A 72,089-nucleotide genomic window follows, 5' to 3' on the forward strand; every position below is an offset into this window, starting at 1 on the left:
CTTAAAAATAACTTTCCCACAGTTTGTGTCTCGTCCTGATATGGGCCGGTGCAGGCCAAGCTGTTTTGTTGCATGGAAGCTTTGGGGTTTTGCTCAGGGGTGTGGGGAGCCCCTTTGGTATGTGACTCAAATATAAATTCCCATTAGACAATCATCTGATAGTTTACCTCAAATGCTTTTTTTGACACAAAGTAAGGCTGTGATATATGCGATTCGGCACTTGCTGTTCTAAAATGACTAAAAGGAATGAGAATTAACTGGCAGCAATGAAAGTATCACTCCTTTCCAAAGTGATTATTATTATATATTGTCTGCATTTAGTTTAGTAGTGCTATAATGGAAAAGAGTGCAGTTCAAAGCTGTCTTATGCGTCAATACAGTCTGATGCAGCTTTATCAAACAGACGCCATGACATTTTAAATACATGGGGAATTGTGTGGAACTAATGACGGTGTGTCTACTTCAGGTTTAACACCATATCACATTTCACATCAGAAGATAGGAGGACTGCTGTGTATTTTAGTAAAAAATGCATAGGCCTAGAATCTTTTTTTAATAGGATAGCTACTAAGTTTATGTATTTTTTTTTTTTTTACTATAAATTGTGGATGTTTTAGGTTTTAAATATGTTCATAGTTCATGAAGGGTCAATCTGGCCTTTCAATATTTAATTTATTTGAAATCTGAAAACATATTCATGATTTACTTTTATACATTCATAGTTATTGATATAGTGTAAATAAATATTTTTATACAATTTGTATATATTTCTATATATACAAATGTACATTTTTACCCTTAAATATTGTTAAGAATGTGTTGTAGTGTAGTGTACCAAAAAATTGTAGTGTAGTTGTGCTTGGAATCAATTTTAATTTGTGATAATGCAATGAAATACAAAAGCAAAAGAGAACCACTGAGATATTAATAACTGATTATGTTGTAGTCAATTATGTTTTTTTCCTGTTAGCTTTTTGTTTTTCTATGCATTGTTTTTGCATAGTAAAATAAAACCTGTAGCTGTAGTTTGCCTTTTTTCTTTTTTACCAAATAATTTTGTCAGATAATTTTATTTTTCCTTCATATTTAACATAGAAAAAATATATATGTTTTCCCCATATTTTGATCATTTGACTCGAACTTGTAGGGTTTTTTATGACCCTACAAGTTCGAGTCAAATGATCAAAATATGGGGAAAATATATATATTTTTATATATATCCCCTCCTATATATATATATATATATATATATATATATATATATATATATATATATATATATATATATATATATATATATATATATATATATATATATATATATATATATATATATATATATATATATATATATATATACAATAATGACTTTAAAATGAGTTTTTTTGTGCATCTCTAGTGGCGGATCAAGCAGTGACCATCAGGTCCAAACCCCACAGGTAGCCTTTCAGAGAGGTTGTATAGAGATGTACCAGAGCACAGATAATAAGTATTGATCACCGAAGAATGTACCTTATTGTTGTGGAAAGATTGTTCACAGCCAGGCATAAAGAGTAACACTACTTCAAAAAAGGGTGTCTGTGTAAGTAGGTCCGCCTTCTATTTTGTGGAAGATTTTTGAGCCCCATTGTAAGCTGAGGATGATTTTAAATGTGTGGCTAAGATAAACTTTCCCATTGTCATTAATGAGGACGGCTAATACTGAGTGACAAGTGCATTTGGAGAGGGAGAAAAAAGAGCCGTTAAATTTGTCAAAGCAGATCATTTCAACTGAGCAAACTTAAGGCCTTTGGGGGGTGTTTTTTATTCTCGTGAAGCCATAGCCTTGAACCATTTTCCAAAAAAAAAAAACTGAAAAAGCTAAGAAATGCTGGAAGAATCCTGTCTATTTTCGCTGTGTCAAGAGAAATTAGTTTTCAATATCATTTTGGCCCTGCTGAAATCCGTTAGGCCTGAGGTGTATACCTTTTTGGACCCTTTTCACATTTCTGGGGTTTTCAAAAGCGGAAGTCGTCACAGTTGGGGTAAACTTCCAAATTTGCCTATCCTGTTTTTTGAACCTCTTTTCACTTTTTAGAATTTCCATTTTACCTCGTGCAAAGTTCTTTACTCTCTCCCTATGACACCTCTGAGGCTTTTCTCCAGTTTATGCCAGTCGAGCCACAACAGATGCTAATGAAAAAGCCACTTTGTCCCTTTTAGCATCTCTCTGCCACATTTCCACAGCTCCCAAGTCTCTGCCCGTAATTCAGTCTGTTAGGCTATTCATGTGATAACTATCTGAGGAGATAGTGCCACGAGAGACTTCTTGCGAGCAAGCCATTCCCTGTTCATGGAACCCATCACTTTTGCTGAGAGCTATCCGATATCAAAATAAGATGTCTTATTTAATCTCAACTTTTTTTATCTGTGAAATCGTGATTTCGAACGGAAATGCTAACCAAACCAACCACAGTTCTACTTTTTATAACGTCTCGCCTTACCTTTCATTCCACAGCTTTGAAAATTGATGCCTTTTTGGCAGATGCCAAAGCTCTTAGCCGACACACTGTGCAAGAAAATATGACAGGTCTTAATTATCAGTAATGAAGCAGGAATAAGCTGCACACTTAGATATAATATACTAAACGACCTTTCGGGGGCTAGGAGTGATGATTAAAGGTATCCGTTTCATGAATCATGCCTCATTTAGTCGCTAGTCTTTTGTGTTGGCTAATGAGCGCAGAGCAACGTTTTTAAGTTGGACGTGTAAATGGTTGGAAAGTGTAAAAGCTGATTAAACTGATTTAGTGTCTTGAGACCGGTCGAACATTACTTTAGTTTAGAGGAAGCTGCTAGCCGTCTTTATCGCAGGTTTCTTGTAGAGCTGATAAGGACTCTGCTGTCTCATGCTGTTTATTTTATTAGCATAGTCAGAGATTAGCATGAGCTAGGGAGAGAAAAAATACTTAGCTCCTTGTTTTCATGTAATGACAGTCTTTATATGCAATATACATTTATTATTATTGTCTAATTTACACCAGAGTCCGCGCTATAACTGACTGTGCCTTCAAATACACCTGGGAAACTCATACCTCTTTCAAGTCATGTCAGAATTATTGTTTATAACACATGAACGCCAACACAATGTTCACATACAAGTGGGAAACTGGATTTTCTTTGAGATTTTTTGTTTGTTGTTGAGTTTAGGCCGTTTCAGTGAGAGAACCTGATGGATGCTATGGATGCAGCGTCTGTAGTTGACGACAAATCTGTTCAAATGTATGATTTTTTTATTTTATTATTTACAATCAAATTAGCTAAGTTGCATGTACAAAATATGACATATTTTACAGTTTATTATAGTTTACAACTCCTTGATAAATTGACTAAAAACATATAAAAGCAAAAACACACCTAGAAACTCATTTTCTTATTTTGTAGAAATGATTTTTAAAAAGTATAAAGAAATTATATTGTAGAAATATTCGTTTTATTTTTTGTCGAAGTAGAGATGAAAACCTTGCTGTATTTTTTTGTAGAAAAGGTACATCGCCAATTTGTTCTTACTTAAGTGATTTGAACACACCTGACATCATAATTATGATTTACAGTGCTATGCATAAGTTTAGACACCCATAGTCGATTGCCGAGTTCACGCGCGTGATCATAGGTAACTAAACCTAAGCGCGTAAACTCGGCAATCGACTACTTTGGACTTCAACCGAAAACAGGATGTAAACACAGGTATTTGCGCTGGCTTAAATAACATCATTTTTATACATATCTTTCACATCTACTGCAGTCAGATTCACTCGTGTTCACTCTGAAGGAATCACTCACATTTTCTGTGCACTTGTAATGACACATCAAGGATGTTAAGAGGCTAAAAGCAGGTTTAAAACTTGCCCCATTGAAGTCAACAGGGTGCAAATTTTAAAAATTGAATAACTCGGTGTAGGCAACACCGATTTTTGTCGTTGTTCTCTGTATTGACAGCACTCCAAATGTACAAAAAAATTAGCTCAATGTTAAAATTGACCGGAGTTCTCCTTTAAAATAGCCCCACATCATCACATAGCCTTCACCATACCTAGAGATTAGCATGGTTTTATTTCAGTTAGCCTAATAGCTAGTTTGATTTGCATTGAGAGATGATCTTATGGAAAATACTCCATTACGATCAACGTAACTTTAATATCATAAACAAAAGGAAAGTAAAGCAGCAGCCCATCATGGACGACTGCTGCATAAAGCATAAACAAAACACAATGTAAAGTCCAGGATTGGTCCTCTCTCTCATCCTTCATCGTTGTCACTCCTCCAGAGAAACTCGAGGCCAATGTGGTGCGATGGTGACGCTCAGTAGCAATCGCTCGCTCCGTTCCCACGGCTCTTGGCCTCGCACTGCTTGCCACATTGTTATTTCTCGCAATACCTTTATTTCTCACAATTCAGACTTTACTTCTTGCAATTCCAAGTTTATAACTCACAATTCTCTTTTATCCCAGAATTGTGAGATGTTAACTGACAATTGCGAGTTATCAAATCCGAATTGTGAGAGATAATTTCACAAAAAAAAGATGCCTTATTTTTTTTATTACATGGCAGAAACAAGTTCCATTTAAAGGAGAAGCACTTTGCAGTAAAAATGCATAAAGGCTGTGTTCTGTTCCAAAAACAAGAAGACATGTGGGATGTTACATGACTTGCTGAAGCTCTAAAGATCTGGAGGCTTGAGTGTGGGGCTGTGCTGTATAATTCCCTCAGTATCTACCTCCTAACCACCCCCATCAGCCCCAGCTGCCTCCACACGAAGATGCCAAAGGGTTCAGCTTTGGCTTTGGGTAACCAGCATGAAGCTTCGCAAAACTCTTGGTGGTCTTGTGCCAGTGCAATTCTGTATGTGATGTATAGAAGATAAGGATACCTACGTTTATTTTTAAAGGTTTTTCTCCTTTGCATTGTAAAAAAAAAACTTTTATGTAGCAGTCCGTTAACTCGCTTAGAATATAAAGCGTCAAAATATGGTAATATAGGTTATATGGTATGCCATGTTAATATAGCATTCATTCATTTTCTGGGAGAACAATTTTGTTTTTCATTACTGGAAAACACTAGCTGAACAATTAAGCCTGCGTTGATTAAGATGTAAATTCTTTTTAATTAGAATGTAAATTCTTACATTTATATGAAGACATCAACTGTCAACGTTTCATGTGATATCTGTTTTTTGGGGTTTTTTTTTTTGTTTTTTGTTCAGCCCACCGCCTGAATGAAGCTTTCATCGTTCATTTACGATGCTAAAACAATTTTGCTCTCCCTTTTGTTCCTCGATTCCTGCGTTCCCTTTTGACATTACTTTTGTTTGTATTGGCGCTCGCATCCCGTGCAGTAGTGCCTTGGGACTCCAAGGAAATTTGGAATGAAAATTGAGTTCATTCAGTGTGCACCAATTACTTCTGCTGAATATTTCTCAATGCAAATCAAGCCTGTGCTCATGAAAGGTCCACATGTATTTGAAATAATTAATTTTCTCCTCTTTGGGAAGCTCGCAACAGTGCTTCTAATGTTTTATTGTGCACACACAAACATATTCATTGACAGCCATGTCAGTATTTCTTTTTTTCTGTCAATTTGATTTCCATTTTTAATTGTGGGGTGTGTATCATAAAGTAAATGTTAAACAAACGAGCAAAATTTGGCTATCTTAGATGCTCTGGGGAGCAGTGTCAGTTTTAGCCAGATCTGAATTAGGATTATTTGGCTAAGTTAATGGATGTTGGCTGTCTCAGGCTTTGTTTTGTTGAGCTGCGGTGCACGTGTTTTGGACAGAGAAGTGGGGAGGTGGTGTTGACACTCTGGCTGAACCATGGGCCCGAGCTAGAGAAGGAGAGCCCCAGGGCGGACGGCCCGATCAGGGTTAATCTGGGCTGGGGCCTGCCTCTAAGCCCTCTGGAGCTGACGGGGTGAGAGCCAGAGGCAGGCGTCCTCTCTTTCCTTCACTGTGTATATGTGGCCTTATTTTTTTGTAGCTGTATAAATGTCTCTGTGTGTTTTATGAGATTTTTAAATCTCTGTTTTTCTGATATTTGATTATTATTATTTTTTTATTAATGTAATCCAAATCCAGATGGATGGATGGAGGGGGTTTGTCATTAACACCCGCCAACCCGGTTGAAATGTATGTATAATATATACAGTACATTTTTCAATTGTAGTCTTTTAAAAAGGCATCTGAAAGAATAAACTAAGTGCAGATTCAGTATAGATTTTTCCATATCGATATCTGGAATGCTTCCAATACTCATTTTCTGCAGAATAGCTGTGCTTTCTCGCTCTCTGATCTCTACGACAGCGAGTTGACACACAAACCCGCCTCCCTTCACTCACTTGTTTCATTTGCTCCACTTGATTGTTGGTTTTACAGGGCTTGAGTTTCGGTGTGTGATTGCACGTATTGCGCATAATTTTACCCAATTCTGCAGATTTTGTGCTCGCACCCAAAGTGCATGCACATAAAGCTGCCTCTCAGTACTAAATTGAGTTCTTATTCACTGCTTGCTGCTCTTAAACAGTCATATACACACAATATAATGTCAAAATGCCGGTATTGGCGAGTATTCGCGTAAACACAGTCAGTTATGTTTAAAGAGAACGTAAATGGTTGAGAAAGAATACGCATGTGCAACAGTATAATAGATCCGTGTCAGGTCTTAAAGTGACAGCAGCCTAATATAACTGCTGCCAAATTATAAGATAATATTAAATATATCTATATGTCAGTTTTTCCCCATATCAGTGTCAAACTTTTGGCCAGTAAAAATGCTGAGTGGCTAGTAGCTTTGGAAAACCAAAAACCAAATGTTGCTTACATTTCCACATAATTAAAATCAGACATTTTATTGACCATGTTCCTCTTGATGCTATTCACTGCAGTTTATCTGATCTCATTTGTTTGGTTGAGGATGTTGCAGTCTCTCATGACATTTTTCTGCGTGTGTGTGTGTGTTTGGATGTGGCACAACCTTGCTCTTGCTCTTCCAAATCCCTCTCTGGCCCCTCTAAGCTAACTTGTTGACTAACAAGTTGTGGCTCTTTTCTCCTCTCGGCACTTGGTTCAAGACAACTACTTGAGACGAGAGGGGAACATTTATCCTAGAGGCCACTTGTGGCTACTCAAGCAGAAAGCTGTAACGGGAGCTCTCTCTCTCTCTCTCTCTCTCTCTCTCTCTCTCTCTCTCTCTCTCTCTCTCTCTCTCTCTCTCTCTCTCTCTCTCTCTCTCTCTCTCTCTCTCTCTCTCTCTCTCTCTCTCTCTCTCTCTCTCTCTCTCTCTCTCTCTCTCTCTCTCTCTCTCTCTCTCTCTCTCTCTCTCTCTCTCTCTCCTCTTTCCGCAGCATTCCACATTTTTAATGAGTTTCTTCACAAACACTCTAGGGCCGCCTATTCTATCTCTAGTACTGGCTAAATGGGGATTTGTCCTAATTAAGAAGGTTGGACATGTGTGTGATAGCCCACAGTGCCCACACATTACTTTTTAATCACCTTTAGTTCACAAAACTTTTGGAAGCCAATGATGATCATCATTTTTATACATATATATTTAAAAATGTTGTTGTTGTTTGTTTTCCAGGTTTAATTGCGTCCTGACAACATTCCCTGTTTTTTCCCTCTACATTTAGTCACCAACTGAACATATATGCAAGCTCTCTCTCTCTCTCTCTCTTTCTCTCAAATTCAGCTTTCAAAGGGCTTTTTGTTTCAAAGTTTTTCAAGTCTCTTGAAGTGAGATTACCCGTTCTTGTTTGTATTTGTGTGTCTTTCTCTCTCCCTCCGTGAAAAGAAGCAGTCCCTCATCTGTCCCTCCGCAATTACCCCACGGTACTCCTCCATGCGTGCGACGCCGCTTTTGAAATGGCCCTTTCGAGCTATATTTCATTGTTGACGCTAGTGGGCTGTGTCTATGTATTTAGAGGGTAATTGGTGGGAGATACAAGGAGCCAGTGAAGTACATCCACTTATCTCACTTCTCTTTTTTAGCCCGCCCGAGCATCTCGGTGAGCGGGACAAAATGCCCATAATGTCTGTTTTATACCTAGGTGGACAAACACAATCAAGGGCTGGTTCGGCATTGTCCCCGCCGCTGTTTGAAATAGTCTCCGAGTGCATCATTTGTGCCAGGGCTGGCTGCGGGCCCTTCAAGACGGCAACCTTTTGAAAACCCCCTCCCTCCCATCACTGAATGGCATAATCTAATGATTTCACTTACACCTCCCTTATTTAACACTGTCATGGAAAGCAAGGAATCAGCCATTTATAATTTACATGTCATTTGCTGCCTCATATTGTGTGAAATTTAATTACGGCCCCTCTCCGATTGTGGCCGGTGCTCGTTTGTCTCTGGCGGGGCTCACAATGCGGCATTGATGTGAGCCGGGGCGGCGCTGGCTGTGTCTCTTTTTATCTCATCACCTTCTGCTGTAGCCTTCAAGTCTGCTTGGTCCCTTCCTTTCAGTCCTTTGTGAGGAAAATGAGAGAAGTTGACCCCTCATTTTCATTTAAAAATCCAAAGGCCGTCATATAAAAGATTCACGTTCTTTTGAAAGGATCCCATTCAGGGCTTTTAGTACAATGGAATAAACTGATATTTTTTTGCGCAGAAAGCGATTACCGCTCTTAATCGTGCCGTAAAGATTTGTCGAAACTTTTGGCCATGAGCGAAAGCAGCTAGTCACAGGTGCTTGACTGACTAGCGCAGACGCTGTTCGGCGTTTAGTGACGTCAAACAACTTTGTGTGTGTGTGTGTGTTTATGCGAAGGAAATGGAGGAAACTTTAAGGGAGGGAGGGTTTCTTTTCGGGCTCCAGCCTTCGGAATCTCTAATGGCTTATTATTCAACATTTTAGTCAGTTTCTGAAAGTTTCTTTTAAATCAAAGGCGCCGCCACGCTGTAATTGCAGGCTGCTCGGCCTCCTGCGGAGCGATTCATATGACTGTAATCCACCTGACAACTCAGACTCTGCTTTGAGCTGGCAGCCGGCCCGTTTCTCAGCCAAACACTAAAGTCTGAATTAGGAGGATGAAGAGGATAATTATTAGATTCAGAAACAGTTTCCCAGCAAAGAAAACTGTTATTCAGGGCTGGGAAATGTGCTTATGACATTCATTGTAAAGAGTGGTTTTGGGCTTTGGGGTATGATGTTGCAGTGAGGAAAGGTTTACTGAAAACAGCAAGCCGGAACGCTAATGGTCGAGGCCTTTGTGAAAGGGTGTTGAGAGATACAGAAAGGGAGAGAGAGAGAAAGGGTGAAGGAGCGCTGCTTGGGGTTGGATTACAAATCAAAGATTGCTGAAGTGGAATAACAGCATTCCACTGAGTTTTTGATGCTCACACATCCATTACTCAAAATACTTTGCAACACTTTTACTCATCCTGCACCAAACATCGATTCACTGTATTTTTGTTCAAATTTTAATGTGAAGCTTTGGTTTAGAGTCACATACATTATTTATTTGCAATGGCTGATGTCGCATGGTTCATGAAAAAAAGTGTTATTTCTGTATAAACAAATGACTGATCCAAACAGGTTTCCTGTAGTAACACTCACATAGTTTGCGATTGGATGGCCAAACGGATAGCCCCGCCCCAAACTCACGCCATTGGATGAGCCACCGTTGCTACTGTGGCTGGTCAGATGTTTAAACAAATAGAACAATGTTTTGACAGCATCACTACAGGTAAAATGTTTGGGTTCAGTAAGTTTTTTTTTTTTTTTTTTTCATCAAGCGTTAAAGCATCCTGAAAAAAATGCAACACTGTTTCCACAAAAATATTAAGCGTCAAAACTGTTTTCAGCATTGAACTTGAGCACCAAATCAGCATTTCTGAAGGATCATGTGACTCTGAAGACTGGAGTAATGATGCTGAAAATTCAGCTTTGCATCACAGGAGTAAATGTATATTAAAACAGAAAACCGTTATTTTAAGTTAGGAAAATATTTCACAATACTGCTGTTTTTACTGTATTTTGATCAAATAATTGCAGACTTTGTGAGCATTACATCTTTAAAAAAAAAATTACCGACCCCAAATGCTAGTGAATGGTTGAATGGTAGTGTAACTGTTGGTAGATATTAGGCTACAATACGAAAAAGTATTTTAGTTCAGAAAAATAGCATTGCCTTTAAGTTGCTCTGAACAGCGTATCATCTTGAGTGAAAATCTGGGGAAAATGTTATAAGGCTATTCAGATTCAGTGACACATTGACACTTTTGTACTTGAAGATGTATGCAATGATTTCAGAACCTCAAACTAACAGCAAAAATAACATTTATAGGTTTTCCCATTGGGAAAATTAAGCATTGAGGCGTTAAACACCATTGATTCATTATGCAGAATCTCATGAATGAAGTCTGGCTTGCCAGTAACACGCAATATTCTTGGTGCAGCAAGCCGTTTTACAATGATTGTGCCCAACAAATGGCAGTCAAAAAGGGACACAGTAAATGTGTTTTCTGTATGTGCTGGAGGGTTTGGACTTGTCACAATCACTTTAGTGTCTAGTCACCAATCCCTGCAGGAATTTACTGGTTTAAATTTGCAGAGATAGTGTAGGTTATGACAAAAATGAATGCTGTTTTTCCTTAAACTATTTATAATAATTGCTTTAGCATTATCAGCCAAATCATCCTTCAATAAAGAGTTTTGTTGTGAAAAGAATCAGGCAGTATCATGCAAAAGAAATGTTAAAAAATTATTATTTTTTTTTTCTGGTGAGGATAGTGACAGTGTGAATAAAGTACCCAGAAGACCATTGTTTGGCCTTAACTGGTTAAAGATATTGAACTGTGCAAGGATCTGCAATGGCCATCCCAGTCCCTGACCTGAACCCTATAGAAAATGAGTGGGCTGATCTGAAGAGAAGCGCCAACATGGATCTGGGAATCTAAAGGGGAGATTCTGTATGGAGGAATGGTCTCTGATCTCTTGTCAGGTGTTTTCCAAACTCATCAGGCATTATAGGAGAAGACTCAGAGCTGTTAAATGTAAACCATGTACAAATGCATAAGTCAGCACCATTGCTGAGTATTTTCTCCTTAAAACTGCGGTGAACCAAAGAGAGTCTCAAAAACGCGGTTTGAAATTGCTGGTGTTTCTGACATCACAAAATACCTTGTAACCAATCACGTCAACGTGTGATCGTCAATGAGTGGGTCTCTGAGCTGGTGCGAGTGAGTGGAGGCGGGGCTAATTTGCATATTCATAGAACCACATATACTAAATGAGGCAAGGGTGTAGAGTTACATTCAAGCGATTTTAAGGCATGACAAAAAAAAATTCAAGGAAAAAACTTTTCAATTTTGGTGATCAAAGGTGAGTTTTAATGGATAAAATGACTGACTACAAAGGGACTTTAACATAATGGCTATGTTTATGCAAATGGACCCAGATGTTGACCATATTTTTGAGGATGGCACAAAAACCTAAACGTGACCTCCTCACTGTAAAACGGCAACAGATCTGCTTGCGAACATTGTTTGGTACATTTGTGGTGTCTATAGTTTCTGACAGGACTCGCAGTCGCCTCCTTGCATCGTCTAGCTAGTAAAAACTGTCACTTCTAGAACCAGCCTGTGCTCTGAAAAGCCAAGAATAAATAAAACATCCATCTAATGCATCTCCTCGCTGTCGTCAACTCAAGATAATACACTTCTTACTATGTACAAAATGTAGGAGGATCATACAAATAGAAGTGTTGTTTTTTCCCCTCAGAAATGCGTTTCTGTGAAATAACTGAGAGTGAGATTGTCGCATGCCACTTGTGGTGATGGTTTTTGGCTTGAAATAGCCTCTTTCTGATTCCCTCAAACTGAACTAGTGACACCTTTATTCAGAATCTGCTTGTATGCCTCATGAATGTCGTCTAAGCAGAAATGTGACTGTAAACCTGTGCAAAATGTTGCATGATGAGAAGCAAACTGATGCATAAGTTTATCTTTAACATTTTGTTACATAGTTTCGTCCATTCAGACACATTTTTCATTTTGTAAAGCTTTCTGTATGTCTCTTTTTCTACATTCCCATGGGATATATTTTGTCGTAAAGACATTATATATCACTAAAACAAACGAGCCTAGATCTCCTTGTGGAACAAATCCTTGTCATGATCCTTTCTAACTTTAGGTCACCGGACCACGACAGTGACCTTATAAAGACTAGATTAGCCTTGTGTTTTACGGCTAATTAACCCCAAGCCTACGTCTTTAGACTGGATCTACACACGTGAGACGAGGAGCGTTCGCTTCGCTGTCATTAAAAAGCTTGTTTCTGTGGCAGTTACTACATGCTTTATCACACATTTTTAACAGAGATTAGCATCTATATGCATTTTACGTCAACATGCACAGAAAGTGTGACTGAAGAGGAGTAGATTGGATTTGTCCTATGAATATTCATTTTCATAAATGCTTGCTCATTAATATTCATGAATTCTCACATGCCGGTCCTTCTCGACACCTGTTTCAAATGTTTAGATGGCTTTCTCATCTCTTCAGTTGTAAAGTCTGAGAGTTAAATTTCTATTTTACTAAACCATGTTAATGTTTATTGACAATTTGTGATTAATCAGGACATTTTACATTTCATCTGTTTAAGAAGTGTGTGTGTGTGAGCATGTATATACATGTACATACATGCATATATATATATATATATATATATATATATATATTAGGGCTGTCAAAAGATTAATCGCGATTAATCGCATCCAAAATAAAAGTTTGTGTTTAAATAATATATGTGTGTGTACTGTGTATAATTAAATTTGTATATATAAATACACACACATGCTTGTATATATTTAAGAAAAATGTGTAATTTATATATAAATAAATTATATTTATATATAATATAAATTATATATAAATATATACAGTATATGTATGCAAATATTTCTTAAATATATACATGCATGTGTGTGTATTTATATATACAAAATAATTATACAGAGTACACACACATATATTATGTAAACACAAACTTTTATTTTGGATGTGATTAATCGCGATTAATCTTTTGACAGCCCTAATATATATATATATATATATATATATATATATATATATATATATATATATATGTGTATATGTGTATGTCTCTGTGTGTGTGTGTACACACATATATATTATTGTTTTATTTAAATATTTTGCTATTTCTTCTCATGTAACTTAAACATAATTCGATTCGATGTAGAATTCTAAAGCAGTAATAATTTTGAATATGGTTGTTTTTGTCCACTGGATTATTGTGTGTGTGTGTAGCATGTAAATAGCCTTCAGATATGTTGTCATAGTTCATTCCATTGTAACATTCGCAGTGCCTTTGTATTTAATCTGAAGGCAGCACTTACATGTATTTTGCTCATGCAGTGTGTCTTGCTCTCACCCCAAGGCCAAGCCTCACACTCTTCAAATATTTAACACACACACACACACACACACACACACACAAACACACACACATTATCTGGCCTGTCTATGCTGTTGCCCATGCTGCCCTTGATTCAGCTCCAAGCACCAAACACAAACACACAGTACACTCATAGATTGCACACACTTACAGTGTCTCGCAAAGTATTATGCTTTTGTATTGTGCTGAATTGCAGCTGCTCCACCACTATTTTATTTTTGTTGTTTTTATTTCACAGCACGGGGTCTCAAAATGATTTCAAAGTTGAATTGCATCATGTTAGAAAATATTGTTACATAAAAATCGAATGCACTGCTTGCATGAGTATTTAGTTTTCGTTTGTATGGATGACTACTAATGTCTACTTACTTTAAGTTCATCTTTTAAAAAACAATTAATTTTAAATGTAATTTTTAGCAAAGCTCAAAATGAATATCTATTTTTTTTATGTGATGCCTAGATTCACTTGTAGCTTTTAAAACTAATTTAGTGTTTTATTTTTTTTATTTTTTGGACAAAACAGAATATAATTTTAGGTCACACTTTAGATTGGGTTCCAATTCTCACTATTAACTAACTATTAACTATGATTTTTGCCTCAATAAACTCCTAATTACTGCTCATTAATAGTTAGTTAGGTAGTTGTTAAATGTAGGTATTGGGTAGGGTTGTAGAAAATGGTCATGCAGAATAATGCATTAATATGTACTTTATAAGTACTAATAAACAGCCAATATCCTATATATGCATGCTAATAAGCAACTAGTGAGAATTGGAGCATAAACTAAAGTTTTACTGAATTTTAATATGAGCCATTTTTCAGTATTTGGCCATACCGAGAAAATAGTTATTGGCATTATTATTATTAATCTGTATCAGCCACAATTTTACACAATTCCAACACCCCAATTAGTTCTTTCTTTTATTTATATTTTTGGTCAGACTTTATATTAGGTGTCTTAAACTACTTGGTACTTATATATAATATGTTGTTTATTAAAAAATATTCTCATCATCATTTCATCAGCACTGTTTCCAAATGTATTAACCCCATAATTGTAATATTTTACGCAGTAATTTTCTAATGCCGCCACAGGCTCTCACATGGGACATTCCACACACATAGATTAAGCCATTCTCGGTGTAAATAACCTGTCTCGACAGGAAATAGCATGCTCTTTTATCTAACTTTCTCTACCTATGTAGCCAAAACTGTGCTCACTTCAGCATATTCCAAAGGTCCTTTTACTTCCAGGTGAATATGTTCCTGATATATTACAAATGACCTTTTCATGCAGGCAATCCATAGAGAATCTGAAGGGAATCTGTTTTTCAAATGTGAGCAATAAGAACAGAGCATCCGTATCAAGCAGTGTGCCCTTTACAAGGTCTGATTGGCATACAGGTAAATATTTATAGTTATGCGTTTCGGTTTCCTGATCCGTGTATTTTTTATTGTTTTATTTTTTTTGCATATGGCTATAGTCTGATTTGTTTAAGACAACATTCATTGCCTCTTCTATTATAGTATTGTTTGATTTAATTATCCTCTCACCTTTAGGATCCATAGCACCCGAAGACCTTAATTTACCAGTCAGAATGTTTTAATGTCTTGAAGACCGTTCCACCCTAAACATCTGCTCAGGTCCTGTTCCTGTGTCAGGAGTGCAGAATCATTCAGAAGCTGCGGGGAACAATGCTGCGTAACTCTAGATGACCAGGGCTTATGGGCAGGCCGAGAGATTTTTGTGTTTTTTTAACAGTAGGGTTGAATTTCAGTTCAAGATTACTGCAAGACAGAGGTGGTAGGACCGGCACAAAGCTTGGATTGCTGAAAAACAAGTTTAATCATCCCTTTCAAAGGAAATCCAAGAGCACACACAGATGTGTCTTGGGAGTTTCTTCTGTGCAACTTGAAAGGCTTAACTATGGTGTGAGTACATAAAAAAATTAAGTAAAGTAAGAGTATAAACTAAGGTGTCCCAGTTAAGTAATACAATGCACATGAATCTTTATTTAACTTTTAATCTTTAAATCTGTATTTATTGACAATTGTATATATGCATATGCATATATGCATTGTATATATGTACTGTATATATGCATTAGTTATTAGCAACTGCAAAATGCTAAACTGCTAAAGTTTGTTTATAACTTGTCTCACAATGCTAATGTCAGAATTTTGCCGAATAATTACTAGGTCCTCACTAGTTTGATTGTTGTGTGTAAAATGTCCCCAGGAACACAAAAAAAATGACACGAATTAGCACCTAATACTTCTATCATTAGCGACTCCTGCCAGAGCTTTGGAATTCCTTTGCTGTTCGTATGGTAAGGATTGTTTTGCTAATCTCTGTTTGAGGAAATAATGGTATTTGGGTCACAAATTATTCACTCACATTAGTGATCTAAACACCGTTAAACTACACAAAGGTGTTAGCGTGGAACTCCCTCCTGATCTCCCGCTAACACGCAATCCTCACACTCCTGCAGTGTTTTTGTTGAGGGATTTGTTTATGTCAAGACCAAAAACAGATGTTCGGGGCAATGCACTGCTGAGACACCAAAAAGTGTGAAGATGGTTACATTCTAGTGAGATTTTGGCTCTAGAAACACAGGTCATTTCTTGTTGTTAGCATAGCTAGTTTTGTTAGCATGATCTGCTTATTCATGCTTTTTCTTCTTCTGGTCTGAGTGAGTGTTAGGGTGGCAAGGGTTATTTCAGGAGGAGAGTTGGGTCTATGCCCCGTCCCACAGTTGCAGGTGGGGGGTGGTGGGGGGTGGTGGGGTCACAATAGAGAAGCAGTGCCATGCTGCCATCGCCATGACGGGCTCTGGCTCAGAGGACTGTGCTCTGGTCCAGAAAGACACCGCTTTCTGTCTGTCTCACTGACTGGGGCGTCCTGAGACGCTCCAAAAAGAGGAGTCAAGGGTGAGGTGTATAGACTAGACCCCCTTTCCATCTGCTGAGTGTGTATTTGTATTTGAGTTGAGTTTGTGAGCGAATGTTTACATGTGAAACAGCTTCGCCTAAATTTTTATATTATATTATATACAAATTTACTTTGTCTTTTTTATAAAAAATTTAAATGTTATATATACAATTCTGAGCTTGGACAATTATTTTCATTATTTAGTACATTATTATTTAAAAAATAATGATCAGCAGCAGTGCTGATACCAAAATGAAATTACATCCGTGTTCCTCCATTCTTGAAAAGCACCAGCCGCCACGGTGTGTGTGTGTGTGTGTGTGTGTGTGTGTGTGTGCATATGTGATTGTGTGTCGTTCATGCTCCGTGTGTCTAGCCTGTTGTTTCTCCAGCTCTTTTTGCCAGCTGCTGTCACTCATCTCATCTGTTCTGCCCGTAACAGCATTGACGCTCATCCCACTATGTGTTAAATCCTGGCCGGGGCCATTCAGCTTTCACTACTGTAATCAACTGTAGGATTTGTGAATGGAGAGGTAATATGATTAAACACATTTATAGGTACAAACTATTACTGAAATCCTTTCTCTGAAAATTCCACCACTTCAACATAATAAAATCAGCACAGAGAGGATGTCAGTGTTCAAGGTCACTAGCAATCAGAAGACAATGCTGTATTTAGATAGTGTTTTGCAGTCTGCATAGAGATGCAGTTTTTTAATTTTACATTATTTTTAATGCACAGGTTTTGTGCAAATAATTTGGACTTAGGCCCTCATATAAAAGCCTCCATCATCTCAGTATGTTTCTGACTGGGTGTTTGAATGAATGAAGCTCGTTCCTCCACTTTAGGTGAGCTGAAGTGTCACTTCACCTGCTGACTCACAAGTGGTGGACCGAGAGGTTCTCAATAAAGCTTAGCTGTGCTAGTTCATTCAGAGAGCGATAAGTAGCAGTATTTGGTCAGCAGAGCTCGTCTCTGCAAGTGGGCATCGAGAGGAGGGGTTTGGGGCTTGTGAGGACGTGTGAAGTGGCTATTACTCTAAATTACAAGCTTCAGTATATAAAGCACTGGCAGGCAAAGGATACACACACTCGTACAAAGCAATACTGAAGCATTATTGCTCAAGTACCAACAGCCACTTGTCTTTTCCCCTCTCAGACAGACTGATAACCCTTCTTTACACTTTCTGGAAAACATTATGTGGATTTACGCACAGGGCGTTCATTGGATAGCCTCCCACTAGACTAATAGCATTTTGATGGAACATACCATCATTATGAACCTCGTTCTGTGTAACGAGTTTCTTCTTTTATTTCCTTCTTTCTCTCATTATCTATCTTTTTTGAAGCATGCACAAAGGATCATTTAGTTATAGTCTTAATCCAGACTCTTTATATTAAATGGGATAACATTATTACTTAAAGATGGTTTTAATTAAATACTGTATGTATACAGTGCTATGCATAAGTTTAGACACCCATGCTAAAGTTGACTAAAAAGAGGAATAAAAAATCATCTTTTGGAAATTGAACTTAATTCCTTAATTTAAAAAATTAGGAAAAATTCAACCTTTAAGGACACCAATTTTCTTTGTGAATGAATAATGTATCATAAATAAATAAATGTTCTTCCTTAAAATACAGGGTGCATAAGTTTTGACACCCCTATGTTAAATTCCCATAGAGACAGGCAGATTTTTATTTTTAAAGGCCAGTTACTTCATGGATCCAGGATACTATGCATCCTGATAAAGTTCCCTTGGCCTCTGGAATTAAAATAGCCGCACATCATCACATAGCCTTCACCATACCTAGAGATTGGCATGGAGTACTTTCCATAAGATCATCTCTCAATGCAAATCAAACTAGCTATTAGGCTAACTGAAATAAAACCATGCCGATCTCTAGGTATGGTGAAGGCTATGTGATGATGTGGGGCTATTTTAATTTCAAAGGCCAAGGGAACTTTATCAGGATGCATAGTATCCTGGATCCATGAAGTAACTGGCCTTTAAAAATAAAAATCTGTCTGCCTCTATGGGAATTTAACATAGGGGTGTCCAAACTTATGCACCCTGTATTTTAAGGAACAATATTTATTTATTTATGATACATTATTCATTCACAAAGAAAATTGGTGTCCTTAAAGGTTGGATTTTTCCTAATTTTTTAAATTAAGGCATTAAGTTCAATTTCCAAAAGATGATTTTTTATTCCTCTTTTTAGTCAACTTTAGCATGGGTGTCTAAACTTATGCATAGCACTGTATATATATATATATATATATATATATATATATATATATATATATATATATATATGGAGTCACGGCATGTATATATAAAATGCTTTTACTAAGTTATTTTCTTTTTTTAAGCATTCTCAGTCGTCTTGCAGACTAAAGTACAGTCTTAGTTTGTTCACTGGTTGGTTTTACTCCTGGTTTCAGTTTTTTTGCGGCTTTGTCTTTTGGCCTCGTTTCCTTTTGTGTTTATCATTTCAAACACAGCTGCATTAACTCTATTGTAGGGGTCCGCTGTGCAGAGACCCTTCAGAGAGATGCTCAGAGTAAAATTATAACAGAGCGCATGCATCTGCAGCCAACAACGGAGCGACGCATAATTGTGTCCTGTCATATTTAAATGCTCCTCAACTGCGGAAAAGGGACCAAATATCTCCCTCTCTCCAGCCTTTCATTGGTCTTTTTGCCTTCTCACTTCTCATCCTCTCTCTCTCTCTTTCAGCTGAGATGCAGCTTTGGCCTCTAGACTTGTCAGAAACAGCCTGGCATTTGAGCGAACAGGCTTTGGCAGAATTCGGTAAGTGCTGGGGTTGAGATGGGGGGCAGCTAGAAGCACCTGGGTTTCCTCTGCTCCTCTTTAACTGCTTCATGTAAACAAGGCCTGTGCTTCAAACCTCACAAGCCTTTAAACCTCAGCCAGACACACTCAATTAGCACATAAACACCCTATAATAACAGACTGCTTCACTACAGATGTATTATGCAATAATCTTACAGCATTGTTCTTATTTAGTGGCAAATAATCTTTGTAGTTTATTTCTTTTTTTAATTTAAATTTTATTTTTGTTATTATTATTTGATTTTAATATGTATTATTCTTTAATATATGTATTTCCATTAATATATATTTTTAAATTTATTTACACTTAAATTATATTTATTATTTTATCCATTTTATATATTTGTATTAATACATATATTAATGCATTTTATTTTAAATATAACATATCTTACAATTTTAGTATATAAAATATCTTGTAATATAAAATTACTACTCCTCATTATTATTATTATTATTATTATTATTATTATTTGGTTTGATTAATATAGATTATTATTATTATATATTTAAAAAAAAAAATATATATATATATTTTATATATATATATATATATATATATATATATATATATATTATAGATTTTATTCTGCTAATGTATTTTATTTTAAATAATTTATTATATTGTATAATTGTATTATAAAATATCCCAACATTTCTAAAATTAGTATTCATTTAATTGAATTTATTTTATTATTAGTAGTATTTTATTTTGTGATTAATATATATATATATATATATATATATATATATATATATATATATATATATATATATATATATATATATATATATATCAAATTTATCAAATATATTATTATTTAATTACCAAATAATATATTGATGAAACTTTTTTTTTGAATGTATTTTATTTAAAATATGTAGTTTTAATGTATTTTTACCTTTTATTTTGGAGCTTTTTGCCACTGCACTGGGGAGAGGAAGGCAAAGTGAGATCAGGAAATGCACAAGCTAGACTTGAACTTTTGTTTCCAAATGAGCAACACAACACAGCTCATGGTCATGTGCGCAAACCACAAAGACACGTCTCCAAACCTTAATGGCCTTTCTCAAGCAATACAGATGAACCTAAATTTAAGGTCCATTGTTGTTTATTCCTCAGCAGGAGAGGGTAAAGTTTTGCCTCACTTTGTATCAGAGGTATCCTCCACCTCTGAAGTCCTCTTGTGACTAAACATACAACCAAATCAACTCAAATTCTCACAACCATGTTCATGGAACAGACATATCTGGGGTTTCCATTTCGAAGCGGGTTAAATGTGATTGCTGCAGGCTGAACACGCATCCCATCACAAGTCTCCTTTGCATTGTGCTTAGTGGTGTGAAAACACACCCCGACAAGGCTGTTTCTGACCAACTTTCATACATGGATGGCTTTGGTTAACTTTTGGTATGCTATAAAAAAGAGAGAGTATGATATGTCATGCTTTTGTGCAACAAACTTGTTTTTGAATGAATATTCTAGGTTGTGAAAGTTGTTGTTTGGCACTGGTGCATTCACTAGATATCTTCACTGGTATTTTCAGTTTCAAAAAATACAAATTGCACTTAGGCTATCAGACCCTTAAATAGAGGGATTTTCAAATTCCTGTATACACACACACACACACACACAAACGTTTTGTTTTATGGGGACTTTCCATAGACAATGATTTGTATACTGTACAAACTATATATTCCATCCTCTAACACTAAACACAACCCTCACAGAAAACTTCCTGCATTTTTTACATTTTCAAAAAACATAATTCTGTATGATTCATAAGCCGTTTTACTCATGGGACAAAAAAAAAAGTCCTGACAAAATGACTGGTACTACTATCAATGTGGGGTCATTTAACATATTATTTGTTAAATAATATAACATATTATTATGGTTACAATTGATTTTTAATTTGAATACACTATTTTACACTCCTGTTCAACTTCCACATATGCCTACTCTAATTAACCAAATACTATTAAATCAGTAAAATTTCATGGATTATGTTTGCTGTTTACAAGACAATGCAATTAATAGATGCTTCATTCATCCACTCCTCCACAAACTCTCATACCATTATATCAGAGCAAACTAAATTTCCTACAATTAATGTTGATAGTAGCCTACATTTTATGTTAACGTTAACAGTCCCATCCTGTATATTCATAAATCTAACAGTCGTTTAAACCCTCAGCTCAAAGTTTAGCTCTCTTCTTTTTGTTGCCTTTGACATCAACAAATTTGATCCTAACTTCCACTCAGATCTTACTAATTCAATCGATACACTAAGGGTACATTTACACGATGCACTTTTTTTCTTCACGTACAGACGACAACATTATCAAAACTATTCCCGTTCACACTAACACAAAATTATTAAAAACGCTGTCATGCCAGTAGTTGGCGATGTCACTTAAAGAAACACTACGCTCCAATAGACTGAACACATAATACGCATGCGTTTACACAACACCGTTTTCAACTAAAAATGGAAAACTTTTTATGTGTTTTGGCTGTTCATTTACACGACAGTGGTGTTTTGGGGGCCTGAAAAAAGCAAACTTTTGAAAACGGGTTTCAAATGGCACGTTTTTGAAAACAAAACCGTTATCGTCTCCGTGTAAACTACAGAAACATGAATTTCAGTGACGTCATGCGCAGGCGTGTGACATCGCCAACTACTGGCCTGGCATCATAATAGGCTACAGCGTTGTTAATCGCTCTGACAATGTTCATATGTTTTGAAAATGTTCATATGTACCCGAAAACGCAAATGACAAATTTCCATTTTTAGTAGCTACATCGCTGTCATGTAAATGTAGCCTATCTTAGGTGATTGTCATTTCAAATTAGTTATATTATTTTAGCCTATATAGGGCAGTTATACACAAATTATATACATTTTCCAGACTACTGTATCATTTTGTCTAGATGTCTGTGTTACTGTACCTAGTTTTCACTTTATTTTCTGTAGGCTTCGTGACGAACAGGCCAATCGCTGTCACACGTACCTGACCGTTCTCCTGTAAGGATTCCTCTCTACATTTCCCTCCCTGCTGAGTCTACCGAGGGGGCAAAATTACATATTTTACCCTGCAATCATTTCACTTACTGGTGAGATAAATGCATTGTTTTTGATTTCTTCTTTAGAGTAAACAGTTGCTTGAGTTCTCTTTGTTTGTTTCCTTGCTGTTTCATGTGATGGTAATGGTGGTGTAGGCCTATTGAACGGAGCATTTGCCGAAATGTGTTTTTGATGGCATGCCGATAGCACTTGTACAGTGAATAAGTTTTCTGACCCCACTTTTCGCTTTTCATTCCTTAATGTAACAAGCTCAACATAAGTGCAGATTGTCAATTATTAACATGCAGATAATTTTAAAGACAACAGGCTTAGTGAAATGTCACAAGAACACTTTAACACGGTAACACTTTTAGCCTACAATAAGGTTTCATTAACACGAAAACTAACCATGAACCAGTGTTATTTTATGATTGTATTATTATTTTGAATTAGCTTTTTTTATATTTATATTTTAGTTTTAGTTAGATTTAGTTGTATTTTTTTTTTTTTTTTTCGGTTAATAATTGTAATACTTATTTCAGTTTAGTAGGGTAGAGTGGGGGAAAACGCCCCCCTGGGGTAAAACGCCCCCCACCTGTTTTTCCCAAAATAACCACTAAAAGTAGTCAATATAGGTTTTTACTGTTGCTATGCACTACGTTGATAACGGGGATATACAATTCTCTATGGAGAAGCTGATACCAGCAACATATTTGAAGAGAAGAGGATTACATGGTAAATGCTATAATTTTCAGATATTAGTAAACAAGTGTTTAAGAGAATATTGTTCTGCATGATATCACAGTAATGTATGATAGATGAATAGTGAAGTCTGTAGTTTGAGATCATATGTTATTTATAAGGAATATAATTATATTAAAAAAATTAAACATTTTTTTAAAAAGTCATAGCTTGTGGGGTAAAACGTACGGTGACCGGGAGGGGACATGTTCGGTTCACTTATTTTTGTTGTGGCCACAACATATAAACTCGTGGGAACGTGATATTAAGTCGTGGGAACGTCATAATATCTCGTGGGAACGTCATATTAAGTCGTGGCCACGAGATCATTTTGTTGAGGTAACGACATCATTATGTCGTGGCCACGCGTTGAGGGAGCCACAGCGGCCAATACTGTAACCGTACCATAGACTGGGCTACAGCAGAGATGGAGATGACAGAAGAAATAACATTTTACTTTAAATTAGGAATGTCATATAAAGATATAGTGCGGTCTTTGGCATTAAGACATGCGTACGTTATAAGTGAAAGACACATGAAGCGCATTCTTAGACTTTGTCGCACGCATATTTAGGGACCGTCTCAAAATTACATGCGACATTGGCATAAACATTTCTAACTTCAATAGCATTTGAAGACAATGACTTACAGTCATAAAACCAACTGTACACTGTTCACCCAGGTCTCATGTATGATGCACACCTTTTAGATTTTTGATATTTATGACAATAAACTGCTAAATCATATGCAATTATTGTAGGCCTATTTCACTACTGCCACATACCTGACACCTAGATGAACAATGTAGGCTACAGTTGGTTTTATGACTGTAAGTCATTGTCTTCAAATGCTATTGAGCTTTAAATGTGGTCATATTCTGTATATGATCCCACACAGTAGTGAAATACATAGCATTATTTGCATATGATTTAGCAGTTTACTGTCATACATATCAAAAATATTAAAGGTGTGCATCATACATGAGACCTATATGAACAATGTACAGTTGGTTTTATGACTGTAAGTCACTGTCTTCAAATGCTATTGAGCTTTAAATATTGTCATATTCTGTATATGATCCCATACAGTAGTGAAATACATAGCAATATTTGCATATGATTTAGCAGTTTATGTCATAAATATCAAAAATATTAAAGGTGTGCATCATACATGAGACCTATATGAACAATATACAGTTGGTTTTATGAGTCATTGTCTTCAAATGATATTGAGCTTTAAATATTGTCATATTTTGTGTATGATCCCATACAGTAGAGATGTGAAATAGGCCTACAATATTTGCATATGATTCAGCAGTTTATTGTCATAAATATCAAAAATCTAAAAGGTGTGCATCATACATGAGACCTGGGTGAACAATGTACAATTGGTTTTATGACTGTAAGTCATTGTCTTCAAATGCTATCGAAGTTAGAAACGTTTATGCCAATGTCGCATGTAATTTTGAGACGGTCCCTAAATATGCGTGCGACAAAAAAAGTCTAAGAATGCGCTTATCTTTATAACGTACCCATGTCTTAATGCCAAAGACCGCACTATATCTTTATATGACATTCCTAATTTAAAGTAAAATGTTATTTCTTCTGTCATCTCCATCTCTGCTGTAGCCCAGTCTATGGTACGGTTACAGTATTGGCCGCTGTGGCTCCCTCAACGCGTGGCCACTACATAATGATGTCGTTACCTCAACAAAATGATCTCGTGGCCACGAGAAAAATATATCGTTCCCTCAACATATGACCTTGAGGCCACGACTTTGCATCGCGTGGCCACGACATAATGATGTCGTTACCTCAACAAAATGATCTTGTGGCCACGACTTAATATGACGTTCCCACGAGATATTATGACGTTCCCACGACTTAATATCACGTTCCCACGAGTTTATATGTTGTGGCCACGACAAAAATAAGTGAACCGAACATGTCCCCTCCCGGTCACCGTAAAAACGCCCCCCCTGGGAGCATAGTTTCTCTCTATCATAATTACTATAATAAAATATTTCTGTCTATCAAATCCTTTGTTTTACACTTAATGCAGTATAACTAGGTGGTAAAATCTAAATATTTGAACAAAACATAAAAAAATTACCTCAAGTGAACATTAACTAGCTAGCTTGATGGAAGGTAGTTAAATTTGGCTATTTTGGACATTGCTGAAATAAATATTAATATATATATACATGTTTATACATTATACTTGCCTTTTACTTTTAGAGATTAAAAACTATTGTCTGTTAATTTTGCTGTTGATCTATCAAGCAAACTGGTTTGTAAGAAAGGGGGCATTTTACCCCACCTTGGGAGGCGTTTTACCCCACCGCTGGGGCAAAACGCCCCCTTTGTACAAAAATATTTTCAGTCAAAATGCTAATTAATTATGAAGTCTGAGCAATTTTAATATTTGGTGAATAACTCCTGCCATAGTCACTCAAAACCGGGATGGCAATTCTAGTCACATTTATGTTTTGTTTCACTGTAATGTCACATTTTCCTTAAGGGGGGCGTTTTCCCCCACTCTACCCTACCAGTTTTTTTTTGTTTGTTTAGTTTAAGTTTTTCAACAGATATATTTTATTTTATTTCAACTTCATTCCAATTAACAAAAAATGTTTTAATAAACATCACTTCTACAGCATTTATTATTCTTAGTTAATGTTAATTTCAACATTTGCAAATTTGCTTTTAAAATCCAAAGTTGTATTTGTTAATGCACTGTGAACCAACATGAACAAACAATAAACTTTTACTTTAGATTTTTACTAACTAATGTTAACAAAGATTAATAAATGCTTTAAAAAATGCTTTGTTAGATCATGTTAGCTAATGCATTAACCTTGTTGTAAAGTGTTACCAATTTAGATAAATAAACTGAAATGGCCTATTTAGTCATTTTTGAATTATTATTATTATTATATATATAAACATTTAAACAATTTTCTGTTTGAGAAGATTCTCTTTCAGATTAAACATTTAAAATGAATGAATCAATTATTAGTTATTCAAATAGTTGTATGAGATTGGATGAAATTAAATGATTGATTGTTGATTTTATCATGAAAAGGGACAACAAAATGCATATGCTGAAGAGTGTAATAACTGATACGCCATTCTTATTTTTAGCTACATTAATGTTAGTTATGTTGCACGTAAAGCATGTACTGTATGTATTGAATATTCAGAGAATTATAAAATGAAATTATTTTTATTATAGAAATTGTTCTGCGAGACTTCTAGGGAAGACAAATACTTATATTTTGACATAAACAAAACTGAATTACATCGAAGACACAATCTACCGTTTTAAGCTACCAAACATTTTCCTCTTCCAGTTCAGCAGTCACCATGTTCAACAGCTTGCTTTTGTCCGCAAGCTTTGGAAAACAAATTCTGGATTGGCTTCCTTTGAACTCTGTTGCTGTTTTTGTCTTGAAATGATAAAGAGATTGTTTGTTTCTACAGGTCCACATTTGAAACAGAAATGGGCAGAAGTTCTTGATATCAGCTGATGATGAAAAAAGAATGATGAATAAGCCTGCACAAATGTTCTTCCGCTCACCGATGCAAGACCAACTTAGTTTGACAGTCCATCCACAGTTGTTAAATTTTTTTTTTCCTTTTTTTTTGTCATAACATACAATTGGCCATTACATGTACAAATACATCAAAATGACTTAAGTTGGAAACTGAAAAACAGAGATTTTTTTTTTCCATTTTACGATATAATACCGGGCACTTTACAGAAGTCTGTTCTCTTTTATTCTTCAAGTCTTTGTGTCCAAAGAATGATAGAGAAGTGGCACTATCCCAGTACAAAAAGGTCCTTTAGAGTCTCCTCTTTTCCTTCCATAGTAAAATACTGCTGAACAGCCCTGCCTTGAAGCCGAGAGACGTCAGGAGATGAAGGAGCTCCTCTCTTTTATCCTCTCCTCTGTTTTCTTTTTTTGTTCTCGTGTGTCTTGTTCTCACTGTAGTCTGGGCCAGTATTGGGACATGTCTGCTTCACTGCCTGGCACTTGGACTGGTACAGACACCCCAGGTGAGATTAGACCTGTAGCATGACAAAAAGTAAGGAAATATTTAGGATTGTCATATTATGTAAATGAAGAGCATTTTTAAAAATAAAAAAAAATGCATAAAAATTCTAATAAAAATATTAAATCATATAATGATGAATACGAAATTAAATAGAAATAAATAAAAGATTCTTTAAAAAAAATTATAAAAATTAAAAAATAAATTGCAGAAAAGTTTATCCTTATCATGCATCACGTGTATTCCGCTATTTTAGGCATATATATATATATATATATATATATATATATATATATATATATATATATATATACTTTTTTTTATTAAATTTTTTGCTTTGGTAGAAAACTAAACACTTACCCGTTGAGGTTGTGCCTGAGGTGGCCATTGATTGGCTGTTCATATGTGCCTGCATGTGGGGTGGTGTGTATGTGTCATAGCTCCGCCCATTCACCGAAGGACTAGTGGGCAACATGCAGGAGTAGGATGAGGTCTGGCTGGGCTGTGGAGGGGGGAAGAGGGGCAAACCTGTCAGCAACACTCACATCTAATATAAACAGCCTTACAGACCTGCATGCTGTAGTTGCATTAGATTTACAGTGTGCGGAAATATCAAATTACTAATCCTTTGAAACATTGAGGTAGGCACAACAGTGTAGAACAATATAGTACAGCGTGAAGCACTAAACTGACATACTTGCATAGGAATGTTGTTGGCCATGGTGAAGCTTGGCATTGGTGGCAGAGCGCTGTATGTGTTCGTAAGGGCCGTGTCTGGTCTTCCCAACATGGATCCCGATGTGAAGGATACTGTTTAAAAAAATGTTTCGAAAGTCTAAAATGTTTGCTTATGGCCTTCATGCACCAACAATATGCACATTTTAGGGTCTTTACCTGGCGTTGTGGGCTGAGGGATTGGCTGATAAACGCTAGTGCTGAAGCTGCTACTGATGGGTATGTGACTCGAAGAGTTGCTGGCCTGTCTTCTTTGATTTCTTAACTTTTCTTCTCTCCTCCATTTTGCTCTTCTGTTTGAGAACCACACCTGGACGGACATGCTTTAGTTAGTTTTCAAAGACTTTTAAAACAACGTACAACAATTAGTATCTAGCAGGATGAAGACTGATAAAGTGGGACACTTCAAGTTTAGTATTTAAAGGAGAACTCCGGTCAATTTTAACATTGAGCTAATTTTTTTTTGTAAATTTGGAGTGCTGTCAATACAGAGAACAACGACAAAAATCGGTGTTGCCTACACCATGTTATCCTCTTTTTAAAATTTGCACCCTGTTGACTTCAATGGGGCAAGTTTTAAACCTGCTTTTAGCCTCTTAACATCCTTGATGTGTCATTACAAGTGCACAGCTAATGTGAGTGATTCCTTCAGAGTGAACACGGTGAATCTGACTGCAGTAGATGTGAAAGATATTAATAAAAATGATGTTATTTCAGCCAGTGCACATACCTGTATTTTCTTCCTGTTTTCGGTCGAAGTCCATAGTAATCGATTGTCGAGTTCACGCGCGTGATCATAGGTAACTAAACCTATGCGTGTGAACTCGACAATCGATTACTATGGACTTCGACCGAAAACAGGAAGAAAATACAGAAAATAACATCATTTTTATTAATATCTTTCACATCTACTGCAGTCAGATTCACCCGTGTTAACTCTAAAGGAATCACTCACATTGGCTGGGCACTTGTAATGACACATCAAGGATGTTAAGAGGCTAAAAGCAGGTTTAAAACTTGCCCCATTGAAGTCAACAGGGTGCAAATTTTAAAAAGAGGATAACACGGTGTAGGCAACACCGATTTTTGTCGTTGTTCTCTGTATTGACAGCACTCCAAATTTACAAAAAAATGAGCTCAATGTTAAAATTGACCGGAGTTCTCCTTTAATATGATGGCAGTTTTCTTTCCTGTGTTGTTGACATATTTATCATATATATATATATATATATATATATATATATATATATATATATATATATATATATATATATATATATATTAGGGCTGTCAAAGTTAGCGCGTTAATAACGCGTTAACGCAAAATCATATTAACGGCACTAATTTTTTTAACGCGCGATTAACGCAGCGCGTATTTTCTGTTTGACCCGTGGCCCAACCCCTAGTTGGAGAAATGGAGATACACAGTGTTGCCAACTTGGTGACATTGCAGACCCCTTTAGCGATTTTTTTTTCCCTTCAACAAAGCGCCCAAACCTTATTTAGTTTCTGAGGATCTACCGGTAATGCCGGTACTGCTCTCTCAGCACGCGCGCGCGCCTCTCTCTCTCTCTCTCGCTCTCTCTCTCTCTCTGCGTCTCGCGCGGAGGAGCAGCTCTTTAATTCACAGATATTATGTTGCTTCTCTAATTTTACAAGTATAGCCGAAATTAGAGCACAGATATTGTCTTTATCTTATGTGTATTTGATTTCACCAGACGACGGCTCGATTATCAGAATTTTTGTGCAGATTAACTTAACATCTTAGAAGGAAGAGCTGGTTATGTCTTAATGGGTCGCGTTTCAGTCACCATTTCAAATTCATTCCGTTGACAACAGAAACAGTAAAATATACCAATGAAAACATTTTTATTGAGAATTTAGCTTCATCAAAATGGGCACAGAGAGAGACAAACTACAATGTAATAATAAATAATTAATGTAGCCTACATTTAGCATTTTTAGAAGAGCTGCCCCTGTCATGCAAAAATCTAATCATGTTTGTGTTAGTAAATTGCTCAGTGCAAAGAAAGAGAAGTAATGGTAACCTGGCATTTTTTTGTTCTTTCTACATGTCTAATAGACATGAACAAGTTCTTTGAAAAACATCTATGACCTTTGAAACATGTCTCCTCCTTATGCTCTATATTGACTATGGTTTCAATAATAAACATACATTTGCATAAAGCATCTATTTATCCATGCCCACGTTGATTAGAGTATTAGTATTAATTTAAGGTACATTTAGAACAAATAAAAAAACGTGCGATTAAATGCGATTAATCGCGAGTTAACTCATGACAATCATGCGATTAATCGCGATTAAAAATTTTAATCGATTGACAGCCCTAATATATATATATATATATATATATATATATATATATATATATATATATATATATATATATATATATATGATTTAGTTACATCACAGCTTCTTGATAATCCGTTGAAGGTAACTTTAGGGGGTGGGACATTCTCATTGAAGACATTTGATTGGACAAAATCTGTGTAGTGCAGGATGAGTCATCAATATTTTTGCACTGTTTTTTCCAGAAGAGAGAGACTAAATTTTAAGTGCTTAAACTGTGATATCATTTGAGCAGCTATTTATGACATTTATGATAATATTTTAAAACTAGGGCGATGGAAAATTATTAGAAAGTATCCCATTTTACTAGTTTTCATTCTGTTTTTGTAGATTCTAGTGTTTTCGCTCACCTGTATTCTTGCTTCTGGTAAGTCTATTTTGGCAGCAAGTCTCTCTCGCGCAAACACGTCAGGATAGTGCGTTCTCTCAAATTCTGGTAGAAACATTAAAAAATAATGTTAAAAAAGAGCTGCGATATCATGCAAAGTAATTTAGCTATCTTTAAATCCAACAAATAAAAAGTTTACCAAAAAAGTAATATTTTCTAAATGAAGTGTGATTCGGTCTTCGCTAGATGCTTTAATAATAAAAATCTCAATGTTTACCTTTTTCAAGTGCTTCTATTTGTTCTTGTGTGAAAGATGTGCGGTTCCTTTGCAGTTTTCTTTTTAGCTGAAGCCTCATCTGTGTTTCATCCGAGTCTTCCCCATTGGAGCTTATTGAGTTTGTGTTCTCACCGCCTCCGTCTGACTGTTGGCAGCCATCTGGAAAGGAAATATAAAATGTAAGATAATTCTGTCTAAAAACATGATTCTCATTTTCAGTTTGGACTCCGTGCTTTAATTAGGGTATATTAGAGTTTGCTTGTCATATTTATGTAAGGACAATGTGGCACAAAATTAGCGGAGCGTTTTGTAGGCTACAGTATCGCCCTCTGCAATGTTGTGGGAAAACATTTCGAGCACGCTCGCTTAGATCTTTCAGCATCGAGTCACAAAGGCTGACGAGCTCGAGGGCTCTACAGAAACGCGATTAAAATGTCCCAGAAATCTTTTCAAATGTTTATAAAAACCAAACCCTCTCCCCCCTTTTCATCCCAGAGTTCTTCAATTAGGCTACGGCCACCATATGGGAGTTTGCAGAGCTATTGAGGTGACCACCAATACTTGAATAGGAGAGGGATGCTTTCACAGTCACACAATGCGGGAGAGTAGGGTAACTCTTAAATACTGGCTGTGAGGACGGATGGCAAACTTTCGTGGGTTGAATTTTGAGGACACAATTGGACCAGGCGACAAAAGGATTCTCTCGAGCGGTCATTGTAGCACGAGGATTCCAGTCAACAGACTTTTCAGCTCGGCGTGTTAACCTTTATGCTCTACTGTCATTAATCACTGTCCCTAGGGCCGGCCCGTTCAACCCCGGTTAGGATTTATACCTTCTTATAGGCGCAGGGAGAAAACAGCCAGGCCACCGTGAATGAGACATCGAAATGTGAAGGCTCTTGTTTGTCACAGACAAGGGGATAGGAGTGCCAGTTTTGAGTCGATAAGCTTTAACCCTGCTGTGTTGTTGGACACCAGTGCCTAATTAAGCCCACCAGATACATTTGAGGCTAAATATTTGAGTTTGAAAAGTCTAGAGAAACTTGTTGATATTTTACACACCGTTGTCTAATATAAATGAAACTCCCGACTGAATGCACTTTTACATGGGTGGTGGTTTAAATAGTCACATGGCCACAGGCCAAACTTCCAGTCTGTGTCAAAAATTTGGAATGTTTAATATTTAAAGGGTCTTTTATGAATGCTCACAGGACATGTAAACTATAGTGGAAAAAAAGTCTGCCTGTCAGTAAAATATTTTAAATATATAAACATATATGCTACAGTAATGTTAGCTTACAATTAGTTTTTTGGGGTCTTAGAGCAAATGAGCATTTTTTGAGATTATAGTTTCCCACAGGTTACAGCTGATTTCACACAAGACATATCAAACTATTTGAGGATAAATGAGTTAAAACCGCGTTATTAAGTTGGGATTTAGTTCACCTTTCATATGAGTATTTTTTGGAAGTAGATGATTTGACTAATCGGTAAATTATTTAGGTATTTTTTCTAGAGTTGATGAACTAAGTAACAATAATAACCTTAAAAAAAATGAAGCTCATAGCATGTCACTGTAAAAAGTGATCAGTTGACTTAACTTAAAAAAAGTGAGGAAACCCTTTGCCTTAAAATTATTAAGTAGCCTACATAGACTTAACTTAAAAAGTTAAGTTTCCGCATAAATTAAGTTATGTGGAATTGTCAAGTTCACATAACTTAATTTTTTTCAATTACGCATGGTTTATAACTCAATAATTTTAAGGCAGCTGATAATTTTTTAACCATAGGTTGTATGAAGCTCAGACTAAAACGATAACAAATAATAAAAATATTCTGTACATTTTCCCGTACTTTTTTACTGGTATGATGTAAGTTTAACATGGTCACCCAACCCAAAACTGACAAGCATGTGAAATATCAGGCCTACTAGCTTTCCTTTTCTTCTCAAAGTAATTTATTCATCAAAGACAGTGCGTTTCTATGTTAAAAAAAAAGTTTTAAAAGGTCTTTGTGTGTAGTATCCACACCTTTCAAGAGCTAATCCGAATGTGTGGCCTGTTCTCAAAAGCTTGACCAACTGTCGCCAGATTTAGGATTTGTTTTCTCTGAGAAAGGCGGTGGGAAATAAAATCATTCCTTATTGGGGCGTTGTCGTAACCGGTGAGGCGGAAGGCAAGCAAAAAATGTGGCAAAACAACCGCGGCATCTTTCAGCTGTGGAGGCCTTGATCAAAACATGCGAGGACCCTTGGAAAAGGAAAAGTGTCCAAATCCTTTAGACGGCTTTAGTAGCCCGGTCCTATGGCGGAGGGAGGGGCTAGGTTCCTCTGAATGCTATAGAGTTGTCTCTTTTAGCGTCCTGTCAGCCCAGATGAATCCGCGATTTTATTCAGTGTTGCGTGACATTCATCAGATTGCGACCATATTTCTCTCGCTCAGAAACCTCACCCAGACTAATGTCTATAACAGCTATATAAGCGAGGATCGATACAAGTAGTTTAGCTACTTACAAAAAGTGATGGCTGTTATATTTTAAACGCAAAGGTTTGAGTTTGTCATAAATCAGAAATTAGATGCTTAACAATGTGTCAATGATATATAAATTAGCAATTAATCGATCAAATAAAAAATAAGCACTTTATTAAAGTAAATAAGCATGTTATTTCGCGTGTATGTTTTGTTTTTATCGTTTTCGTCTTAAACATTCTGGTATACGAGGCCACATGACAATAATCCGTATTAAATATGCATAGCCATACATGTAGGCTACTTGTTATGTAGCATGTCAGGCGAAATCAAATTAGTCCAGTATCTTGTACTATATAGTTTTAGTAGGCTAAACATCTCTAATTTTTCTCATAAAAACATGTTAAATATTATAGGCTATAACGTGTTTTTGCTCATGTGAACCAGCTTTATGATAGGCTACTCTCCTTGGCAAAGCTAAAAAAAAAAGTTGCTGCAACCAGTCACTGATTTGACACGCTGATGTTAGCCTACATACATTAATTCTCTATATTTGTATCTTTTTACGTCTGTCTTTCGTTGAGTAGCGCCTTTAACACTAATTGGCAAACGTTGCCATATCATGTCCAGGGTGTCTCCGGTGGAACATTTCCACAGCTGTCTCCTCGAACTAAACACGTATTTAAGTCACCTTAATGGGAAACAAAACGTTCTCTAATGAGCTATTACATAGCGACAGAATTGTTCTCATAACACATTTTTCTGTGTGACAGAAACATATTTTGCACAGGGAATCCACACACGGTTCCCTGTTTATTTCGATGTCTCTTTCTTATGAACTGTGAATGTGGATTGCAACTCGAATTACTATTCGTATTTTTTATATTATCTTTATGGCATATAATTTAATAATTCAAGGTATTTAATTCAATTATTAATAGTATAACAGTAATTTAAGCCCCGTGCAACATACAATTTATGAAGCATTTATTTAAATTTATATATAACAATCATCTAACTATATGGAATTTAAAAACTAAAAACATTCTTTATTATTATTATTACGGTAGCCTAATTGTTTTACATTTTTAGATAATAATTCATCATGAATTACTCTGAATCAACATGCACCAATGCTAAACTTTCCATATTGTGTCCACAAATTACAGTTCATTTCTCATTATACATTTTTAGCTAACTGCGTGATTTGTACATGTACATTTCTGAATTACTTAGCCACCTCTTGTAACAGTTCACTCTAAATTGCATGCATTTTCTGTAAATCTGCTTTGATGAACAATATGTAGCCTATAGTGAAAAGCGCTATACAGATAAATGTGAATTAACAATCAGCGAATGCAATGCCCCATTTTGCACCATGTTATGGAAAGTAAAATAGCTATACCTTGATTGGGCTGTCCTGGCACTGAGGTTCCGGGGTACCAGCCCGGCCGGGTCCCCCACGTGCCGGTCTGACCGTTCAGCATCCTCAGCTTTTCATACATGCCATCTGCGCCCATCTGTTGCTTTTCGCTAGCCAGGTTGCGCAGTACTCTGTTTATCGATGACACCTGAAAGACGAACCCAAAGATGCGGCACATTAATTAAAGCGCGCGTCCGCGATGTGGCATCTTGGCTTTCGGAACGATTGGCCCCATTTCTACACAGGCCTACATGCCAGAGCATTACATCGCATTGCATTGTCCTCTAGTGAGGAGATTACAGCAGTGGCCGGGGGTGGCTGATGTTGGAGAACGTTCACGTTCAAGGTCATAGTGCATGCATTTAAGCAACAAAGCAATCAAATGATTACGCATTAACTCATGATGTTGTTAATTAATTCATGAACTTACACTGGGTATATTATCGTTTGTGCAGACCCCGTCTGATAGCAGCCTGTCTCGGATTTCCCACGCGAAGATTGACGGACACTCCCTCTTGTACTGGGCAATTTTGCCGACCACCTCTGGAGTCGCTACTCGTGGTTTACTTCCTCCGATCGCCCTGGGTCTGATGGAGCCTGTTTCATAGTATCTACCCAAGATTTTGCTCACACAGCCGTTCGACACCTAGATGGAAAACAAAAGAAACAATTCACATACATTATTTAAAACTAGTGTGAAATGTTAAGTGTATGCTGCAAGCAATGATAAGCTTACGTTTTCATTGTCCAGCACTTGGACTTTTGCATCAGCATGGGTCTATAACACAAGAAATACCTTTAACACAAAAAATATGTCTTCAGTGGTACGAGAAATGATGCACTTTTTAAAAATGCATTTCGCTCGCCAAATTTTAAAAATTGCCAAATGGAAAAAAGATGAGAGTGCTTCGATCCATTCCACAAGACCACTGTTTATGCATTCCAAAATGAAATTTGAAATGAACCCTCGTTGCTCGCTGGCATTAATAATGCAAAGGTTTATTTATTTATTAAAAAAAAAATTGCTATGCAGCTGGGGAAAAGCAGTATGAAACAGCACAAATGTGAAACAAAACTACTGTAAAGTTATTGCAGTTGTTTTGGTGAAGAGTTAACATGAAAGGAAAATGCCTTATCATCACCTGCAGAATCCGGGATATGTCACACGGCCGCGCGCCACTGTGAGCGAGTTCAACTATTTTCTGTCTCGTGGAGTCGGGCAGCGGTCTGCCGTTGACGAACACACCGCCGAGCTGGTTCACTCCACTGTGACCTAAAAAAAGAAAAAGCTTGTAATTCACCCAGCATTTAGCAAACCAGCCTCTATTCAAACAGAATCCAATCACAGCTGTTTTTATTAACAGAAGCTTTCAGGTCGCAATTGTCTAAAATGAGTCGAGCATTACTAGAGCATTGTCAACAAATCTCAATATTCAGCACCAGAGTAAATCGCTTTTAAATCAGCATAGCCGGTAATTATTGCTGTTGTTCAGCTGTCATATGTTTTCGACTGTTCTCCAGATGTGCTCGTATAATATCATAATCTCCTAATACACAATTGTAATATAATTACACATGCAGAACATTGATTAAGCGTCAGCGCTCTCGTATGATCTGGAGCAAAACATATCCAACCCACTGAGCCGAGATTTGCGCATCTTTGCAAAGCCTTAAACGGATCAGATGGCGTAATGCTATTTGTGGCATTACACTAAAACTTCTTAAACGCTGCAATGGTTTAAAGCATAGCCCCACACATTAAGTAAAACAATTTTTTTTTTTTTTTTTAAGAAAATGAAAAAAGAAAGAAAGAAAAGCATCAAGCAATGCACAGCATTTCCTATGTAAGCAATTGGCTTATGTTACTAAAGCCCCCAAAAAGCAGACCAAAGGCACCAAACCTGAAGCCAAAACGGAAAAGCAGCCTTCCCGGTTTGCTTTACTTCTCAGCTCCCTTCCCTCCGAAGCCTCGCGTTAAATTGAGTCCAAGAGCACAAGCTCCTTTGCAATAAATAAGCTCCAAATATAGAAGAGGGGGAAAATATGATGAGCCTGCCTGACATTTGTCTTTAAAATAAAGCTAGCTGCATGTCAAGTTTGAGCTTAATTTCTGGAAATAGGCGGAAGTCGCCCTGGATCATGCATGGAAGGCTAATTGAAAAGATCAGTTGGAGCACTTGTGGCAGGCATGTCACTTTATGACATCGCTCTGCTTTTGAAAATCGCATCGTCACGACAAATAGTAGCATGATAAAACGACCCTTTCTGTCTGCATTTGGATATCACTCAGACTAAATTGGACTCTACTCATTTCCCCTTTAAGGGAAGCTTAATTTTAAGGTAGCCAGGGGCTGTGCGCGTGAACGTTCACGGGGGCGCGCCTCGCCCTTAATATATTAAAAGTGACATTTCTTTTTTTCCCAAGTGACAAACCTCCATTGCCTATATTTAAGCACTGGGAGCAAATTTGCGGGATGCTGTTTTGATCTGCAGGTTAATGCGTAAATCTGCAAAGCCAAATATAAAATCTTGTGTTTTATTTTTATTACGCATTATGAAGATAACGACGTGCTTTAGAGTTTATTCTACCTGAGAACTACTTCTGCTAATATGTCAAGTACTCTTAACATAAAGAAATGCAGAATGAAAAACGGAATTCGGAATTACAGTGTTTTTCCTGTTCCGTAATAGACGCATTTAGGATTTATTGACTTTGAAACCATATGCCGTATGGCTCTTAAATGCATCCACTTGTTTTGAGCTGGCCAACACGCAGATTAGGATATAAAATCAAAACTTTCGCTTGAAAGGTTAAGTCTTAATCGTTCTATAATTCCCCACGGTGAATGGTGTGGATCTCGCCCAGTGGCAATCATTGCGCGCGCGGTACTCTGTTTCTAATCAATTAATAAGAAGACATATGGTGTCAATTTGGACGCTCCACTCTATATACACCCAAGAGTTATTAGCACAAAGCTTGGGTTGCCGCCTGTGACCTTTAAACAAACCAAAGGCCTAACCCGAATGATATCTATTTATTAATACACGCGAGAAATCACACGGCAACATTTGTGTAGCCTACATTGATTATCCTTGAGAGAGAGAGAGAAGAAAAAATTTACGCCGCGTAATATTTTGTGATTTTATACCAATAATATTTTTAAAGTGTGGGGATATGATTTTTATTTATCGCTCATATCGTTTCGTGTGCTCTACTTCTGCTGACCTAATTTGAAATGCTTCGTTACTCCAAATATTTGCACCTTCCAAAATAGATCTTTTCTATTGACGTCAAAAATAGTGACTAAAACAGTACATGAGGACAGAGCAAATAACTGGCACTTACAACAATAAAAGGAATAGAAATGAGAGGATGACATTCAACACACCTTCGTTACAGATGTCATACACCTCTTGTCCAGCATTAAGAGAGAAAATATGTCTCATTTATGGTAATCATAACTTACTCAGTGCTTTCTACAAATGACTAAGTATATGTTTTGCTAGTTGGCCTTCACACATCTCAAAGACAGACACATAAGCGCATGTAATTTATTCATGCTCTACAACACTCAATGCTGCATCAAAGCTCAGTCTATTATTTCACTCTCGCGGTGTTTCATAAACATGAGAGAAGTTCCATCAGAATCATGCAATGTCAATTTCGTCTCTGCTAATGGACTAGGTGGATTGGCCGCCGATGCTAACATTAATTCAGCAATTATTTAAAAGCAAGTCAAGCAGAAACATCCTCTCTCTCTAATACACACACACACACACACACAATTATGCAAAGAGCATATGGGTTAGACACTCTAACTAGGTTGTGTAGCTATGCAGGCTCTCTACTTTTTTTAATTCAGGAAATGTCTCACAGATAATGTAATTATTGCTCTCTCAAATGTAGCCGTACGAATTGAAATACTGGAATAAAGTTCCATAAAACTGTAAAGTAGTTAAAGTCAGGCTTGAGTTTAGCAGTGAGTTTAGCTTAGTGCTCAGCTACTTTGAGGGAGCTGTATATGAATGACAGGCAAAAATTTTGGCAGCATGCACGCGCCCAACACCCCTGACGAACAGTGTAAACTGCCTTCGCTAATATACCAAAACAAATGCCTTTCTGGCTTGACGCCTCTCACGGTTTTTCTCGTGTTTATTTTTTCCGCTCAGAGACAAAAACGCATTTCAGAAAAAGAAAAGAACTCCACTTACTGTTTTGCATCATGGACGCGACGCCAGACTCCCACGTGGCCCGGTTATAGTATTCTATTAGTCATAAAGAAACAATAATATTGGTCAGTTTCACATTTTTAAATCACGTGTATTGCAGTGCAATTTGTGTGCAAGAAAGTTACGGACAATATTGTGTGCATGGGCTAAAGCTCCAGCATTTTATTTTTGCATTCATGCTGCAAAAAGTGAGAACAAAATAAAAATAAAAATACTGTCTCCACAAATACACTTATGCCCAGGGTTTAAACTTGCCTGGAAACAGAGTTGACTGTCCGCTTAAAACAATTTATAGACTCGCATCTGCTTCACTCTATTAAAATATCCCTAGGACAAAGCAAAACAATTTATTAGTACACCTAGCTGTAATTATTTATTTAGCATTACAACTAAATCTAATATAAGCTTCTTTTATTTTTTTTATTACTAATACAGTAATTAATTTGTGTGTTTATCATAGTTAAGATAAGTTTTAGTTTGGTTAAGTTTTCTAAATTTACGTTTAATAATCGATATTATTGTTGCTGTTTTTGTTATAATTATTAATGGTGTTTTTATTATTATACAGAATATTTTCGACATGTACATCTGCTTTTCCCCTACAAAACTTCAAATGTTGTTGGCAAGGCCTACTTTTTATCCCTCCCCTTCAGATCCTCTCTTCTGGTGACACACGCTGTCTACCTCGCCTGGCTGCGCTGGAAAAGTAAAGCCAGGAGGGGTGAGGGGTCCCCGACAAAGCCCCGCTGAATTTTAACAATAGCTTTCTTTCTCCCTCTACACCAAAACCCAGAGAGTAAAACCCGGGCTCCCTAACTAGCTACACCGCTTCCAACTAAACGTACCAACAACTCTCAGAAAATACAAAGAGCTGAAGGGAGCGAGTCCCCCTCCTCCTCCTTCAGCATACCCCCCCCCCCCCCCTCCCTTCACCCGCATCAGCCAGTGCAGCTCACTGTGACCCGGTGCCCGTTACCTCAATGCCTTTTTGTTTGTCTCGTTGCGCGAAATAGAAAAGTAATTTCTTGTTATAAGTATCTGGAGGTAATTGTGTTACTGGTATATGTCGTTAAGGGCTGTAAAAAAATGTACAACAGCGCAGTGGGGCGCTCAATTGGTAAAAGACAATTGCAATAAAGAACCCATTCAATACATTTACCGAAAAGGAGGCCACTGAAGAAATACTCCCTGCTTTGATTTTTTCTTTTTAAGGAGATGGATTGTGTGCGCGGTTTACAGTGCACAGCAACAAATAAATACATACACTAATTGCCAGCGTTGAGTTGCACGTGTTTCAGTAAAAAACATTTATAATTTTAATAATGTACTGTATTGCTTTTTAATTAAAAACATTTTTTTAACACCACGTTTTCTAAAATTTCTACAAATACGGAAAATCAAAAAAAAAATGTTTGTCATTTTTACTAAGTAAACTATTTAGTATTTCTTACCCATGTGGGCTATTTAAGGTCTTCTGCCTGCACTTATCTTTTTAGTTAATGATCTGTTTTAATAGTGCTGTCTGTAATTGACAGGGCCTAATCTGCATTTTGTTCGTTCTAATGTGCAACATGAAGGCTCTTAATTAAGCACACTTATTCTCAAGCCTTTGATATTCTGTGGAAAGTACATTCGAGTGAAAGTTTCGAAAGTTGGAAACGATGCGGATTTACATCGCAACAGATTTATAAAACTGCTACGTAGCCTATAATGCAGGATATAAAATACAGTCACCGTTTAAAATAGAATAAGATGCATTTAATTTTACATCATTTAAAAAGTGTCGAATTTAATATTTATGTGTACATCAACGTATACACATAATAATATCGATCATATTTTTCAGTTCGTTTTTTTAATATAAACTAAACAACAAAATGCAATAACCTTAACGGTTAAGTTTGAATTTTAGACTTTAATGTAATTCTGCTTTTTAAAAGTAAGTCTTTAGACAAAGAAGGCAGCACTGAAAAGCAAAACACCAAGTTCACGGTGCGATTTGGTGCTGGCGCCCGGCTGAATGTGATGGTGTGATTCAACCTGACACTCCACCTCATCGGGTCATTGCGTTCCCATTTTCAGGACTGATCGCGGTCTTGGCCTACTGTGACTTTTGCTTTCTCTGTCATAAATAAGAACTTTGCTTGGCACACAACTCGACATAGCTGAAGCACAAAAAGGCAAAGAGCGTCCGTGAAAATCAATGATTTAGTTTACCACCACGAGGCCATGCAGTTTTAAGTTTTCTGTTTTAGTTTCTTTTTTTTTTTTTTTTTTCAAGGACACAAATAACTTTAGTAGCAATCAATTTTCCCCCCTCATAATTATTATTTACAAACCAACAGTTTTTCTTTTTAAAGCTGGCGTGTACATTTAACAAGATTTTCACTTAAGCGGTGCATATGCGTGCGAGTTGCTCAAAACAGAAGAATGTCTTAACTTACCTTTTTGAGGCATAGTTCCAACAGCCTTCGTATCCTCGCTGAAATACTTCGTTTACAATAAGGAGAAGGCTCTGAAGAAAATCGTCCTCAAACAGTTTGTCTTTTATAGTTTCCAACTGATGGTCTGTGTGGAAAATTTAAATTCCCTGCGAATGAAACAGAGATTGACAATAAAATGGGATGTCAAGACTGCGCGAGACTGAAAAATGTGCGCTCGTGGTAGTGAGTGAGAGAGAGAGAGAGAGGGGGGAAAAGAGGGAGAGGGAGCGAGAGAGAGAGGGCGCGCACCTATGCTGATTGGTGATAGCACTCGTGTATTAATGTATGTGTTCCTGGTCTGTGCCTCGCCTCCTCTCCTCTTCAGTGGCCCATTAGCTGAGCCTGACCTCTGTCATCATCTCCCAGCAAAACACTTCCTCCTGCCCCGGTGACAGAGCGGGAAACAGGGCCGAGCAAAAAAAAAAAAAAAAAATCTAGTTTTTAACCCTACTTAATCACTCCTCATAAGCAGATGATTCTCTACCAGTTTTTCCATTGACATGCATTTGGGCGATCGGGCTGTTGAATTCTGGGTGACTAGACACTTTTATAGAAAAAAAGTTTTTGGCATAGGCTAAGATACAAAATGTTCTTGGAATTACCAAAGTAGCCTACCATGATTTCGATTTAACACGAGCATTGTCATGGTACAGAAACTGTACTTTTTGTAGACAAATATTATTAAAGGGACAGGCTACAAATAATAATTTCGGTAACACTTTATTTTATGTCATTGTTGCATGTTATGTAGTTACTAGTAATAACTACAAATTATGCATAATTACATCTAACCCTAAACCAAACCCTAATCCTAACCCTATAATAAGTAGCCCACATTATACTGTAAAAAAGAAATTTAAAAAAGTTGATGCCTTCAATTTTTTTAAGTACAATCAACTTGGCTGTTTAAGTCATTTCAACTTAAATTACATTAAACTGACCTTAAAAATGTAGTTGAATCTTAACATAAAAAAGTGGAAAATTGCTTAACTTATTTGGGCGAGTTAAAGCAATGTAAAAACATGTTGTCATAACTTATTGATCATATATATTTTTTACAGTGTAGTTACTTAATATTACTCTGTAAAAGACACCTTAAAACAAAATCTAGGCCTAACCATCATTTGTTTAAGTGTTTGCCTGCTTCTATACATTGTACTTAACCCCATTAATATTGTGTTAATTTACGCTAGGCTACTCTTGTCCACTGAAACGAGAGCAAACTTTCTCCACGTGTCATTGTTGACTTGGTGTCTGAGAATGTCATCAGCCTTTAGGGCGCGCGCTCAATGATCAGTTGGGAGACCCCATACTATTTACATTAATAGCGTGATTTGTTGTCGTTTTTCAGCGGGAGAAAAAGAAACTCCGTGTCGTGGGTTGCCAAGGGGGAAATGAAAATATCATTACGTCCATGGCCGGACACTTAAACTACATTTGTTGATTGCTTGGACATTAGCACACACCTCGGTAAACCCCAAAGCAACCCCTCCGCGCCTGTGTTCGAGGTTACATGCGCTGCACTCTCAGCTCGCCACTCGCAGCTTGGGGTGTTCCACCCGTTCACTGGAGTGGAATAGATTCCGGGTTGGGATACAAGAACTGGAGATGGGGAGGGGGGGACGTAGTATAGCATGGTGGGACAGCTTTAAAGAGAGACAAAATGTGTTGGGACGCACGGAGCATAAAATTAAGCTGTGGTTGCATACACTTGACTTCGTTTTGACATGTGAAAAGTGCTAAAAGTCGGAGCTCATCAATAAACTATCGCGAAAGTGAATGCGAGCTCTGACAACCATTGCATTCCCCACTATAGCACAATGAGGAAACAAACGACACTGCCAAAGAGTCTGCATCGCAATGAAAGGCCGCTTGAATGGGAGTCGGATAATGAGCTGGCGCGACCGTCATGCACTGTCATCTCGGGTCCTGCGGTGCGACCCCTCCACACCGTTTGATATTTTCCAATATTTTCCCTCTCCTCGCCATTTCAAGTTTTTGCTGGTGAAGGATTCACCTCTTAATGCAACACGTTGTTCTACTGCACTGATTCAAACGTTTGTTATTAGTGTTTTGGTGAGTGTGTGTGTGTACTATACGAGCCCATACTGTTTCAAATATTCGTAGCAAGCTAAGTGATGGTTGTTCTTAAAATAGATCCGTTTTAATCACTTAAAAAAAATAAAAAATAAAGGTTCTTCAATGGTTCTTTTGAGCAACCGGGTTTAGCAAATAATCTTAAGAATCAGAGGTCTTAAATTTAGCTATTGTTTTAAAAAGTTATTAGATCGTGTTGAACCACGTAGCCTATTTGTTTTTAACGTTAAATTAAAAGTTTTTATTGATGATTCCATGACATCATGTAAAACTATTTTGGTTCTAATTGGAACGTTTACTTTTAAGAGTATATAGGCCTATATAAAGTAAATCAAAACATCAAAACATGGAAAATAATAGCCTATTACGCTATCGTTTAACAGCTTTTAAAGATACAACCTGTTTAAATCAAATATTTGACTAGTTCGAGACTTTTCACACGGATGGACTCTTGTAGTCCTCCCATCAATTAGCACAGTTCGGATTAGCAGTCAGTGGTGTTTGGTCATGAAAAAGAACCTAATCTTGTCGTTATTTCCCTCAGGCAAAATAGACGGTGCCTCGCCTCTCCCTAAAAGTTTTCAACAGGGAGAAAAAAAAACTAATAATAAGGGGCGGGGACAGGACTGAATGCAGCTGACGTCAGAGAGAGAGAGAACTAGAGAAAGACTGGCTCTTATTAAGGCAATGTGGGAAAAGTTTATCGGCCAGTGCAAGCCCCACATCCAGTCACCATGTTCTGGGGGAGGGGACTTGCTAAAGTGTGTGTGTGCGCGCGCGTGTGTGTGTGGTTGCCCACAGCGACAGACCACCACACTGGCAAAGGGCCCTGCTATGTATGTAACTCTAGGATCTAAAAGAAGCAAGTTACACATATTCCATTTCATTAGGCTATAACAGACAGAAATTGTCTTGGGCTGATCATTTTAATTGTTATTTCCGTTCTTTTCTTTACTGATTACTGTAGAGGAGAGAACCCGGAGAATAGTTTTGCATCAGCCTGGTGTGAAGATTTAAATTATTTCGATAACATGACGTGTTTCAGTTGTGACAGTTTATGGGACGTGTAATCTCCATTCAGGGCAAAGTTTATGCATTGCAGGTCAAATGGGAACTTTAATCTTTAAATTAATGTTAAATTAACGACTGTTTTATCAGTAGCCATAGTGAATTAGCAATTTGCATAGTAGCCATTGATAATAGTTAAAATATTTATTCTCTTACATTTAAATCCACAGTTTTTAACTACACTAATTCTGCTTTATGGGAAGAATTATATTGTATTATGGGAAGTTTAACATCTTATATAAAATATTCAGTTATGGCAAATACAATATTATTAAAAGATCATTCATTAATGTATCTCTTATTTAGTTTAGTAGTTTATTATATATATTTATAATTTGATTCTGTAACTTACTGGCGAAGGTATATAATACTTCAAATACGTTTTCGACTTTTTGTTTATTTAGTAGCCTAATATTAAATTAAGCTTTACAGATGCGCGACGTCCCATATTTTTATAATAATGAAAAGGTTGTTAATTAGTTATTTGGTTGAATGATATTTACTCTCATATGACGGATTACATATTTCTCATAATCATTCCTCGTGAGGATCTCCTGTATACAGATGTCTTTCAAGGCTTTACGCTGCACATAAAGCAATTTTCTGGCATGGTATCAAAAACGAGTATTAAGTATCGAAGAAGTATAAATTAATTTCACGGCATAGTTTTAGAGCAAAAAAAAAAACTGCTGCATGCCAATCCTATTTGTTATTGCTCGAGATTAACAGAGCCCAAAATGATGTCAGCGCAACAATGTGATCTACATGGTATAAAGAAGAATTAAGAACGTCGTAAACTTACCTCAATAAACGCTATAGCCTTTGAGTGATTTCGTTATGAGAGGAACGTTTCCAAACGAGACAAGAGTAAAGAGTGTCTAGAAAGCACCCCTCCGGATCCGTTTCACAAAACTACTCCCAAAGTAAACGATATCCAGTCCAACAAGCCGAAAAGGGAACCAGGGGAAAAGTTGTGAGAGATTGTAAACCCCTCTTTGTAGTATGGATGAAAATACTAGCCTAACAGATGCAAGTGTTCATCTCCCTCGTGTTTCTTACGACACACGCAAACGTCGCACGTTAACTGTTGTCTTGACGAGTTCAAAATACCTCACTTTAAACGTGGTTCGGAATAAAAAAGACGTCCTCGTCTCACCATCAACTTTCTCTAAATATTAACCTCAACCTGGCAGTGATTGGCTAGAGTGACGGGCCACGTCACAATTGACGCCATTTATCGTTCCCCTAACCGGGAAGTTGAAAGAACGGGTCTGCTGTGTGCGTTTATAAGCCATAAGAAGTTTCTTTGAGGTTCCTCCTAATCTAAATGTAACAATTTAAAACGAACCCTCAAGAAAAGAATGTCTGAATAGTGAGTTATTATTTTTGTAGCCTATGATTTCTTTAAAACACAAATGAGCACTTTATGTTGTGAACTTGTGATACAATAATAGACCTATAGATTCAAAATGTAGGATTAAAATGAAATGCACGTGCAATATTGCAATTCATTTATGCAGTTACACTTTATTTTAATGTGTCATTGTTACATTATATATTTAAGGGTACTATACGGTTATCCGGACCACACGTAAATGTACTATGCGGTTAACCTAACCCTAACCCTAACCCTACCCACCCTACCCAAATAGGTGTGGTCCGGATAACCGTATAGTTACTATTTAAGTACTGTGTAATATTTTTTAACAACATGTACATACTGTAAGGTAAGGGTAGGATTAGGATTTGGTTGAGGGTTACATGAAGTACATGTGTAACAAGGACACTGTAAAATAAAGTTACCATTTATGGTGTTTAAAAACTGTCACCAGAAAATATAACAACTTAAAACTCATCATGTTTGCTAATGCTCTTTTATTAGAATTATGTATTCTGAATGACAACACAAAATGACGTTTAGTGTCATGGGACCCCATAGGCCTATATATGTTATGGAATTGATGTTTGTCCATATGCACGCGTAGTAATAACACAAACGCTTTAAATCATGTTGTCAGATGTGCATGTATAAAATAGCCAATTAAAATGGCTTATTCCGCAGTTGGGAGCGTGTTATTGAATCAAGGAGCAACGTAACTGTTAATGGTAGTCTGATTAAAAAACTATAATGATAATATCTTTGTACTAAAGATCACAGCAGATTCATAAAAGTAGGCCTATGCACATTTTCAAAAGGCAGAGCACATGAGAATCAAGTGCTGCCACCGTTTAGACCCCGTGAATCCGGTGCAACCCAGCAGAGTTCTTGAGATCTCCACTGGAAACCACACGTTCTGGCCCCGCTTATCAGGCTGTCAATAAAGCGAGATGGGGATGCTAAAGCCGGGCCAGGTGCTGTCTCTCCCTCTCTCCGCTGGCCTGCACTCCAGAGCGCGATCAGGCGGAAACTTAAATCTGTCCAGCCAGCTTTCCCTTACGCCGACCCTCTGCTTCCAAGCGTGTGTGTGTGTGTGTGTGTGTGTTTGTGTCTGAGAGAGAGAGGAAAGCAAGGGGAGCCCCCCTGACACACATAACCATTCCTACTTATCACTAATCAAACAATCTTATTTCCACTGGCTTTAGTGGAATACCATCGAGAGTTAAAGTTGCAGTAAAAATATCTTATGGATATATATATATTTTTTTATAGCCTACATAAAACATAAGCCTAAACACAAGTTTTTAAACATTAACTTCTACTACTGAAGACTTCATGCTCTTTTATTAGGCTATATTTTGTTATTGAAAAGTATGTGTGAGTGACAGAAAAAGATGGGCTATTCTGAATAAAAAGTATTACATTGGGACAGTTTGTCTTTACCGAACGCCTTAAAAACTTGTTTTATGATCATTGAATTATCGACGCATTGGCTTTTTCTGCTCTGAAGATTTTTTTTATTTATTTTTTTCGTGTTGCTGAATATTAAAGACAATTTTATGCTTGTGGGTTCTGTGCTCTTGTAATAATTAGTGGCTAATCAAAGCAAAAACTACTTCGATTAAAAAAAAACCGTGAAGGCCTTTTTAATTCATCATGAGCACAGAATCACTCATGTGGGTAATTTATCCATAGCAAAAGCTTTCCTGACTTGTGAAAACACCTGACAAAATATTTATGGTACTAATCGTGATTTCATTGGAGGTGGATTTTTGGTTATTATGAAGTAATTTAATAAGCTTGCTTGTGTGTGTGTATATGGTTTGTTCAAACGACATTAGTTGAATTCCCTCGGGGTGATTGGATGTAGCTTGCTTAAAGTCGACAGCTACGTCTTTGTGTGTTGGAAATTCATTTTTGCTCAACGCGACAAGACGGAGTTCGATATTCAATGTATTTAAAGGCGCGTCAGGCGGAAAGACCTTTGATTATTTTCGCCTAATCCTAAATTAAAAGACTCCGTGTGTGAGTGCAACAAAATACGTTTCGTTATTTTCATTAAGACTCACCGCAGCATTCAGAGGCACTAAGAAAGATGTAGACTTGCCTGCACGTAACCGTGTCGAGAGAGAGAGAGAGTTCAGACTCTGAGATTAGATATTGACAGGGACCAATAGCATAAAGCGAAGACTGACACCTGCATAGTAGCCTACAACAAAATTATATGAATGGATAGAGCACATTTGTCATTTTCTTGTCAAGAAAAAAATGACAACAGTAAACACCATTGTACCTACATGACTGACATTAATGGAGTCTTTTTTTTTTTTTTTGTGCACAGAAAATATTGTTTATATCGCGGGCGTTTTGACTGGCCAATCATGCTTTACCCCATAGGCTGATGTGTATTATTTTTACAAATGAAAATTTTGAATCCATTTGGTTGTGTGAAATGGCAGATGTATTTCTAGTGTGCTTAAACTGAATCCAAATTACCTTATACCGTATTTTTTAACTCTTATAGTAGGCTACTATTTATTGCCACGTCAAAGTTAAACAACACTGTAAAAAATATATGATCAGTATATTGACAACATATATTGCTTTAACTCATCAAAATAAGTAAAGCAATTTTCAACTTTTTTTTAAAAGTCAGTTTAGTATCATTTAAGTTGAAATGACTTAAACATCCAAGTTGATTGTACTTAATTTATATGAGTAATGTAAATGAACATGATGTTTTGGGGGTCCATTTTACTCAGAACATATACTCCATCAACAAGTTGAACGCTAGATTATCAAACGAGTTGGAGGAGAATTTATTTTGCAGACAGTGATGTAAAACATCACAAAGTTGAGTAATGACTAAATGATGAGCTAGGGCAGACTATATTCAGTCCAAAATTCCACTCCATAAATGGACAAATTCAGTGTGTTTTGTGATCGGTTAGGTCAGACATATGCCTCGTGCCTCTGGAAAAAACTGCCGCCTTCTGAGATCATTGTGCTCATCATGAGGAGAGCTGCCATAATCATCCGTGCTTCTGCACTGTTGGTTTTAGATCCATTTCTGTGCATTTTCTTCTTACCTTCTTTTCTTGACCCTAGTTGCCCCTTAACAATTGTGGAGTGTTAATACCTAAAATGAAGCAAAAACAGATCAATTTGGCAAGGAAAAAAATCTGCATTGCTGATTAGTTTGAATTGAATACAGATGGATAGTTTCTGTCTTACCAAAACATTGTTATATGTCAGTATGTCTCGATTTCTAAACGCATTTTCCATGTAACTGCTATTGATAAGCTATGCATTGCACAAATCAAAGTTTTGTTCATAGACAATGAAAGCACAATGAAGGCCTGGACTTGGAAGCCATCCAAGTTCACAAGCAATTGAGTGCGGAGAAATATGCATTATGCAATTATATTCTCATAAAGCAGATTTTTGAAAATCTTGTTCCTAGATATAATTGGAATGGTTTCTTCTCATGGTTGTGAACTTATATATATCAGTGTTGAAAGCTATTTGAAGCTCCACTAGATCCTATATTTTCCTTTTCTATAAGCATTCCAGCCTCATTTATTAGTTTAATTTGTAGCTTATATAAATTGAAACATACACTGTACTATCAAGTGACATTCCCTGCTACCATTCAACAGTGAGTAGGTATGAGTCCATTCCCATAAATTGGGCCCATGCAGAGGCAGAGTAAGCAATGTAAAGCAAGACATCAAGCAGAGAATTAGGTTTCCCTTTTGCCTGTTTTCCCTGGTGACTCTGTCCATTTACATTATAATTTCAAATGCTACATCGCTGGGTGTTTTATACCATTGTTGGGGCATCCGAGTATCCACTGAGACCAGGACCCTTGGCAATTTCTTATAATTAGCATCCCCCATCTTGCCAATAACTGAAAGGATTCCATCCCAATCTTAATCCATGCTAATTTGGCCTGCGCACCTCCAGGTGTTCTTTCCCAGTGCATGCATTGGAATAAAGCTGCACGCTGGGCACCTCAAGGAGTGATATTATGACTGAAGTGAAATTTTTATCCTGCTGGGAATTTAAGTTTTTATCACAGTTCTCATTATTAGATAAGAGCTCTTTCTCTGTCTCTCTCTTTACAAGATGATCATCTTAGAAGATATGGAGGCAAATGAAGGTTAAAAGTAATGTCAATTATATATGTGATTAATAATGAATATTTGAGAAGGATTTATGAAATAGGATTGCATAGAATTCCCTGCAAATGGAATGATGAGTGTCATTTTAGATTAAGCGAGAACACATACAGTGTTAGTAGCCTATATGGATTTGTACATTTAACCTCCACATTATGATAATATGGAGGAAACAAAAAAGAATTCCAAAAACAATCTTTACGCTTTTGCCCATTTAGCTATAATTGTCTGTCTGGAAATCTCGTTAAACGTGTGATGAGAAAACCCGAGGATTGTTATGTTTCGACAAACCGCAAAGCAATTTTCTAGGAAACCTGCGTAACAGGAGGGAGGAGATTATGAATAAAACTAAGGTCATTAAATCGGGCCGCATTGCTCCCAGCGAAGCGAAGACGAAATGTAAAAACACCTAAAGTGACAAACTCAACACAAATCTGGCTGATACATTTAAATAGATTCAGCTGCAACGCCGCTGTTTGAATAACAGGGATACTAACACTAAATCAGGCAATAACGACGACAAACCGCCCGGAAAATAGATTCATGGGGTAATGAGATTTTTCCGGTTTTATCTAGCTGACAAATTGTGTCCTAAAGTAAATATTTTGAAGATAATTGAACTGATTACTGCTCGCTTGCTCATCTGAATGTTTGAATGCGAAAATAGCGTTGGAAAACAGAATACACTTCCCACAATGCACAATTTAAATCATTATTCAGTTTGTCAAGTGATATTACTAATAATGTCACGAGTTATTAATGCAAATTCACTCGCATCCATTGCATTAAGATTTAAGTCCAAATAAATGTCCGGTTTTTCAACACTGAGTGTCTGTGAGGCTCAAAATATTGGAAATAATACAACTATAAACTTCTAGACACTTTATATATGGACTAAAACAGTCATCTAAATAATATCAGTTGCACTTGCCCTTAACGAATTTTAAATATATAGCCTATATAAAAAAAAATAACGTTTTACGATAGCACTTGAATGAAGGTTTTGTTGTTGTTGTTGTTAGTAGTAACAGTAATAGGATCTCTCGCGGTACAAAACGAGATCACAATCTGCGTCCATCGGATGAATTCTTAAAAGCTCGCGCTGTTGACAGAAAACCATCTGTTTACGTTCCTGCCTCTGACAGAACCTTAAATATGCTTTTAATTAAGGACGGGATAAAGCTGTAGACCTCATGATGAGCAATAATTACAAATTACACCACAAATCTGACAGATGTGACAAGGGGCATGCATTCGTCTGCCTGTGGGGAGAAAATAAAAGACAACGAAAAGCAATTCGACGGAAGTTGTGCAAAACACCGTCTTTGATTATCCAGACAGGATTTGTTGTTCTTCTCCGTCATGATTGTTTTCATATTTCTTTGACATCCATTGATTTGGAGGCAGCTGTAAGACTTCGTCACAAGAGAGAGGAGCAGTCACAACGCATTAGTCTGATGGCATAACTCGAACGTTGGGGCCCTACAGAGCGCATGTTGAGAGACCATGTGATGGCTTGTCTTGGCTCCCACATAAATGGATAAAAGGTCTAATTAGTCCATTTTTAGTCAGTTACAAATCTGATATATAGGAACATTTCAATTCTGACGCTTTCATCACTCATTACTGTAAAATATGGTATGATTTAGGCCTATTGGCCTTATGAGTGATATCTACAAAGAAACATAGGTTTTACTAGCACAAACCCCGCTTTGAATTTAGGACCATTTTTAAATTCCGAGTTCGTTTTGAAGTTGTTGAGTTCTTTTCTTATCAATAATGTGTGGCAGAGGAAGACTTTTTTTCAGTTTCACTCACGAAAAAATAAAAGAAGAATACACACGCATAACATCTTGTCAGTTTACTTATAATGTCTCTGTGGTTGTTTTCAGCTTAAATTAATTTTAATTATTATTTTTTGAGGGCGTACAGTATAATTGAAGCCCAACATGGCTGGACTGTAAACGTTAATTTAGGTCTATCTATTTTTATTTTTATTTTAGTACTTTTGTACTTTTAATTTGTAATTTGTAGTCTAAGAAATACACTTAATAATTCTAGCCTGTATTTTTAAACTTTTAAAGCGATTTAATCAAACAAATCTTGACATTAGTAAATCTTATATTTTTGTAAATATTGTATATAAAGGTTTTTTTTAACACAGGCTACTCTCTACTTAGTGAAATGTGTAGAGGTATGAATTACTGATTGCAAAATGTACATTTTTTGCTGTTATATTTCTGCCTTTTAGAAATAGATTAGATTAGAATATATAAAGTCGCCGTCTTTAGTGTGTTATAATAAATCCGTGAGAATCCGTGTTTAGTAGTGTTTAGAAGTTTAGCCTACTTTATAGATTAATTGCATTAGATTACGTGCATCTTTAAATCAATTCCACTTTCCCTCATAACGTTACTGCAGTTTTGTCTGTTGCATGTGTTAGTGTCTAATATAAAGGTGGCGGTGAATGATGAGTTAGAGAATATGCATATCTCTGTCGTTCTGCATCCTTCAACTGTGGACGGAACCGATGCTTCAGTCAGTGTGGGTTTATCGCCTTCATCAATGCTTGATCGCCCTCTAGCGGTTCATCTGCAACAGAGGGACAGAGAGAAATAGAGATTATAGCATGCACAATGAATTAAAACATTAAGTCAACACACTTGCAAAAATCAAATTAAGTAACAACAAAGCATAGCCTACATTCGAACACAAATGCGTTTTCAAATTGCACTCAAATGTAGCCTAATGTTAGACCAGCTTAATGACTTTTAATGCCTCCCTCTGCTTCCAACACAATAGTCAAAATGTAAAAACCCCAAACTGGTTGTTTCTTTTGCAAGTATATCTCAAACTCACTGAGGCCAAATGTCTTTACCACCTATGCTATAGCCAATGGGAAATAAACAAAGACTAAAACACACACAAAAGCCTATAGGTGTGATTGCACGCGCTTTCGTAATTCTGCGTTTTTTACATATGCATAATCAGTTCTTAAAGATGTATGTTACGTAATTTACAGTAATATCGTGGACGTGTTGATGTCTGTTGACTTCTACAATGGCTGAGGCGCTCGTGGTGCTGAAAGGACAGCGACAAGTAATAAAGCGAACGGGGTGCAAATAATGGGGGATGGGTGAAAAATAATAGGTTGGAGGTGTCTAAAGAATTGAATCGTTTAACATATAAGTAGGCATACATAAAACAACGTTTTATTATCCAAGAAACTTAGTCAGATTGCGCTTAAATGGTCTATAGGCGCTCATGACCTATGTTGGTTACACTGAATTCGCCTTTAAAATTACTGACAGATTTATTTTAAGAGTCTAAGTCCATGCCTTAACGTACCTTAACGTTATATGTCGTTTTTTTATTTTTATTTTTTTTTATCATGGACTATGGCGATTTAAAATCACGTGACACCTTCTGATAATGTGTTGTGTTGCTCATCAAGGAAACCAGGATTTGCAGTTTAAAGGTTTTTTTTTTTTTTTTTTTTTTTGCGTCACTAGAGTTTCACAACTAATTTACGAAGTTTGCAGAACTATTTTTGAACGCGCCCACGGTAAACAGTGTGCTTCGGGACCTTCTGGATGGTAATGACCAGTCAATTACATTTCCTTCGAGATCATTAAACACAAATCCGGCCTGTCTTTTAACAAGGCATTCCCGTGTTTTAATGAGGGTCAGGGAAGGTTAGAGTTACTTTTAATGGACGCCCCCCCCCCCCCATCCCAAAACTTTGAGCAAATACGAATTATTACCCTGCAACACACTGTAAAAAGTTGCTGTTACAATCAACTATCAAATTAAGTACAATCAACTTGGATGTTTAAGTCATTTGAACTTAAAGGACATTAAACTGACTTTAAAAAAAAAAGAGTTGAATCTTGTATAACCTGGCTTAACTTATTTTGTTGAGTTAAAGCCATGTAAAAATATTTGTTGTCATAACTTATTGATCATATAATTTTAACGATCAACAATAACAGGATTTAAGATTATTTATGATGGGCCTAATAATATTCAGACACAGTTTTTATAATATTCATTTTATATTTTACAGAATATTTTAATATTGTGTGATCTCCTTCACACATAAAATTGCACACTTCAACACTTTATCATGTTAAACTAGGTGAACCACCCTATATCGTCAATGCACTTCACCGGTCATCAGCTATCTTGTAACTAGAATGCAATTTCTTCTGGATTCTGACATGAGAGGCGTGCACTGGTCTATAGTGAGCAAAAGAATTGCAATGTCTAAGTCATGTTTCGGTGTTCAAGGCCCAGTAAATTACAAAGAGAGAGAGAGCAATTGATTTCTGGATTCGTTTCATGATTCATTGCATTGCATTAATTCTGTAGGATGACATGCATGAAATACATTGTTGTTTCAACAATGATGAGGAACTGAGCTCAAAGTGATACTAGATCTGATGTACTTTTAAGAGTAATTGGTTAGAAAATAGTTACATGTTGTAGGAATGATGGAATTATATGAGACATTTGTTTTGTTGTTGATTTCACCTCTAATATACACAGTCTGCTTAGTCATTTATCATCAGTCATCTGAGGTACAACTTTTCCCTTTAAGGCATGATAGCCGTTCCTGTTTTATTGAATTCAATCCACATTATATTTAAATTGTTTTATGGTAGATTGCAGATTTTCTTCACTGTGTCAAGATATAGCGTAAGTCAGAGATGATGTCTACTAAATGAGGTGCTCCACGCTTGGCTAATGATGCTTAATGAAGTATTCAGAAAAGTGAAATTATCATTAAAAAATGTGGCAGGAAGAGGCAAACAATCTGAAGGGTTGTAACACTCAACCACTCAGCAGCCCAAAGAACAAAAGTATCATGCTGAAAATTAAACTAATGATGAAAAAATATGCATTAATTTTGCATTTGAGAGGGCACGGAAAATGTCAGACGTATTTAAAAGGTTAATCTTTTATTCAACCACTAATAAACACAGCAGGGGAAAAGGAAAAATTAATCAAGTGTTCTTTCACTGGACATATTAAATAATCTTATAAATTAATAACTGTCCACCCGGCAGTGCCCCCCCCCCCCTCTCCAAATCAAGTAATTATTCATATCAATAGAGGAGGCTCAAATCAAATGATTTGCAGAAAAAGGTTCCATAGTTATTTTTACATTTGTTCTGAGACATCTTTACACGTTGGCTAAAACATTTTCATTGAGTGGAAATGTTTGCTGTCAAATCATTATGTTAAAATCTATGTGACCAGATTAAAGGGATCATTATACGCATCCTCATGCATAACACAAAAGACGATATTTTAAAGAAAGTTTGAACTATTTTTGTCCATGTGAAAGTCAATGGGGTCCAAAACAGCATTGTTTGATGGCAGAAATACATTTTTCTTTATTATTCTTCCTTTGTGTTCCACAGAAGTCACAGGTTTGGAATGACATCAGGGTGAGTAAATTATGACAGAATTTTTATTTTTGGATGAAGTATTTCTTTAATCTTCAATGAGATGCTAAGAGATCCAGCACTAATGTTCTGCTACATTTGTAGGATATTGTCAGAACATGATGGATGTGGATCATCACGCTTTACAGAAGGCTGGGGTGAAGTTTGCTGACATTTAAAAAAGCTGTAAGTTGAACCCAAACTTTCATTTTTTACCTTGATTATTGATCACATATATATATATATATATATATTAGGGCTGTCAAACGATTAATCGCGAATAATCGCATCCAAAATAAAAGTTTGTTTTTACATAATATATGTGTGTGTACGGTGTATAATTATTTTCTATATATAAATACACACACATGCATGTATATATTTAAGAAAAATGTGTTATTTATATATAAAATATTTATATATAATATAAATTATATATAATATAAATATATATACACAGTATATACATGCAAATATTTCGTAAATATATACATGCATGTGTGTGTATTTATATATAGAAAATAATTATACACCGTACACACACATATTATGTAAAAACAAACTTTTATTTTGGATGCGATTAATCGCGATTAATCGTTTGACAGCCCTAATATATATATATATATATGTGTATATATATATATATATATATATATATTGCTATTGAGTGTGAGCAGTCTTTCTAGAAACAACTTTAAGATTGTCCTCCACTTTCTTAACCCTCAGTTTTCTACTTGAGCTGAGTCTATTTTGATGTATGAGTGGGAAAAGTTTGCTCTGGTGACGGGCTAAGGTCATGCTTATGTTATTGAACTCGGTGCCAGGCACGTATGCAGGGAGCGAGAGAAGGACTTGGAACAAAAGCGGATTCACCCGCTAGGCAGCATATGCCTCCACACTGCCATTCCCTACAGGCCTACAGCACACATCCAGTCAGATCTGCCGCTCAATGCCCAAAAAATAGCTCTCGTCTCTTGTTACCACATACCGAACACCTCTCAGTATAAAGAACACTCTCCGTTGTGTGGGATACGGAAGGACAAACCGTTATTGTTGGCTGCCTATAGTATTCAAAGATTGAGGTTTTCAGTCAGTCACTAGGTCACTAAATGTGTAATTATTGAGTTAAAAATAAACTTAAAGTTAAAGGGAATGTACATTTTACATTAGTTTTATTTGAGATTATAAACTTTATCATATATTTTAATATAATATGATATATTTCATATTATTATTCTTAATAATTGTGTATATTCTTCTTTAATATATATATACTATATAAAGTACTTTTATAGTGTATATATAGTATTATAGTATAATATAATAATATGATACTATATATTCATGTGTATATGTGTGTTTTTAATATTATATCATGTTATATTAAACTTTTATAAAACATAAAATAGACACTTAGAAATTGTCACACTGTAAAATTAATTCATTTCAAATATACTTTCCAAATGATCCTTGTTTCGGCCTGCCAAGAAATAGTAATGCTTTTAACACTTATAATAAGGCTTATTTCTTACAGTCTAGTCACCAGCTTAGTTTCCATGAAAGATATTCTGTCCATTGCTCTCTGTGGTGTGACCTTAAGCACAATGGGGATCCCATGCCCCAAGCACCTATTAATAACACAGAATTGTGATTATTCATTTTAGATGTCTTAGCTTGTTGAATCAATGAAGCATTGTCCTCAGATGATGAAGATTTCTGTCAGATTGAATAGCCCTCACCTGAACTAATATTTTAAGGGGAGTCACAACCTTTTTGTTTCAAATGCTCATCCACACACTTGTAAAATACAATTAAATTTCACTTGTAGCATTTAAAATGATTGATATTTAATCAAAATATTTATAATTAACAGCTTATCAGTATAGGCCAGAATTTCAGGTACATACCTATACATTTGCCTGTATAAATTAATGTAAAAGTTTTTTTTTTTTTTTTTCAGGAACAGCCACTGACCATTCACCCCCTGCAAAACTAAACTAGGGTTGTAGGTGTGTAAAGCCAGAGTGTGCTCATGCTGAAAAGCTTATGGGCTGTAGAAGGCCTTCTGGTTGGAGTATTATCAGCATATGGGACTTCTGATCCTATCACTCACATTTACCTCCAACACCAACTGTGCATCTGTTCCCGCCATGCTGCATATCCAGCACGCTGCTCAGCCCTGCAAAGCCAGATGTGCCGTGGCTCAACCGCGCACACACATCTTATGAAAGTGGGCACTGAGTCCAGGAGGATTGGACTATGATGGAGCTTGAATGGTGAAGAAAGTGGTTGAATGAAATCACATGTTTCTAAGAGCGTTCACACTTGTAGTTCGGTTCTCTTGATTCGTTTCGTCCTGTTTCGCTTGCATTCACACTTTTACTGTTAACATAAAAAATAAAGATACAAAACAAAAAAAAACGGTGGAACTTACCATACATCCAAATCAAAGCTGTGTGTGCTGGGCTAAATAACAGCTAAAAAAGTGCCAGAAATTCCTCCGTTGCACACAAACGAAGATCTGCTGGAAGAAGATGGTGGTTCTGATGCTTGTGCCGAACTGTAAGGGGCAACAGAGCTCCTATGATGAGGAAAAAGCAGGGCTGCATCCGAAATAGCATATTTCCTTTCGCAAAAAAACATTATGTGACAACACTGTAAAAAATTATATGATCAAGAAGTTGACAAGATATGTTTTTACATTGCTTTAACTCATCAAAATAAGTTTCAACTCAAGATTCAACTAAATTTTTTAAGTCAATTTAATGCAATTTAAGTTGAAATGACTTAAGCATCCAAGTTGATTGAACTTAAAAAAATTTAAGGCAACTTTTTTTTTTTTTACAGTGAAGAGTAGTATGTCAAATTCACAATATTCATAAAACAGTAGGCAAAAAGTACCCGGATGTGTGCATACGATGGACACTTTATCTAATGAGGATGCGGGAGAGGATTTGTGAATGGTAATGAAGTGACATAAGTGACTGGTATAGGCCACATGACAGTGACAACATGATAAATGTAGACACATTCATTCTAGGTCGCATCTTGTCCAGTTTTTGGTATGTTTAGTTGTCTTAGGTCAGTGTTACGTTCCTATTGCAGTCGAACTGCACCAGAGTTTGTTTAGAAGCAGACCGAGACCCCCTGAAAATATGGATGGAGGGATGGGAGCGCTCAAACTTATTCAAATGAACCGCACTAACAGAGCAATTGCACCAAACCTGCCAAGTGTGAACACACCTTAAGAGAAATTTAGATTGCAAATGGGTTGGCAGGAGTTGTATTTGTGCTTAGTTAAAAAGGTTTGATTGGCCAGTGAACTGCATATAATTAGAGAAGAATTATTAATGAATGGCTGATTGTTATGAAAGCAGCTAATAACTGAGAGCAGCAGTTTGTCTTTTAACATTTTTTACTTCTGATTTACATTCACTCTGCACGTGTTTGTTTTCTTAGCACTGTAACGCTCCATTGATCAGTGATCATGGGAGCCGAACAGCTGAGAGAGAGGACATGATGGTTTTGGGATAGCGCATATGTTGCCCGCACCCTGTTTGCCAGCTGCAGCCCTTTGTATCACTGCAAGCCCGACAACTCTTTACAGGTTCTTCTGTCAGGTAATAACCACCAGCCTCTGACTCTGCCTACAACCGGCTGTGCGGCAAGATGGATTACCCTTTGATTTCTGCAACGAGGAGATGATTTCGTTTGTTGAGCTTGATGCTCTTCAGCACGCTAAGTCTAATGATTTCTCTTTTTCAAAGGAACTCGTGAGATTTGTTCCTGATGTGCTTTATTGCGGAGCCAGATTCATTATGGGTGGTAAACAGACAGGAGAACACACACATGCTCTCGTCAGCAGAAGATTCTGCTCAGCATATTGTAAGCCTTTGATGCTTTTGCAAGCAGGTGTTCAAGGATGCAAGTCTTCAAACACAGCTATACTTTCACTTGCCTGAGTAGTATCTCAGATGGTGCTGTCTGAATTAATAATCCACTTTACTTTTTCAACTTATGCCCACTATCTCATATTGTAAAGTCTCTCTTGTATGTATATAACAGGGATGCACCGATAAAATTCTGTCCACTAATTATTTTCAAGTCCTGGATGATAACTGATAAATAAACAATATTAAATTACTATTTAGTCTAAATAAATAATGATAATTAAAAAAAACAATGTTTTTTTTAAATGTTCCATTTAGGCGTCACAACATTATATTATACAGAATGAAAAATGGATGTTCATTTTGAGATTTGCTTAATAATAGATATTCTTTTTTACCAGGGTGATAGCAGTGCAAAGATGACTTGTGTAGAGAGAGCACACACACCTCTTCACATGAGTATGGTGAGTGGCTTACAGGAGATTGCTGGAGTATTCAAAAGGTAAGTAGAGCAGGTAGTCTGTTATCCGACAAAAAGTATAGCTGCGTCCCAATTCAGAGGCTGTGTCCTTCGAAGGGCGCATTCGAAAGCCAATTGCGTCACTGCGCCACGACGAAGGCTGTCCCAAAATGCGTCCTCCAAATGCATCCTTCGTTTCCCATGAAATGAAGGATACAGCAGATGGATCCTTTGTGGCCTTGCCTACCCCATAATTCAACAGGGTTTTTTTTGGGGGGGGGGGGAAATTGCCAAATTACACTTTCAAACGTAAGTACTGGGTTTCATCTTACTCAAATATCTAATGAGTAATGACACATGTAAAATTAAAATAAAACTTGAAAATGGTTCAAATGTTGACTTTTATCTTCGTGATTATATATAGTTTATACTAGTGCAAACACACTCTGGACTGTTTAGACCTGGCCACTTCATGCGTTTTCTCAGATTGGATAGATATCTGATTTATCAAAACGATTCCATTTACACCTGGTCACATAAATGTGTTTTTGCGAAACGGATTTAAATCCGATCTTCAATTCCCGCGCTATATGCAGATTTAATGGAGTGCACGTCACCGAAAGCAACAGATATGAGCTGCATTTTATTGATCATCAGCTAAAATTCAAAGACCGCAATAAGAGAGAGCGGCAACAGCCCTGGTAAGATCATTTCGTTTCTCTACTTTTAATGATGATGATTGTGTGTTAAGCGTCTGCGACTTACTTTCACTTTGATTTGCGATAGTTTGCACGTTGGCTTAATGAATAGATGCTCAGCTGCTCGTCTGCGGCGATGCGTGTTCCAGTAGCGTCGTCATGTCTGGCTATAACATTACATATAGCCTATAACACGCTCTCACACGTTTATTTTTTTAGCATTTTTGGGAGGAGTACAATTTACATATGTGGTTTCAACAACCAGATGCATTTACACTTGTCCAGTTTCGTCTGGAATGCGTCTCAGACCTCCTCCTGAAGTGGTTTGAGCGATCGGATTCAAATCCGTCTCGAATGCGTTTCGGAGGGCATTTACACCTGGTCTTTTCACGATCGGATAGCTATCCGATCTGAGAAAACGCATGAAGTGGCCAGGTGTAAACAGCCCTGATCAAGTTATCTAAGTCAAGCAAGTTAATGGTATTATTATACATAATTACAAAATGAAAAACCTCTGCATCCTACAACATATATTAAACTCATTGAACAGTTATTTAAATCATCAAATGAATTTTGCCAGCCTTTATAGACAGCAAATCTTTGATTTTTAACCGGGAATGAAAGCAAGGCTGTGAGGTATAGACATACATCTCTTCAGTGGTTTTAACTGTTATTTAATGTTTCTGGATTGTTCTGCTGACAAAACGCTGCAAAAATATCTTTTCAAGAAATTTCATAGACAAAAAACTTAAAAAACAACATGAGCTGTGAAAAATTATAAATGATCTAGGAGCTTTAGCTTTTCACAGCGGATGCCATTGAAAACACAGTGAGTCTATCCCTCACAGGCTTACTTTTATACTTGTCGTGGCGCTGCTCTTAATAAGTTCTATTAGACAGATTTGTGCATATAGTTTTGTCTTGTGTTCCAAGAGAGTACCAAAATATTGCACATTTGCCAATTTTTTAAACAACGTTACATTCAGGCCACATAAAACCTCAAGCCTAATTTTTCCACAAGTATAAAGTTACAACTGGATAATCAGTGTTTTGTAGGAGTTGAGAGAGGTTAGTCAAATAAATTGCGAGGGTGGTATAAATGAACCCCCGACACTGTTCAAAACTATTTAATCTCTTTTTCATGTGCGACATAATTCATCGAAATGGGATGAATTAGAGATGAAACGCTATCATATGTTTATAAATACTCCGGCATTAGGATTTTACTTCCCCATAAATCTGCAGCCGACCGCAGTCAGGACCCGAGGAATAAAACCCCAGTAGGACAATGATATATTCCCCCGCTGCCCATCGGGCCATTCATCCCGACACGCACACACTCTTCCTCAAACATTATTCCCTCCATTGATGCCCCTCTTTTCAAATCTATTTCAATTTAAAGATGCTTGACATGCCAACAGCGGAAGAGTGACTAATGTTGGTTCGCTATACATCAGAGCATACATCAGAGTAAAGGACTCTCTCTCTTTCTCTCTCATCCCTGTCCTTAATTTCTCAGTCTCTGTTTTTCTGAGTTAAATGAGTGAGCAAGCGGCGGTCTGGGTTCAACGTGGTCACTGCCGAAACAGGGGAGTAATTACCAGATCAGCTCTGCTAAAAATGCAGGCAGGGTGTTCGGTGACCTATCATCCACTAATCTGCATAGTGAAGTATAGCTTCATAACTGTAAATTGCTGACTTAATTAAAAGCTGGGACCTTTCTGTCATTTAATTACAGGGAGAAAAGGTTATTGCTTAAACGCAATTTTCCAAATGCGATTTCTTAACAGTTATTAACGGCGTCGCTATCATTTATTGTTTCAGATTTTTCAATTTAGAAATGGCCGCCGCTGACAGAAGTAATGAGTCGGAGGGGGAGAAACTCAATCTCGATAGCGCACACACGGCTGCCATTTGTTTCCCACAAGTGGAGGCGATAGCGGGGGGGAGCTTGAAAATGTCACGAGGAGGACGGCCCTTGATTACTGCAGTTTTTACTATAGCGATTAAACCAGAAGTGGAGTTTTGAAGAGAAGTTCATTAACATTTCTCAAATGAGCGGGACGGGACAGTTGTTAGAAATGTTAGAAAGATAGGGGGGAGGAAACAGATGAAGAAGGGGCTCTAGAAATAGGAAAAGTCATTTTTAATTAAAAAGTTTTACACAAAGAAATATTTTTAAAAATGGAATGAGTCGCTACACTGGGGCCCAGCCAAAATATTATTTACTTGAGCAGAATAAATTAATAATTGGCAATAGGTTGCTTCTACGTTATCATTTGTAACCTTATACAGTCAAGACTTTAATGTCATAAAGTTTGCTACTCATAGAACTTAGCCAGGGTAGCGCCATATGTAATTTTTGACAGGAATGAAAATGAGGCTGTGAAGGATAGAATGCAGTGTTCAATGGATTGTACGGTTGTTTCACAACATACTTATTGTTCATCTGATGAAACGTCATTCCGGAAAAAAAAATCCATAAAACTGTTTTAAAAGTTGTGTGTTATGATAGGACCTTTATACAGTGTGTGCCATTGTAAAGACTGTACTTCTATACCCCACAGCCTTGTTTTCATCTGCATTAAAGGGTTAAAAGAGAAAATCAGCGCTTCCAGGTTCTACGTCAGAACGCCGGCTCAGTATTGGCCGGATTCAGTCTCTCTAAGCACCACTTTTCCAAGAGCTTACTCTGCTCTGACTGGTCAGATGACCCAGTCTGTTGTGATTGGTCTATCGTTTACAGTGTGTGTCGGAAACAAAACGCCTATTACCATATCTGAATTTTAGCTCCGGTGGCTTCCACAGCACCTGATACACAGTGATACGAACAGTAACGATGGCATCGGATTTTCAGTTCCAGCGCGTCCTCATCCTTTTGAAGTGCATACAAAGTGGATTTGCAGCCCTGAAAACAGCATAGACATTAACATGTCAACAACATGAACCAAAGGGCTCAGATACAACTAGAGTGTTTGAGAGCGGGTCAAATTAGACCCAGGGCAACCAATAAAGACCATAGGCTGGCAACATGCAAATTTATTACATTGTCACGTTGGTATACCAGGAAGCATGATTGGAATTGCTGACGACTCGTTTCAGCAGACCTTTTACATTCACAAACAGCTATATTACACACTACATGAAAGGTACTATTCGAAAAAGCATAATATGGGCACTTTAATGTTTTTTTCTGAGAATCTTGTCTGAAAAAAATTCAAATTTAATTCAGTAATTTGGCTTTGCATGTAACATAGTCTTTTTTCTCTGCAGCGTTGACAGCATTGACCCACTTGCTTAAGTTATTCAATGAAGTATCACATCAAGTGGAATGGCCTACAGCTAATGGTTCATGTCAACCCTCTGGCAGGTAATACGTGCTTGACCGGACCTAATTTATACCATCCAATAAACACGTCAACTCAGCATGTCCTTCTGACCTCCCCAGCCCTACTCCCCAGCCAAGCCCGATTACATGTTTTATGGCACAAATTATATTGAGTTCAGTCCATTTAATCAACATATGCGTCAAACGGAATTGATCTGCTTATTATTTGAAGATCTGGTTAGGGCCAGGTTAGGGCATCTCCAGTACCAATAACATTTAGATATATCAACTTTTACGAGCAATAAATTATGAATCCAAGTATTGTAATGCTACTGTGGGTTAAATCATTCCTCTTAAGATTATTATTGGGTGACTTTCAAAGTGTTTTAGCATGTGTTGATGTGCAATTATGTGCGTTCATTGCTGTCGTGAAATCAACTATATAATATTCCAGATATTTTCATCAATTGTTTTTGCTGCTGTATCCAGGGATGCAAGCTAGATATTTCATTAGTGTGACAGTTGTTTGCTGTTTTCAGAGTATTTTTGCTTTTCCGGTAATGAGCTGCTTTTTCCAACAAGTAGCGGTTTACCCTGAGCAAATGCTGTTTTTAATCTGCAGTAGAGAAGAATCATACACGCTCTCTCTCGTAAGTAGTGTCAGAAAGTAAACAGACCTCTCTTATATGTAATGTTAGAAAGTTTGAGTTATCATTTGGTCCTTATTTGTTTTTTCTCTTATCGTTGGAAAGTTTGATTCATTCAAATCAGTTCATTCAAAACTGACCTCTCATATCTAGTAATGGAAAGTTTGATTCATTCCAGCGAATCGATTCATCCTTATTTGGTTCTTTCTATCAAATGTATCGTTGGAAAGTCTGATTCTCGTTGGTCGGTTTGTTTTGCAGGGTTCATGTAAAATGAACAGATTCGTGTGAACAGAAGTGAAATTGATAATTCAAGTCTTTTGTTGTTTGATTAACATTAAAAACAGAGACAGCAGGAATATTAGGCTGCTGTCACTTTAAAACAATGCTCTGATCCACAATACTGATACTGATACACTGTAAACCCTAACACTCAAAAAAATTAATTGATTTGAGTAGGACAAACTGAAATGAAACGAATCTTTTTCTTTCAAGTTCACAGAACTGATATATTTTAAGTAAACTGAACTGTTTCGTTGTTTTGGGTTTTATGAAATTATTTATTTTAATTTAGACGAACTTAAGTTTAACTGAAACGGCTGGGATGTCTATTTCCCAGCATGCTTTGCCGATGGCACTCTAAAGGGAGAGTAAATGCTAAAATTAAGTGTAATATAATGGGGGTTTTTTTGTGTAAGATTAATGTTAAGTGTGAGATTTAGTAGTGATTAATGTTTTGTTATGCTAATTCAGAAGAATTTCTGTTAATGTTGGCTTTAGGATAGTTACCATCATGGTGACAAGTGGTGCATGCAGCTTGATTTGAGAGCAAATAATCCCTTTATATTGTTGCGCTAATACAGCAAGTGCTTCTGTATAACATACTATTGCTAATATGTTAGCTAAAGCTAACTAAGTTTATACTAATAAAAGTGTTCACATTGAGATTACATGAAAGTTTTAAGTTAACTGTATGAATTAAAGTACTCAAACATTTTAATTGTTCTTAACTTGAAATGTTTAAGTACAAAATAAAAATTTGCTAGTTCTGCTTACTTAAACTTTGAATTTCAGAACATAAAAAATTTGAGGCAATTGATTGCCTTAAATGTTTTGAGTTCTGCCAACTTATTCGGGTTTATAGTGTACGTTGTCTTTCTCGACTTAAGACATAACCAACTGTTTGCTAGGAAACTCGCCAAGACAGGTGTAACGAGGTTAGTTGTTATGGGAAGAAGGAGGCAGGAACCGGCGAACATTCCAACAAACTTTTAATAATAAAATAAACAAATACAAAAGGAAAGTAAAGGCGGCAGCCCCTCATGGACGACTGCGGCCACATATAAACAAAACATAAAATAAATAGTCCAGGCCTGGTCCTCTCCCATCCTTCACGGTCGTCGCTCCTCTTTTTATGCTTCCGTAGCTCCTCCGTGAGAGATACGAGACCGGTGCGTCACGCAGGTGTCGCTCATCACCAATCTCGGCTCAATGGGAATGTTGACATAATTTTTGTGTGAATTTGTCCAGTCAAGACTTGAAAGAGAACTCAATATTTGCACGCTTCCTTGGATGAGTGCACACAAAAATCTTCTTACAGCGTGCCTGAGTTCTCTTTCGCGTCTTCTTGTGCTTGAATGTTTAAATTGGCAAGGTTTAAATGAGTTTAGTTTAAACAAAGATAGCAACGTGTGCTGTTCAGGTCTCACGCATCGGACAAATTTTACAAAGAGTGATTGTTTTGTCCACATTTTTTGATTGGGAAGCCAGAATGTGTATCTATCGACAGAAACATACATTAGCCAAACTCTGTCTGTCTGTTTTACGAGTTGTTATTTTAAACAAACCATATAATAGATGCTTCACCAGATTTAAGATGAACTGCGGTGCAAGTGCGTGCCAATCCGCAATTTTTTTTTTTACAGAAAACCCTTACACCCTTAGACATAAATGCTTTTTAAAGCCCTCTTATGATAGTTTGTAGCTTGTAGCGTGCTGCTAACTTTTTTTTTTAAAACAGTTGCTAAATTATGCTTAGATTGTAGCTGTAGTTTCAAAGTAGCTTCCAAATGAATGCATATATTGGGTAATATATTAATTATATTTGATAATTAAATTCTGTAATCACTGAATCAAATTTACTTTGATTATTGTCAGCAATTTTACATCCCTATTAGCCACTGCTTCTTGTTGTTGGTGTTAGTTTGTAATTGCTTTGTTACTGATTAACTGTGGACAGTTAATCAGTGTTCTTCAGTTGTCTCTGCCAAGTCAGTTAGAGTGTCTAAATCAAGAAGAAAAACTCCAGCATTCCTTTCACAGTAGCACTTTTAGTAGGCTACATCTGCGCTTTCCCCAAAAACCCTGGACATATGTTGCGTCCAAACTATTCCCAGCGTGATCCTGATCCTAAATTGACATGTGAAAACACCACACTGCTCCAAATAGAAGCCACTCTGCTCTCTAAACACAACTTTTCACTTAATTAAATCACTGATTTACAGTGTTCTCCTCTCTAGCGGAATCACACACTCCTTCCGCCCAGCCCCCCTCAACACCCCTCCCCGCTCTCACCCTGAAATATTCATGTTGAAAAGAACACATTTATCCAGGCTGCTAACATCATGTCATTGCTGCTATTGTCTGATGTCAACCTCTTAATTATAGCTTCTGATAGCGATACAGTATTTCCTTCATTTCCGTTCATCGCTCAACCTCTGCTGTCCCCCCGCTAAAGGTGATTAGCGACATTTTATGTCATATCGTTCGTCTGTTTGACAGCCAGCGCAAGTGAACTGGATTAGATTGGACGGCCAAATGAGATAGGCCTGAATCAAATTAAAACAGCAGAGATTATACAATCTTTTAATTACGCTAGCTCCGTTCAGACAAGGAATATTACCTCTGTGTCTTTCTTTTCTTGTAACCTGATGTAAATTGACCATTTAAAAGTCTGCGTTCATTCATAAAGTAACATTTTCTGTGGCTTGAGGAATGTGCTGCCACGATATTAAACAGAAGTGATCATATAAATGCCATGTTTTGTGAAATAGCTAGCCAAAAAAAAAAAAACGTATAATATCTTCAGATGTGAAGTTGTCATGTCTTAGCGTAGAAAATGGTTAATGCAACTTGATGCTCTTCATACATGAAACCAGTCCTGAAGTGGTGACAGTCTTTCAAGATTCCCCATGATCCAACATCCCAACGGTACAACCTGTCAGTCAGCCCTAAACATGAGGAGTAAAGGGGAAAACTTAGTGATACTGTGACCTTGACGATAGTGTGGCAGCAGAGCCTATCCTGACCTCCCTGGGGCCCTAGGCAAAATTCCTAACTGACCTATGAGCCATGTAAACCATTTGCCATTGCCACACAGTATGTGCGTCTATAATGAGGAGCGCCATCACGCCCATATTGTACTGGTCCCCACAGATATTTTGCTGGAAAGTGCGCGTTTCATTTAGCGCACGCACATATGAACGCATGTTAACGCGCAAGCTTTTCCGAACTGCAGTTTATAAACAAACACCGTTGCCCTTTGTCGTTTATCAAACGTGATAAATAGTTGTATTTCACTCTCACTTTTTTGTCAGTGTAGTGTGCGTATAGGGTTGATCGACTCTGTGTGGCAGTCATCCGTGAAGAACCTTGTTCCACCCAGAGGAAATGGAGATATTTAGGTCCATGTACCTAAGCCCATTTAGGCGCCGCTAGCATCGGCTCAAGCTAAAGTAAAGGACTGTTTCAGAGGATGCGATGGGCTTGCGGGAGACAGGTACTCCCAGAGCAGAAGAGGTCACCCTGGGCAGGTTTAGGAAATATTTATGTCTCAAATCAACTTGTTTTTTGCGCTAATATAGTCAAGCGTGAAACATATAGGGTTAGCTAATGCTAGCTAGATTTTTCTGTCAAATATGGTCAGCTTAATGTTTATCTCTGTCTAAGAGAAGATATTTTGAAGAATGTTTAATCTTGTGCATGAAATGAAAGTCAGTCAATCATATTTTGAACATAAATATACATTATAAATATACAGTATGGATCAAGTGATTTAGTACCACTAGTCAGCAAAAAACATTTCTCAAAATATGTCATAGAGAATTCGATCGACATCAGGGTGAGTAACTGTATTTAAGTATTTATTGTGGAGTATTGTACTTGATGTCATGTAAATCTTTTTTAAACATTGGGAAGGTGTTAGAGTGCAATCATTTTTGCAATTTTTCTCCTGAATTGCATGTCAATTGGGTTATATCTCACAGATATCTGGTCAGGGTTTGAGGTTGCGTGTCATGTTCTGGACTAATGCACTCTGACTTCAGATTTCATAAAAACTGCAGAACCCTCTTTAACGTCTTAATTATTCATATCAGTGAAAACATGTTACACAAAAAAGCAAGATTAGAGCATTCACTCCATGATAAAACAGCTCCCCTCGATTGAGCTAAAGTGTTCACATGACCAGAGTAAGTTCAAACAGATTAAAGTCTGTGAAAGCGTGATATCCATTAAATATTTAGGCTATTTTGACAATTCTGTAACGTTGGGTTTGAAAGATGTCATAACGTTGAGCCCTTCATTTCATTTCTCAATGAGAAGTTTGGACTGTGGTTTAAGGGGACAATTGGAAGGGATAGTTCAACCAAAAATGAAATTTTTTTGTCATCATTTACTGAAGTTGTTCCAAACCTGCATGAATTTCTTTCTTCTGCTGAACACAAAAGAATATATTTTGAAGAATGTCGGTAACCAAAGACTTGATGTTCCCCATTGACTTGTAGTATGGGGAAAAAACACTATTGAAGTCAATGGAGCCAATCAACTGTTTGGTTACTGACATTCTTCAAAATATTTTCTTTTCTGTTGAACAGAACAGGTTTCGAACAACTTGAGTTTGAGTAAATGATGACAGAATTTTTATTTTTAGGTAAACTATCCTTTTAACACTTTTATAATTACTAAAACTATTCTAAAAATAAACCAATATTAGCCAATTCAAAACCATAGCAACTATGGTATTGGCTGAACTTAAAGGTATGTTTAAATACTTAAATGAACTTAAAGGTATAGTTTGCACTGTTTATTTGTTTTAATATGGGAACCATGAGATGAGGCCCCGCCCACACGTAGTGACATCAAATCGGAGGGGAAATTGTCTTTTTGAGATAGTTTTCTCTTCTTTTTGCCTTTTTGAGGTGAAATATTTTTAGTTCCTCTTTTTTAAATTTGTCATTTAGAAAGTATAATATATTTATTGCTTAGATGTTGCTTGCAGCTCTAAATTTACATTATTGTTAAAGTAAACATGAAATCAAAAGTGGAAACTTGTCTTTTTATGGAATATTGCCGTTTTTGTGACAAATGATTTATCCATGCACAACATTTAAAATTCATGTGCCATTGTATTCTTTAATCAAAATAATTGCCCTGCCCTGCCGACATGTTTACTGGCATGAGTGCGAGACAACCTGTCACTCACATGACATCACAGCAATAGCAAACCATAACGATCCAATCAATTCCTGATGGACAAAACCAAGTCCCGCCCTACATGTTTTCTTGTTCGAGAAGCCGTTTCACTTGGAAATGCATCACAATACGGAAGAAAAGACTATTGCAACTTCTGTTTCATGACAACTTTAAATTTAAGAATAATACACTGTAAAACCCAACAAGTTAACTCAACTCAAACCGATTGAGGAAACTGATTGCGGCAAACCATTTAAAGTTCACAATACTCATATGTATTTATTTTTAAACTTAAATGGTTTGCCGCAATCAGTTTCCTCAATCGGTTTGAGTTGAGTTAACTTGTTGGGTTTTACAGTGTATAATTAGCTCATGAGGACATGAAGGGGTAGTTGATGGAGGTATCTTATACTTGAATTGTACCGTTAAATTTGTCTCCTCTGTTTAGTCGTAAAGCACTTATCCATTTTATTATCACCAGTTAAACTCTAAGTTGCAGTAGGAGGAAAATTACCAGCTTCTAATGTATTTAAAGGGCATTTAAGTGAGTAAGATGCAAACAGTCCTGTTTTAGCCTTCTTCTGTGTGCAGCATTAATGATTAGTGCTCTTTCGGTGTGTTTTGAATCTCCAGTAGATAGATTGAGGATGTCGTGTCAAAGCACCCTCATCGCTTTATTCTCACATTCACCTCCTATGTCTCCCAGTTCTGAGTTATTTCCTCCCTGCCACCTAATTAAGATTATCTTTAATTTGCAGGATTACAATTAATAGCTTGCTGCAGGTAAGTGATTAAGAGTTACCTGGTAATGACCCCAGGAGGCTAACTACAGAAGGAGGAGAAATGATGACAGCTTCTCAAGCCCAGCACGTCAGGCCACAATTTAAGATGGCCGATTTGGAACGCTCTCCATGAGCCAGCAGCACAATGGAGGAGTACACTTTCCCAGTCTGTAATTAAGGTCCATTGAGTGAAATTACCTTCTGATAATTACCGGGTAGTTGTCAGCGTTTGTTATAGCGTGGTGAGTCTCTGTCTTCCTCGCCTGGAGGCTGGACCGGGTTGGGCCTGGTAGCCATCACCTCATGTTGGTGCTCTCTTGAGGGAAGGGGCTGTACGTGTCGGAAATGTGCTGGGATGATGATGATGAGGAGATGAGTGCTCAAGTAGCATGGAAGAAATTTAGGAATTAACAGGAACTCTGGACCACATTGTGGAGAGGATGGATTTTGGTGATTATATATCTATCTATCTGTCTAATGCAAATTATACATTTGTTAGTGTAATTATACGTTTGTTACAGTGTGTCAAGTGTAATTCTACATTTGTTTGTCTTCATGTTTGTTACAATGTAATTAGACATTTGTTACAGTGTAATTACACATTTGTCACAGTGTAAGTATACTTTACAGTGTGATTGTTTATTACAGTGTAATTATACATTTATTACAATGTAATTATACTTTTTTACATTGTAAATGTACATTACAATGTAATAGTATGTTTATTACAATATAATTATGCATTTATTACAGTGTTATTTTACATTTGTTACACTAATTATATTACGCTGTAAATATACATTAATTACATTGTAATTATACATTTATTACAATGTAATTATACATTTATTACAGTATTATTATACATTTATTACACTAATCATATATTTGTTACAATGTCTTTATATGTTTGTTGCAGTGTAATTATACGTTTGTTGCAGTGTAATTATACTTTTGTTAGTGTAATTAGACATTTAAATTACTTAACATATCTTATGTGTTTCAAAAACTTCTTCATATCATCATATTTTTATCTTCATCCTGTTCAGAGGTTTTTTAATAGTTGTATTCAAATCAAAATAATTTTGTTTCTAGCCTTTATGGTTCCAAAGTTATTAGCATAAACATGAGTGAAAGTTTGGACAGTTGATGGCGCTAGAGGGATTGAGGTGGAGACTCCAAATTTGCTATGGTGACAGTTCATACTGTCCCC

The 72,089-nt window shown here is 36.7% G+C and overlaps 1 protein-coding gene across 1 annotated transcript; it reads right to left on the reverse strand.

The window, feature by feature from the left end:
* Positions 1-27,037: 27,037 nt before the first annotated feature.
* Positions 27,038-41,399, reverse strand: pax6a (paired box 6a; the record flags this gene model as incomplete). Its single annotated transcript, XM_081355836.1, has 11 exons — positions 27,038-27,123; positions 27,468-27,609; positions 27,805-27,917; positions 28,002-28,152; positions 30,567-30,649; positions 30,822-30,980; positions 34,695-34,860; positions 35,143-35,358; positions 35,449-35,490; positions 35,855-35,985; positions 41,387-41,399. 11 exons carry the CDS (start codon positions 41,397-41,399, stop codon positions 27,038-27,040), a joined length of 1,302 nt encoding a protein of 433 aa, XP_081211962.1.
* Positions 41,400-72,089: the final 30,690 nt, after the last annotated feature.

The sequence above is a fragment of the Scardinius erythrophthalmus genome, assembly GCF_964197995.2.
Source record: "Scardinius erythrophthalmus genome assembly, chromosome: 24".
NCBI classification, from domain to species: domain Eukaryota; kingdom Metazoa; phylum Chordata; class Actinopteri; order Cypriniformes; family Leuciscidae; genus Scardinius; species Scardinius erythrophthalmus.